General features: G+C 36.1%; 1 protein-coding gene across 1 annotated transcript; it reads left to right on the top strand.

Moving 5' to 3' along the window:
- Positions 1-57,794: 57,794 nt before the first annotated feature.
- LOC131041623 (cysteine protease XCP2) lies at positions 57,795-60,594 on the top strand. Its single transcript, XM_057974761.2, has 5 exons — positions 57,795-58,389; positions 58,740-58,972; positions 59,298-59,438; positions 59,539-60,003; positions 60,257-60,594. The coding sequence occupies exons 1-5, from the start codon at positions 57,939-57,941 to the stop codon at positions 60,329-60,331; spliced, it is 1,365 nt and encodes a 454-aa protein (XP_057830744.2). The 5' UTR covers positions 57,795-57,938; the 3' UTR covers positions 60,332-60,594.
- Positions 60,595-72,089: the final 11,495 nt, after the last annotated feature.

Raw genomic sequence — 72,089 nt, 5'->3', positions numbered from 1 at the left:
ATGGTGTAACTGATGCAAAGCGGGTCCAAACCATGGCCGCTCCCCCAAAATCCACCACCAATATTCATCAATTCAACAATCAAAACAATTCAAATCAATCTCAAAAACCTCACAACAATGTCTCAATCCAAGGACGACCACCCCGATCAAATAACAGGACTCCAAGAGATTTCACTCCTCTTGCTGAGCCTATTGAAGTGGTGTTTCAAAAACTTGTCCAAGCAGGTATAGTGGTTTTCCCAATCACTCACCCGTTTGATCCCAATCAACCTAAACCAAGATGGTATAATGAAAATGAATATTGTGAATACCATCGTATCAAGGGACATGATACACGAAAGTGTATGAAACTGAAGATCTACATACAAGATCTCATTGATAGAGGTGAGATTGAGGTAGCAAATGCATAGTCATTCAAGGTGCCACGCCTTCCACCTCCCATTTCTAGAACGACTGTAATGCAACTACACACCGAGGAAGAGTCACCATTCAAGGAGTTCCTCCCCCACCAAACCCCCCACCCATGTCTTCCACCCGTCGATATGACCTCCTTGATCAACTTGGGAAGACACCTACACAGATCTCCATTTTGGAACTTCTCAAGACTTCTCTGGTCCATAAAGAAATTTTGGAACAAGCCCTTCTCCAATCACGCGTTCCTGATAACATCAACGCCACCCAATTTCAAACCCTCATTGGAAACCTTGCTGCCCAGCAGCACATTGTATTTAACTCCCAAGATGCTCCCGTAGATGAGGACCATAATAAACCTTTGCACATCGAAGCTCTCATCCACAAGCATCAGGTCAAACATATCCTGATAGACGGTGGATCCGGGCTTAATCTGTGTACATACAAATTAATAAAATAATTGGGACTTTCTGAGGATCTGATAGACACATCAGGAAGGATCACAATAAAGGCATATGATGATGCGGAAAGAATTTCAAAGGGCGTGATCACCTTACCTCTTCAAGTGGGCCCCATTACAATTGAAACCCCTTGCCAAGTACTCGATCTTGATCTCCCCTACAACATTCTCCTTGGGAGGCCATGGATTCATTCCTTGTAGGCCATACCCTCCACCTATTACCAATGCATCAAATTCCCCGATAATGGAAAAGTGATCACTGTCAAAGGTGATCCCCAACCTTTTCAATATTGCAAACTATTAGAGGGGAAGCATCCGTATCATTGCCCACTAAATAGACCTTCGCCAATGCCTCCATTTGACACATCAAATGTTGCCTCCACATCATCCCAACCAAATAATCAAATCAAGATCTTGGACAATGGCTGTGGAGAATACAAATTGGAGGACATCTTATTAATAGGCAACCTCCCTCTCTCTCTCCTAAGTCATTTGGTAAACCAAAAGAGCTAAAAAAGGACCCAAAACCAGTCATGCAATGCCAAAACACCACCTTCTAGCAATGGGGCCCACTTGATAATGAGAACCTCGAAGCAGATATCTCTTCATGGCTGTACCAGGAAGAGGATGATGATCCAACAAGAATATCCAAAGAAATGTATCCAAAGCATTTGCCATAGTTGAAAAAATGGGTTACAAAGGACACGGTCTGGGACCAGAGGAGAAAGGAAGAAAAGCACCCATAAATCCTATCTCCTACAGATACAACAAAGGCTTGGGGTACACCCCGATGCCTAAGATTACTATCGCTGGTGCCCCTTCTAGTCCTTCTTTGGATATCGAAAGCGTTGACGAAGAGGAATTCCATGAAACGCCTTATGAATACGAGAAAGATACCTTCTTTGATGCTTACATCAATACCATCACCCCCGTAACCCCTCCCACTTCACATGAGCTACATCTTGTCCATCCTAAACTCATTGACTGGGGCCAATGAGACAAACCCAATTTAGATATCTGCGTCGACGATAATGCTCTCATCGCTCTCCTAACAACGCAAAATATGGAAGATGGTAATAGAATTGAGGGTATTCAACTACATGAAAAGGGATACTTTGGTGGTCAAGTCAATGCCCTTATCCACAAAAAAGATAATAAAAGAAAAAGATATGATTTCCTAGGTGAAAACCTCCCTGAGGCACCTTTGGATGAACAAGAAATAAAAACAAAGGGCATATCTGAAAGTGAAAACCTGGAAAAGGCACTTGATGATCAGGGATTTGACCTCCCTACCATTGGTTACCTTCCATAGGACAAATCAAATTTGTTGATAGAAGAAATAGACAACATCAACATGGGCACTGAAGTCATTCCGAAAAATGTGCTCATTGCCAAATCCCTCACCGAAATCAAGAAACAAGACTTCATCAACTTCCTTACAGAGGTTAAAATCAATTTTGCATGGTCCTATTCCGATATGCCAGGGTTGGATCCTGCCTTGGTGGTTCACAATCTCGTCGTCCGCCCAGATGCAAAACCTGTAAAACAAAAACTCCGCAAAATGCACCTGCATATTGCTCTCTTGGTCAAGGCAGAACTTCAAAAGTTGTTAGACGCAGAATTTATCAAACCCATAGACTACGCTGAATGGGTTTCCAACATTGTGCCTATCGGCAAACCTGCTAGGGGCATCCGCATTTGCACAGATTTTTGAGATCTAAATATAGCTTGTCCTAAAGATGATTTCCCGCTCCCAAACATAGATATGATTGTGGATCTTACAGCAGGACATGAAATGCTATCGCTAATGGATGGGTTTTCTGGATACAACCAAATCAGGATAGCAGATGAGGATCAACATAAAACCACATTCACAACACCATGGGGTACTTTATGTTACCGGGTCATGCCTTTTGGCCTTAAAAATGCTGGAGCTACATATCAATGGGCAATGACAACAATTTTTCATGACCTCTTGCACAAAATTATGGAGGACTATGTGGATGATCTGCTAGGCAAATCCAAGACAAGACAAGAGCACATCCCTATTCTAAAATAGATCTTCAAAAGATTGGAAAAATACAAGCTGCGCCTAAATCCTAAAAAGTGTGTGTTTGGCGTCACATCAGGAAAACTAATAGGATTCATTGTTTCCGGCAGAGGCATCGAGGTTGATCCCGCAAAAGTAAAAGCTATTATGGAAAGGCCTCTGCCAAAAACTCTCAGACAACTACGCAGTCTCTAGGGAAAACTCCAGTCTGTCAGGCGTTTCATTTCATAGCTAGCCAACAAGTGCCATCCATTTGCACATTTGTTACGTAAAGACACAAAATTCAAATGGGATTACCTCTGTCAAAAGGACTTTGCAAAATTAAAAGAATATCTAGCATTACCTCCAGTTTTGATGCCACCTACCCCTGGAAAACCCCTCATTTTGTACATATGTGCTACTACAGTGGCATTGGGGGCATTACTGGCGCAAACAGATGATCAAGGGAAGGAACATGCCATTTACTACATCAGTCAGACGTTGGTAGGATATGAACTCAACTACACCCCCATTGAAAGATCATGTTTGGCATTAGTATTCAGCACACAGAAACTATGACACTATATGCTAAACAACAAGACAAAATTAATAGCTAAAATTGATCCACTTAAATATCTCCTGTCAAAAGCTGCTCTCACTGGCAGAACGGCTAAATGGGTCATGCTTCTAAGTGAGTTTGACATCGAATATGTGGACAGAAAGGCAATCAAGGGAAAAATTATTGTAGATCAATTGGCTGAAGCTCCACTTCCAGGTGACCATCCTCTTCTCACAGAATTACCAGATGAGTTCATTATGACTGTTGCCACATCCTCCACATGGAAATTGTATTTTGATGGCTCCTACACTCAAAATGGATCGGGGGTAGGAATATTATTGGTCACACCTCAAGGAGATGGCATCCCCAAATCATACAAGATAGCCTTTGCATGTACTAATAACATAGCAGAATACGAGGCCCTCATCATAGGTTTATGCTTGGCTAACCACTGGAAAATAAAGGAATTACAAGTCTATGGCGATTCCCAGCTCGTCATAAAACAAGTCAATGATGAATACTAGACAAAAGATGATAAACACCTTCCCTACTGTACCATGGTTGAAGATCTTAAGCAACATTTCATGGCAATCAAGTTTGATCAAATCCCACGAACAAACAATAGGGCTATAGATGCAATGGCCACCATTGGCTCCCTCCTTCAAATGCCAGCACACAATCAGAAGTGCGAGTTCTTGGTCGAGCAATTGTTTATACCGGCATACGACCTACTAGAATCTGAAATGGTGTGTGTTCTTGTTGGTCTAGAGTCCCCTTGGTACCAAGAAACCTTCGCTTTCCTCAAAGACAACACCATTCCCCCACATCTCACCAAAACCCAACAACAAACTTTCATCCGCCGATGTGCCCATTACACCATCCTTGCAGACACCTTATTCAGAAGGCATTTTGATGGTTCTCTCCTAAGGTGTTTAGATAAACAAGAAGCCGAATGGGCATTATGCGAAGTACATGAGGGCATCTGTGGGGCACACTCAAGTGGACTCACATTGGCTAAAAAACTTTTGATAACAAGATACTATTGGCCTAAAATGGAAGAAGATGCATACAACTATGTGAAGAAATGCATCCCTTGCCAATAGCATGGTGACAAGATTCATGCACCGTCACAAGAATCGCAGCCATTCATTACACCATGGCCCTTCTCGTAGTGGGGGCTCGATGTCATTGGGAAAATCCACCCTTCATCTTCCAATGGACATAAATTCATTATCACCGCCATCGAATACTTCACCAAGTGGGTAGAGGCTATCCCTCTTACTTTCACCACCGGCAAGCAAATATCCAAATTCATCCTGAACTACCTAATCTGCCGATATGGCATCCCAAAATTTATCATCACAGATAATGGTAAACAATTTAAAAACCAGGATGTTAAAGAACTCTGCCAAAAATTCAACATCCAACACCGCTTCTCCACTCCATATTATCCCCAAGGCAATGGCCAAGCTGAGGCTTCTAATAAAACCCTAATAAAAATCCTCAAAAAGATAGTCAATGAAGCGGGTCATGATTGGCACCTCCAAATCCATCCTGCATTGTGGGCCTACCGCACCTCCATCTGCACCCCCACAGGTGCCACTCCTTATTCCCTAGTATTTGGTTATGAAGCGATCCTTCCCCTTGAGATCAAGATCCCCTCTCTAAGGGTATCGCTGCAAAATATCCTACCAGAGGAAGAATACAAAATTCCTCGCTTACAAGAGCTAGAATTGTTAGATGAAAGGCGCCTCAAGGCCTTGAATCATCTCTGGGTATATCAAAACTGTCTATGCATGAGTTATCATAAAAAAGTCAGAACCCGAGAATTCCAAGTTGGTGATCTTGTCCTCATGGAGAATCAGAAAAATCTACAAGAAAGAGAAAAGAAAGGCAAGTTCGAGCCTAATTGGCTTGGACCATATGTAATCACAGCGAAATATGGATCAAGAGCTTATCAGTTGGCTACTCCTGAAGGCGATCCTTTGGATGATCCGATGAATATCATGCACCTCAAAAGGTTTTATGCTTAGTCCTCAGAAAGTCTTAAATTGTCAAAAAAAAGATCCTGAAAAAATTGTCACTTTGGTGCAAACCTGGCAAACAGGCACCTTATGATATAAAAAAATTAAGAAAAAAAAGAAAAAAGAAAGAAAAACAATTTGTAGCGCTATGGGCAAGTATCTTGGTGAAAACCTCTGTGCAGGCGCCAAGGTAAATAACCAGATCCACTGTCTATCATGTCGATACTACAAATCATCTGCCATCCAGCCCACCCATGCACAACATTCCTTCTTTTCCGCCTCCCAATAAAACATGTGTATGATGATGAGTCTTCACCTAAGTCATGAACAAGAAATGTCCCAATGAAACTGAGCTTTTATGCCTCTGTATAAGCTTCAAGAAGTCTTGAGAAACAATCCCAAGTCCATCCTAGTTCTACTTTTGGCAAGAGGTATCATTTGGTCGCAAGGAAGAGACTTGTTAGATTTTGTTAGATCTTTTCATATAGGCTTGCATCTTTTGCCCTACAACTACCACTATTTACGACTGCCTGGGTTCTTCCATATCCAGGTATGTTATGATAGGTGCATACTAGGGCATATTTCATAGTATGGCATGTTTTGGATCCTTCTTGTATAAATCGGTGACCTGGTACTAGTGTTTATCAACACTTACCTTCTCGTGTACAAGAGGTATCGGTGTGTTTGAGGGTTTCCTTGCACGAACCCACAACTTTGTATTAGTGTTTCTTAACACTTGCATTGTTGTGTGCAAGAAATTCCCATTTGTCTGTAGAGTCAGTCCACGCCTTGGGTTTCTCATGGCATCCTGATTTCTATAAGCAGTGGTGCAAGTCACTCAGGGCAACATCAAACTAGGTTGGCTCTCCACATTTGTTGTGCACAAAATCTCACCATCATTCCATCAAATCCTAAACTCAATAATCCCATGGAGTTCTCAATTGCCCCCATTTTCCTCTACAGTCTCGCAGCTCTTATTCTTCTTTCCAAATACCTCATGACTACTTCATATATCTTCCTCATTTATCCCTTCCACCCTAATTTTTCTTCCTCTATTTTTCTTTTTTTTCCTCACATAATCAATTCTGATTCTGATCATGTCTTATACAGGATGAATCCTTCCTGAAACTAGACGTTGTGATCTGATCATGTCTTATACAGGATGAATCCTTCCTGAAACCAGACGTTGTGATCTGATCATGTCTTATATAGGATGAATCCTTCTTGAAACCAGACGTTGTGATCGATCATGTCTTATACAGGATGTATCCTTCCTGAAACCAGACATTGTGATCTGATCATGTCTTATACAGGATGAATCCTTCCTGAAACCAGACGTTGTGATCTGATCATGTCTTATACAGGATGAATCCTTCCTGAAACCAGACGAGCTGATCATATCTTATACAGGATGAATCCTTCCTGAAACCAGACGCTCTGATCATGTCTTATACAGGATGACTCCTTCCTGAAACCAGACGTTCGTTGTGATCGATCATGTCTTATACAGGATGAATCCTTCCTGAAACTAGACGTTGTGATCAATCATGCCTTATACAGGATGAATCCTTCCTGAAACCAAATGCTCTTATCATGTCTTATACAGGATGAATCCTTTCTGAAACCAGACGTTGTGATCAATCATGTCTTATACAGGATGAATCCTTCCTGAAACCATACACTTTGATCATCTTTGTCTTATACAAGATGAATTCTTCTTGAAACCAGACTGAATCTAGATCTTATCAATCGAATCAAATCAAATCTATCGGGATATCAATTTCGCAAAACTCCAAAGATCAAATACCTCAATTGATCTCCCAAGGGGGCATCACCATACCGTAATCTATAAATCAAGAGTCGGGGCATCCTATCAAACCAATATCAACATCAAAACAAGATTATTCTTTGAATCAATGCATCATCACACCTCACTTCAAAGAGGGGCAAAATGTAGACACTTAAAAATAATTATTTTAATTATTTTTAATTCCTCACATAATTAATTAATTAATTATGTTAATTAAAATTCTTCTCAATATTAATTAAATATAATTAATATTGTCACTATAGCATATGATTGATTTATTGAATAAATCAATCCCTTTCTTTATTCTTCTAAAAAATCAAATCCTCACAAATCTTCCTCTTAGCTAATTAATTTCAATTAATTAGTTAACCTACATGATTCCTACAAATCATCTTCTTAATTCATCATTAACCTAATAAATTCTTCTAGAAACTCCCTAAACTCACTTAACATTATTCTTCTAATTTTTTATTCCCTCCACTCATTCTCTCTCCTAGTCAAATTCTCCTACAAATATAAATCCCACCTAACATTTCCTCTAATTCCCCTCCTAATGAGTCATTAATGGCTAATCATCATGATTAGCCACAAAGTCAACTCTTTGTCCTTTCATCCAGCCACTAGCTTTAAATGCTCTTTTTCTAGATGAATGTAAGATTTTTGAAATCTCACATTTCTCTAGTCATTTCCCTCTCCCAAGGAATTTTTAATTCCTTTTTATTCTTCTAATCCCCATAATATCCATTTTTGGAGAATTTTTAATTCCTCCAATGCATCTTGTAGAGTGTGGAGATACGAAATGCCTTTAAGGCATATTTCTTGGTCTCCACACCCTCTCTTAGACCTTGTGTGACCTCACAAGTAAATCTTAGCCCTTCATCTCGAATTCATCCTAGCCATTCATTTTCCTCTCCTCTTCCTATAAAATAGGGTTCCATCCCTTCATTCAAAACATCTTGAAATCCAGTAAGCTTATGCTGCCCTTTTGAGCCTAGGAAATCATCTTGGCAACTTGATCATCTCATCCTTATCATTCATCCTTATCATTTGTGCACAATATTGGAGAGCCATCCACATCCAGCAATCAAAGGAGCACATCAAGTGGAGCATTATCAAGGGGTGCCTTCACTTCATCAAGCTCAATCCGAAGGAGAAGGTAAAATAGCAAGGTGAAATGGTCTTTTTATGATATTTTAGCATTCTGCATGTTTATTTCATTATGTTTTGATCAGTTTACCTTTCAAATCTCCCCTCTTCAAAAATGTTTCATCGAAACTCATGTTTGTCATCTCTAGGGGCTCTTTTTTCAGAATTTGTGTAAAGATAGTCATATTTAGTCTAAGTTGTAATTCGGGTTTCAAAACCTGAATTACACTCTGTCATGTGTTCCTTGTAATTTGGGTTTTGAAACCCGAATTATAAGTCTTCTTTGTTTTTTTAGTAGTTAGACTTTAGATTTTGAAACTCGATGTGCAATTAGATGCACATTGGGTTTCAAAACTTGAAGTGCATCTCATTAAATACCACACATTTGTAATTAATGTACTCCACTTAGGTTTTTGTATTTTGTTTAAACAATTCTTGTTTGTCTTTTTGTTTTATCTTTTCGCCTAATATTTCCCTCGAGTGCTTCTCTACTCTTTGATTGTAACTCTTTTGCTATGTGTGAAGATTGAGACAAATTCATGTTCGATCCTTTGCCTTTTCATAGGTACTTCATCATATCTTTTTTTATTTTTGTTTATGCTTTTCATGTTTGCATGTCTTGGAAATAGATGAGATTCAAGCCTAAGAACCTGAACCACACCCCCATTTCATAGTACATGGTTCGGGTTTTAGGCCCGAATCATCCTTATAGTGAAGCCTTGGGGTTTTATTATGTTGAATGGAATTTATATCCCAACCAACATAATCACTATGTTGGTCGAGGTATGAAGCCCGTCCAATCATAGTGATTGCTTCTCTCATTGTAAGTTTTGTTGTTGGTCGGATTTTAAGCCTCAAAAAATGGAAGGCACTACCAAAACGTGACCTAAAATAAATATATGTTGATTGGGGTTTGAAACCCGATCAACATGAATCATGTGTTAGTTGCATTTTAAACCTTGACCAACATATAAGTTTCAATATATACATATGGTCACTTGCTCATCAGGATTTAAAATCCAATGAACACGTTTTCATAATTTTTCTTACTTACACTTTCTCATCGGGTTTCAAAACCTGATGTGTATATTTTATTTTATTTACAAGTTATACCCAAATTTGCAAATCGGGTTTCAAAATCCGATTTGGATGTTAGATGCCAATACCTACAAATCGGGTTTTGAAACCTGATTTGCACCTTTTTGTTTATTTTCATCTGACACACTTGCAAATCAGGTTTTAGAACCCGATTTGCAAATTTCAGCCATACTTTGTTGTAAATTGGGTTTTAAAATCTGATTTACGAGGTTTTCTCATATCATGAGCTTTTCAAACTCTAGCGATATTTCGTCAGGCAATCACACAACTTTAGATGTCAAATCCATCATCGAACAAAGTATGAAGTACAAATATAAAAAATATTTGAACATGTTCCCAGAGAGTTCAGTCTCCTCAAATGTCAAGGACATTCAAATTGGACATGTGGACATGTTCAAATTCTTGCAACAGATAGAGAAACGATGACAAAGATTAAATAAGCTTGTGCTCAACAATAGTGGTCTTCACTTAGTAGAATCATTCCCTATTGTGGCTCATGATACAAAATTCATCTTAGCGGTAGTATCTCACTTTGACAAAGAAACAAGGAATGTCAAAGACTCAAATGGGAAGATGATTATCATACTAGATACAAAATTCTTTGATAGAATATTTAGATGTCTAAATGTAGAGGAATACGCAAATGCTTCCTTTGAGATGGCTGAGGAGTATTATGGTCAGAACATAGAAAAATTTAAGAAGAGTATAAACACTGATTTGTTGTAGGTATCCAAAGCTACAACTACTATATGGCCTAAGTTCTTGAAAAAAAGTTATTCTAGAGGAGAAATAGGAGATATGATAGCTATTCTAAGAAAGGTTAGAAGCTTGCTTGCCTCAAATATATTTCAAGATTGGATTTATCAATTCATTCAAATAATTAGGAAGGGCAGGGATATGATCTATTGGGGAAAGCTAATTAGTGATTTTTTCTATGAACAAATTTCCCAGGTGACCACTACCCTTAAATTTTATGTGACTTCATATTTGGTATATGCAACTACATCCATGAGACACTTTATAGGTCTCACAAAAGAGGGAGAGAGAAATGTTCTCCCTATTTACAATTATTACCCTTAGTTGACTAACAAGCAGAGCCTGCATCATTTTCGAAAGGTCAACAATTATTTTTTTGGAGCACTGATGTGCTCAGTTCTTAGTTGACTAACAAACAAAGCCTGAATCATTTTTGAAGAGTCAACAATTATTTCTTTGGAGCACTAATGTTCTCACTTGATCAAATATGTGAAAAAGAAGAGTTTTAGAGGAGGCTTGGAACACAGTGAAGAAGTATGGATGTCTTTTTCTCAAATTTCCCACTTTTTCCTACACCAGGATTTGTTGTTATGAAGGAGAACCCTTCATGTTGCCCATGTACCCCAGTGATAAGATTGTCCTAATAGAGCTGAGCTAACATATCATAATTGTTCATGGACAATAATTTGAAGTACATAAATTTGGCTTCAAATTTTCTCTTGCAATTAGTCGTTACTCAGTGATCACATCTTACAATTCCAAATAAATAGAGAATGAGATGCAATGGTTAACTATGAAAAAATCAAGAGAAGAGAAGACTTTCATTACCGTAGCATGAAGGAAAAACTAAAAAAGAGTTATACACATGTACATAGGATTGAAGATATCAAGGAAGAATGCAAGACCAATGAAGATGTGAGGAGATTGGATTACAGTCGCCTCACACTTGAGCTATTTGAGAATCTCAATCTGGCAGATATCCTTGACACTGTGGAGGATGAAGATGATGTAGTGAAATCTAAATATGTATAAGGTAAATCATTGAGACTCCACTCCCTAGGATTCAATGGCCTTAGAAGGAATCCACCTCCATCAGGAAAAGATTCCAATACATTCTTTCCAATACTAATGTTTGGTTACAAAAGAAAGGAATCAGACTAAAACCCTTCAAGATAGGATCTGAAGAAGATACCACAAGACCTCCTAGGAAAAGGTTTGAAGTTAAGACCAAGAATAGAGAGGATCCCTCTACTCCAAAGAAGGGGACTAAGCTCAAATTCACAATAGGTAAGGAGAAGAAAAAATATAAATATGAAATATTTGTTCAGGCACAAGAACAGGTTAATGTACAAGTTATTGAGCGTGATGAGGAACTAGAACAAGAAGAAGGTTTACATGGGGAAGATCTTTCAAAACCTCCCATAGTGATAGGATAGGTATCCACTTCTGAGGTAACTCTAGAGGCCTCAACTCCTCTTGCTACTATGGGTGTGAAATGTTCTACCTCTAACACTGTTCTTTCCTCTTAGCTCGTTGTTTCTACTGTGGTGTCTACTCCTATTGTTTCTAATATTCCCAATGTTGTTCCTATCATTTATGTTCATTCATCCACTTCAACTAAGTCAGTCTTGGATACTGTAGATCAGGAAATTGAAAATCATCAAAAAAATAGCAATTAGGACAACCACAAAACCTAAAGCTGCTATGAAAGCAATCCTAAATCCAATCAATGAAGACATAAAGACAAGATATTCAAATCAAATGAAATTGAAGAAAACTGATGCAAATATCTCCTTCATGTGGCTCCATTGTTCTTCTTTCACCTTCAAATTTAATATGGATCTCACCTACAAGTGCAAAATGCAAGTGGAAAGCAAGTTGTTGAGAGATGAAATTCGCAGCATAAGGTTACTCGAAAATGTGATTGATTCCCCCTTTTCATTGAAGAAAATCATCCAATTTATAGACAAATTGGAGAGAGGACAAGATTAGCATGAAGAGATTTGAAAGGAAATTCAAATCAAGAATGGCAAAATTATGACAAATGTATGACACTTTCTATGCAAGTTGTACGACAAATTATGCACAAATTATGACAAGATTGAAATGCCATTCCCATGACAAAAGGGAAGAGAGAAAACAGCCTCCATGATTGCAACAAACGGAAGCATAAACATAGGAGAAAATGAGGGAATGAAATTAGGGGAAATATTAGAAAAATTAAAGAAAATAGGAGAAATATTAGAAAAATTAAAGAAAATAGGAGAAATAGAAATTAGGAATTAGGAGAAATTAGCAAATTAGAAAATTGAGGAAAAAGATGAAATAGAAATTAGGTGAATTAATTAATAGGTTTTCATCCATTAATTAATTCATGAAAGAGACCTAGGACTAAATAAATAGATTTATTTAACCCACAAAGAAGAAGAAAAGGATTAAATGAACAAATCATAAAACCCTAGAAATAAGTGGACAAGGAATTAGGTCAAGACAACAAGAAATTAATGTAGGTTCGATCATGATTCTAATTGACAAAGGACCAATGTTGATAAATGATTGAGATTGGTTGACAAAAATCAATGACAAATTGACCAAGATTGACAAGGAGATCAAATTGATAGGCGCCAATTGACGAGGAACAATGACTAATCAATCCAAATTGACATGATTGAAAAGGACAAGGATCGATGATGAATCGATCACAAAATGACAAGATTGATAAGGACAAGGATCGATGACGAATCGATCGCAAAATGACAAGGCTGACAAGGACAAGGACCGATGACGAATCAATCGCAAAATGACGAGATTGACAAGTTGATAATCGCAAATGATTACTAACAAGCTAAAGATAATTGAAAGATTGACAAGAGGACAAAACCCTAATTCTATCATCGATTAGGATTGACGATGTCCAAAATGATGATAAATGAGCATGCACCATGATGCGATAGATAAGATCGACCAAAATCATGACTGAAGATTGCTATCGACAAGACCTAATTCCGAAAGCGATAAAAATAAGGAATGCAGAAGAAGGACTCAATGCTTGCAAATGATAAAGACCAAGTGTGCAACATAGAAGAAATGTTAATGAGATGCAAGAACCCTAAAATAAAACAATGCGCAAATGTTAAAGTATGACTCCACAAGCGTTGACCATTTTTAGAAGTCTACATTTTGCCCCTCTTTGAGACAATGCAATTCTAAGCGTTGTTTCAAAGAACAATAATGAAAATGCCCCAGACAATAACAATAACATATGCATGCCCCCTCGAGGAATTGGCTGGAAAAATCCAGAAAAGAGGCCAAGTGATCGATAAGAATGACAGAAGACGATAGGTTCGAACGGATCAAAAATTGAAGATCGGATGCACAAAGGACAAGCAGTGGAAGGCGCAAAAGACCGCGGCCATCATAAGATGGAGAGCATGCACGTCCATCTAGGTACTGACAAAGATCTATATAGGAGACAAGGAGAAGGAAAAGAGTTCATTTGCACTGGCCAAAGTGGAGGAGTTGTTGTTCGAGAAAAAGGACCCTTGTAGAGAGATAGAAAACATTCCAATGGCAGATCACCTTGGGGAACGTGTACGCATCTACAGATGACCGGACGACGCTGGAGCAACCGTATGTAGCTCAAAAAACCATATGTTCAATTTCATAAATTTTGCTTGATTGTGGGACATTGTGAGGCCTATAGGGGAGGGAAAAATGCAAATCTGCACCTGTGTGGGTGCATTCTGTGCCTGTGTAGTGATGTTTTGCGCCTGTGTAAGGTACACAGGTGCAGCTTGATGCTGCACAAGCGCAAGACAGTGTGCACAAGCGCAATTGTGCACTTATGACTCTAGTTTGACTGAAAGCAGCGTGCAGATGATCTTGAAAAGAGGGATAAGGGTAGGATAGGTCAAAAATAGATAAGAAAACCCTGATTGGTGCATGAAACAAGGAAATGCAGCCCTTAGGAAAAAAACCCTAAACTGACAAATTGTGCCCCAATTGTGATGCAGAGTCGACAGTATCCATTGATCATGCGGGAGAACAAACCCGACTGCTTCATGTTGCGATATAGACTCAGGAGTACTAACAAAGACACATTAGCAAGACTTGGATTATACTACATTACGTACATGCCCGAGATTAGGGCAAACACGGGACTTCTCACCGCATTGGTAGAGCGATGGCATTCAGAGACTTCCTCTTTCCATCTTCTGATTGGAGAGGTGATTGTGACACCAGAGGACGTGTGGCATATCCTCTGCATTCTGATTCATGGGGAGATGGTGGTGTATGACCCAACGATAGGGAGAGACTCTTTGTGTAGATTATTTGAGTGCGACGCAGATGACCTTGATATCATAGAGAGGGAGATTCGTTGGGAGACCATGGTAGCAGAGTATGATCAGCGATATGTGGTGATAGCAGTGGTTATGGCATGCCTATTAGCAGGTGACAGATGAGGACATGGATTCCCTATTGGATGGGGAAGAGTTCTAGAGTGGATGGTGACAGAGGGGACTGTATACGCATGGGGACCATGTGTGCTTGCCATGCTATATTTTCAGTTGCATCAGATAGCATATTAGAGGGTACAAACTTTGAGCTGTGGGGTCACACATTTACAGGTATGGGCATTTGAGCACATAGCCATATGTCAGCCGATTGCAAAGAGATAGGTAGTACAACATCGACCATATGTGTACTGCTATGGGGGAGCGTTGAGACAGGGTCCATTCGGATACATATTGTATTGGCGACATGAGCTAGACAGGTTGAGAGATTTCACATAGAGGCCATATCATGATTGCCCTGGATGGTCAGATGATGGCGATGAGCTACTATATTGCAGACAGGAGAGATACCTGATTGGGTGACTAGTGAATCACCAGAGAGTGATTGAGATGTATCTGCCAGAGAGAGTCAGACGACAGTTTGGAGAGAGGTAGGATGTACCGATAGGGACTGCACACTTTGCTCGATCCCACAGAGAGATGAGTCAGTGGGGGAGGATGATTCAGCCACACATAGCATATGCCAACTTCATACAGCTACAGTGGAGACAGTGGGATTGGAGATCAAATGTTGTAGATGTCGGGATGACAGAGGAGTATGAGCGATGGTTTGCACGACAGTGGCCAGTGCCATTGACGGATCCTGATATTTCGGTACCTAGGAGACAGGAGGACTTCCCACTCGCTGGAGAGGAGGAGGATGACAACAAGGGAGAGGAGGAGGGAGATGACAAGGAGGGAGATGATGAGGACAAGGGGGATGAGGATGAGGGGGATGAGGAGGCTGAGGAGGATGATGAGGGAGAGGAGAGTCCTAGGTGCACGCAGAGAGATGAGCCAGATCCAGCAGATCATGAGTCATTGCAGGATATACCCATAGGGCAGGAGACAACTAGCATAGAGGAGATGCATATATATAGGGCCACCATAGCAAGTCAGCATGATTGCATTGCTACATTAGAGAGACAGAATGTTATCTTGAGGACAGAGCAGGATCAGTGGAGAGTAGAGCAGGAGCAGTGGTCAACTGAGAGGGATAGGTACAGAGCAGAGATAGCCAGGCTGACAGTGGCTCAAGATACAGCAATAGCCCAGGCACAGCAAGCAGACCAGAGAGTGATCGAGTATGTTGGGCCGATTAGGGATTCTAGTGCACGTGAGATGGCACAGATGTTATTAGAGGCAGGAGATGAGATGCGTTATTTGAGGACTTTATATGAGAATGTAGTTCCACCATAGCAGAGAGCAGCGTCATATCAGTCATGATCGAGGACAGAGAGCAGGCCACGCTCTCGGGGGTCAGTGAGCAGCATGGGGGTGAGTGGACCTATGAGACCACCACAACCAGGACCAGGGACAGGAGGGGCTTCATCCTTGAGACATGGCAGGGATGAGGAGGACAGAGGGAGCACCCAGTGATAGAGGCATGTGCTCCTTATGATGGAGACATATATAGTTTGACATTATGTACTCAGCCTACGAGCCATACGTAGGACAGATAGTCCAATTTTGTACTCTAATATTTTTTTATTTTATTTTTTATTTTTTGATAAATGATATGATATGTAGCTATATGATGGGATGCAATGTGTTATGGCTTATGTTTACTTTCCATGTATGGATGTCTTATGCACTGTCTATGTACTATCTTTGGAACATGTATGAATGTTGTTTATATTTTTGATGCATTTATAAGATGAAATGGATAAAATGCTTTGTATGGGCTTGATATAATGCAAATGTACTAACCAATGAATGCAGGATGCATCTTATTTTTTTATTTTATTTTTTAGAGATCGGAGAACTAGACTGAATGGATTGCCAAGACTGACGGAAGAAATTTTAGTAAGAAGAAATTAGACAAAGGACAGTTAGAGATGAAGGAAAACTTGCTTTCACAAATGCACATAAGTAGGTGAGAACCTTTATTTATTGTAGCAAAGTGGATGCAGAGCATCATGGCATTGAAGGCCAGAGCTGGAACGTAACCCCTTTTGCAAAAGACAGACACATCATACACAAAGAATGAGTGAAGCATCCTAGGGTGCATACATCAAGGGTCGAGGTATGTGCGGCATTATAGTTGCCCCAGTTTATGACAAACATTCCACAAATAGAAAACACAACAAAAAAAAGGAAAGGGACCATGAACCATCCCGGTCACTCTAAATCACTCAGTGACATCATCGAGCAACATAGGAACATGATCGAAGCCAAAGATAAATCAATAAAAAGATAAGACGCACAAATTCAACCAAGTCAAACAAACAGTCTGATCGCCATTGTCAAAAGTGGAAAACAAGAATGATCATGTTGTCTGGTTTCAGGGAATGTGGTACCCCGTCGAAGACAGGACACAGTCTGGTTTCGAGTATACCACACCCTATATAAGACCCATGATAATGTTGACAAGGACCAATGGTAATGTTGATGCTATTTTCATTGATGTGACAACTGTGATCAGATTGAATGCTTGCTTGGTCAAACAGTTTATCTGTTAATGCGTGATTTCATTAAAGCACAATGTTTGATTGACTATCGTTGGATGTATGCTCAGCGATCTGTCTATGCACAAAGGGGCCCATTTATTGACAAAATGCAAAATGCAAAATGCCAAAGAAATTGTTTTTGGATTTTGATGTTTTTCACTTTGTAGGAATTTCGAGTTTTTTACAATTTTTTTGTTCGTTTTTTAGGACTTTATTTGACTTTTTAGGGATTTTTTCAGGACATTATTTGATTTTTAGGGATTTTGTCAGGACATTATATGATAAGAAAGCTCCATTCCACACACAATAATAACTCCAGTAATTGATCTTGACAAGGGGCGCGCACCCAATGAAAATTTGAAAGACATATACAGCGACCAGGACCAAAATATATGCACAACGACTGGAAACCTGAGTATGCAAGACAATGATGTTGACCAATCACAGGCTTGGAACAGAACATTGGGTCAGGGCAAGGATAATCATGATAAACCTGCGGGGGGGAAAGTATAGCTAGGAGTCATGATAGATAACAGAACAATAGCCTTTTACACATGGCGCCTGTTTGCCAAGTTTTCACCATGGTACTTGCCCAAAGCCCCTGTTTGCCAGGTTTTCACTAGAGGGTGAATTATTTTTCTTTACTTACTTTTTTTTTTGTTTCTTTTCAATTTTTCACTTTTTTTATTTTTTCGTATTTTTCAGCTTTTGATTTTTTTATTTTTTTTGACTTTTTGATTTTTGAGCTTTTGATGATTTTTTTTTTTTTTTCAGGATCATATTGAAGAACTGCTGATAGAAAAACTATGCCCTGTACTTTCAAAGGTGCATGCTATTTACAGGATCTGACAGAGGTTCACCATCTGGGGTTGCAAGCTAATATGCCCCTGAACCATAGGCTGCAGTAACTATGAAAGGCCCAACCCAATTAGGCTCAAATTTTCCTTTGATGATGTCAATAGATTGTGTATTATTTGGGTTCACCTTTAGGACCAAATCTCCCACTTTGAAGTGTTGCCCTTGGACCTTCTTATTATAAGAGCGACAGAGATGGTTTTGATATGCTTGCAAATGTGTCAGGGCTGTCTGACGTTTCTCATCTAACATCTCAAGCTGATGCAGCCTAGAGACTCTGTGCATCTCATCATCAATCAAATGTTGCAGGGAAACACGCAAAGAGGGAATTTCCACTTCCAAGGGTAAAATGGCTTCCGCACCATACACCAAGGAATAAGGTGTTGCACCAGTAGGTGTGCGAATGGAAGTGCGATAAGCCCATAGTGTTGGATTCAACTGTACATGCCAATCTCGACCAGTGTCATTGACAACCTTTTTCAAGATCTTAATGATGGTTTTATTTGATGCTTCGGCTTGACCATTACTTTGTGGATAGTAAGGACTAGAGAAATGGTGTTGGATGCAAAACTTTTCACAGAGTTCCTTGACATCTTTATTTTTGAATGGACGACCATTATCTGTGACTATTGCAAGGGGAACCCCATATCTGCATATGATATAATTCAGTAGAAACTTTGAAATTTGAACACCAGTGACATAGGTCATAGGGATAGCCTCGATCCATTTGGTAAAGTATTTTGTGGCTGTGATGATGAATTTGTGTTCGTTTGCAGATGTCGGGAGAATCTTGCCAATAAGATCCAATCCCCATTGAGAAAAGGGCCACAAAGATATGACAGAGTGAATTTCTTGAGCTGGTGCATGAATGTAGTTTCTGTGTATTTGACATTTGTAGCATTTCTTGACAAAATCATGAGCATCCCTTTCCATGGTGGGCCAATAATATCGAGCATGAACCAACTTTTTAGCTAGACTCAGACCATTGAAATGGCCCCCACATATACCATCATGAACCTCGCGTAAAGCCGTTTGTGCCTCGTCAGAATCCAAACACCCGAGGAGGGTGTGGTCAAAGGAACGATGGTAAAGGGTGTCTGCGATGATGACATATTTGGCAGTTTGGCGTATGAAGGCTCGGCGTTGGTTAGAGGAAAGGTTAGGTGGTAAGGTTTGGGATTTCAAATACCGATAGATGTCATTGTACCATGGGGAATTAGGACCAACAAGAACACACATCACATCTGCTGTCAAAATTTCAAAAGAAGGCACCAACAACTGTTCGACCAAAAATTCACATCTGTCCATATTGTGGGGCATATTTAACATGGAAGCAATAGTTGCCATAACATCTGCTGACTTGTTTTGAATTCTTGGAACTTGACTGAAATGGATATCAGTAAATTTTGTCTTGAAGAAATCCACCATATGCTTGTAGGGAAGAAGCTTTTCATCTTTTGTTTCATAGTCATCATTCACTTGACGAATGACTAACTGGGAATCTCCATAGACTTGCAAATGTGTAATGTTCCATTGGATTGCTATTTTGAGTCCTGTGACCAAAGCTTCATATTCTGCAATATTATTGGTGCAATGGAAAGTGATCCTATATGACTTTGGGATAGCATCTCCTTGAGGGGTGACAAACAATATACCTACTCCTCAGCCATACTTTGTGTGAGATCCATCAAAGTATAATTGCCATTCCTTAGAAGAAGTAAGAGCAAATACTGATTCATCAGGGAAATCTGTCAACATTGGATGATCATCATGAATAGGTGCCTTTGCAAGTTGATATGCTATGATTTGTCCTTTTATTGCCTTTCTCTCAATGTACTCAATATCAAACTCACTTAGGATCATAACCCACTTTGCCAGGTGACCTGTCAAAGCTGCCCTGCTAAGCAAGTATTTCAAGGGATCAATTTTTGCAACTAGCAATGTTTGATGATTTAACATATAGTGTCAAAGCTTCTGTGTTGCAAATACCACTACTAAACATGCCCGTTCAATAGTTGAATAATTCAGTTCATAGCCCACTAGTGTCTGACTGATATAATAAATAGCCCGTTCTTTGCCTTTCTCATCTTATTGGGCTAAGAGAGCTCCCAGTGTCATTTCAGTTGCAGAGATATACAATATGAATGGCTTCCCTGCTATAGGAGGCATTAGAATAGGTGGTGACATCAAATAATCCTTGAGAGTTTGAAATGCTGATTGACATTGCTCAATCCATTTAAAAGTGACACCTTTATGCAATAAATGTTGGAAGGGATGACATTTGTCTACCAAGTGAGCTATAAACTGGCGGATTGACTGTAACTTCCCTTGCAGACTTCTTAGTTGACGGAGATTGGAAGGAGGAGGCATATCCATTATTGCTTTAACTTTTTCTGGGTCTACTGCTATGCCTCTATGAGAAACAATGTACCCTAATAATTTGCCGGCTGTGACACCAAAGACACATTTCTTTGGGTTGAATCTAAGCTTGTAGGTTTCCATTCGATCAAAGATTGGGCCAAGGATGGCTAGATGACTATCTCTTGTGACGGATTTGCATAATAGGTCATCAACATAGTCTTCCATCAAAGTATGCATAAAATCATGGAAAATTGTTATCATAGCTCTTTGATATGTTGCTCCAGCATTTTTAAGGCCAAAGGGCATCACATTCCAGCAGTAGGTACCCCACGCACATGTGAATGCAGTCTTATGTTGATCTTCAGGAGCAATGCGAATTTGATTATATCCAGAAAAACCATCCATCAATGATAGCATCTCATATCCGGCAGTCATGTCAACTATGATGTCTATATTCGGCAGTGGAAAGTCATCTTTAGGGCATGCTTTATTGAGATCCCTAAAATCTGTACAAATTCTGATGCCCCTAGTTACTTTGCTAACTGGTACCAAATTTGAAATCCAATCTGCATAATCAATTGGTCTGATAAAGCCCACATCTAATATTTTTTTGAGTTCTACTTTGACTAAGAGAGCCACCTGGGGATGCATCTTTCTGAATTTTTGTTTGATGGGCTTGGCATCTGGTTTTAATGGCAAGTGATGAAGGACTAATTCTAGATCAAGGCCGGGCATATCTACATAAGACCATGCAAAACTGATCTTCTTCTCGAGAAAGAAATTGACAAAATCTATCTTTTCTTGTTTTGATAGAGAAGCAGTGAAATGAATGACCTTAGGGTTGTCAGGTGTACCCAAATTTATCTCTTCGGTCATTTCCACAAGCAATGTTGATTTATCCTAACTTGACGAGGGTATGTCCAATCTTCCACCTTTGGGTGCCTCAGAGAGGTTTTCACCCGCAGGTACGTCTTTTATTTTTACTTTTCCATGATCAGAGAGTGCCTTACGGTTTTCACTCAAAGACCCATTCTTTTGATTTTTTACTTTTTCTTTTTCTTTTTCATTTTTATGACTAGAAGATGGAGTTGACTCCCCAAAATATGTTGTGGAATCTAAATCAATAGCAAACCCTGCCTTATGATCACCTTGTGGTATGCCTTCCCGTAGTCCAAGGAATTCTGCAATTGCTTCATCATTTTGAAAACAATCCAATTTGAGTGGTTCTTGTTGGTCATGTTGGATAAGCTATGGATAGACAAGGGGCATGTCATCATCGGTTTCAAGGAGAGTTAGGGCCGAGATGGTAAGGATAAAAATGTCTGTGGTATCACTGTCTGAACTGCTCGTATCTGATTCGGAGCTTGGGTCCCAAAATGACTCTATCCAAGCATTAGGACACGTTTTGGGAGGGGGAGTTATTTCATGTTTGTCTTCCATGGGCAAATCATCAGGGTCAAGGAAAACATTTTCAAGGGCATAGGAGCTAGAAGAAAAGGAACTCCACTCCCATTCATTGGAATCAGTTTCAGGTTGGATATCCTCAGGTGTTGTTTCATCATCAGAGTCATGCCACTTTCCACATGTGGTCACTTTGGTAGACGAGGTTCCAATTCGCAATGGTACAAAACCTAACCCTAAAGTTGGATGTCGCATCTTAGGTATAATAGGTTCTAGTCTTCCTTTCTTGTCAGGGCCCAAACCACTGCAGCCATCATATCCCTTTTTTTGCATTATAGTAAACCCTTTTCCATACCGCTCCACTGGCAATTTGATAGGTGGTGTATCAGTTTGATCCTTATAAAGCCAATCTGTTACATCATCATCCAAAGTTTCCTTGTTAAGTTCACCCCATTTTGTAAATGTAGTGGGGCGCTGATATTGAATGACTATCTTAGGTTCCTTTTGCAACAAATGTGGTTTGCCATGTGATTTTGGAGATATTGGTAAATTCCCAATGAGGAATGTTTTAGCCATTGAATACTCTCCGCATCCTTGGTCCTGTATCTTCAATTTTCCTTTGACAACATCTAACAACTTATTAGGATCCACATAATTATGTGAGTGGGCCTCTCTATTGACTGGGACTTGTTGCTGTGGGGAATCCTTTAAATTAGCACAAAATTGAAATGGATTACAATCTCCTGGAATTTTTATCTCAGTCCCATTGTAAGGATATTTTAAACACTGATGATAAGTAGATGGAACTGCTTTCATTGCGTGGATCCACGGATGACCAAGAATCATATTGTAAGGGAGATCGAGGTCTAGGACCTGCAGGAAAGTGTTTTCTATCACTGGACATACTCTGATAGGCAATGAAATTACCCCTTTAGATGGGCACTCAACATCATCATATGCTTTGATTGTTATTCTTCTGGAAGAATCAATGTCATTTTTTGTATAACCAAGACCAATGACTACTCTCAAGGTACAGATGTTAAGACCTGCTCTGCCATCTATCAAGACTCATCGGATCTTGCAATTATGGACAAAGACTTCAAGATGTAAAGGATCATTATGAGGGAGCTTATCAGGGGAAATATCGTTATCAGAAAAGGCAATGTGTTGGGAAACAGTGAGATGTCCAATTCGGGCTTGAAACTGGTCAACATCAATGTTTGTCAGGACGGTGGACTCAGTTAAAGCTTTATCTAGGATTGCGTGATGCATAGGGGACATTTTCAACAACTCAAGAATTGATATTTGTGCAGGTGTCTTTCCCAAATGATCTAGGAGATTATACTGACTCGTAGGAGTTGATTTGGGAGGAATTGCAGGAGCTCCTTTCAGGACTATTTTGGATCGACGAGTGGTGACTGTGCAAGAAGGACCTTGTCCCTTTATTCTTATGATGGAAACATACTCATTTGACGCTTCAAAACAATTGATGGCATTGTTATAACTAGTATTTGCATAATTAAGATTTGCTATTTGGGTAGAGTTTGAAGAAGATGCTTTGCCCTTGTCATGATCAAGCAAAGGAGTTTTGAAAATTGTATGATCAGTGTTAGAGGTCGCGTTGGGTGGGTCTACCTCAATTACTCCTTGATCTAACAAGTCTTGAATCATATGTTTCAATTGAAAACACGATGCGGTTTTATGTCGTTTTGGCTGATGGTATTCACAATATGCATTATCATTCCACCAATGTGGCTTTACCAATGGTTCATCCTTGACATCTGGTAACTTGATAAAATTTGCTTGTATCAATTGTTTCATTACTGATTCAATAGGCTCTCCCATTGGCATAAACTGTCGAGGAGGCCCATCCCTTGATCTGAAAGGTTTTCATTGCTGGTTTTGTTGCTGACCTTGTTGTTGATTATATTGTTGGTATTGCGACTGTTGAATAACATTGCTTGCTTGTGTCTGATTTTGTTGCATAGCCGACATATTAGGAGCACTCAATTTCTTTATCATGAACTTGGGTTGATATGCATTCACTGCTCTTGCGTTGACAACTCCATCATTATTGACATTCTTGTTTTTGTACCAAAATCTATTTTTGTCCCCTGAATTGTTTGTGTTGTCACTGTCTTTGTTGAGCTTAATGAGTCCCTTAGCTACAAGAGCATTTTCAATGTTCATGCCTTTCTTAATGAGCTTCTCAATGGTACTATGACTTTTCAGTTTAAGCTCATACATCATTTCTGGGACCAAATTTTGAATAAATAAGTTCACTTGTTGTTCTTTAGGTATATGTAGGGAAGAACAACTATACAAGCTTCGCCATCTTTGTAAGAAAGTCACTAATGGTTCACCTTGCTTTTGCTTTGTGTTGCATAAATCTGACATGGTCACTTCATTGTCAATGTTGAATGCGAAGTGGGATATAAACTTTTGAGCCAATTCCGGCCATGTCTTTATGTTCCCTGGCAAATGCGAATACCAATCCATGGCTTGTCCTGTGAGACTTTGTGTGAATAAGCACATCAAATATGTTTCCTCATAGCTCACTTCAGTACATGCTGTGAAAAATGCTCGAATATGGTCTTTTGGATTGCCTTTCCCTTTATATTTCTCAAAATTAGGTGCCTCAAAATGCTTAGGAAAGGGAGGCATGTACAAGCTCTTGTCAAATGGATTAGGACATAAATCTTGATCTATGTATAATTTCTTTGTCCCTTTGGTTTGCAATGTGTTGATTTGTCATTGCAACTTCTCAAGATGTTGTGCAATTGTGTCAGATAGCGAAGATTTTGGAAGTTCATCATTCATTCTTGGGTGTACTCTTTGTTGATACATCATGCTCTCCATTGGTTGTTGATGCTCTAAAATTGTTGTCTTTGGTGTCTCTAGCATATAAGGTTCTTGATACAGCTCTTGTTGTTGTGGTTGTGCCATGCCTTGACATTGACCCTTTTGTTGTGCTTCTTGTGATGGGATCATTATTTGTAGCCTTGGTTGATATTGCAATTGAGGGTGTTGTTGATATTGCATGGACATCAATTGTGGTTGTGATGTATGATAACCTGTTTTTCCTGGCACATATTGAGGCACATGTTGTTGTTGATGCTAACGAATCAGAATTTGCTGACTTTGTGCCAATTGTTGTTGTCCTGATGTAAATCCCATCATTTACAAAAAAATTTGTTTGGGAGGTTTCTGTTGTTTCTCCTTTAGATGGGGTATGGCACTTGCATTGACTTGTTGTGTTGTTTGTCCAATCCATTGTGGTGGTTGCAAGTTTGAATTGACTTGTAATGGTGCAGAAGACACTGCAACTCGTTGTTGAAGGCGATATTGTTGTTGTTGTGCATTGCTTGTTTGCGCATTCGATTGTGCCTTTTGTGCATTCCTCAATTGTTGCAACACTTGTTGTTGGTGCACACCACTATTTGTGGCTCTTTGTGTTGCCACTATTGAAGGATCTGTCACAATATTTTGCATAACGGGTACTTGAGTATTTGCCAAACGTATTGAACTTGATGGGACATATGAACTTTGTTGCATTGTAGAATTGTTTTGAACATTCGTAAGATCAGGCATTCCAGTTGTAAAGCTTTCTTGCATCTTAGATTTGGATCCACTTTTAGGTATTCAAGGAATCACTTCTTGTTGAGGGACACCTATCAACATTTGTGTGGCCATCATTTGATCTTGTGTTAAAGGTGTTGCATTAAACAATGGATTGTTTATTGTTTCGAATGTTGAATTTTGTGGAATAGTCATTGTTAAAGTTTTTGAAGCATGCTTACTCAACAATGTGTGTTAAGGTTCTTGTTGCACATTTTCTTCATTTGGATGTGGAGAGAAACTTAACAGATCACCACCTTGTTGTTTTTGCACATTAGTTTGCTCATTTGAGGAGGTCACATTACTCATTATATCAAGATATTTTTGTGGAAACATCTTAAAGACCTTGTTCAAGAATTTATCCATCTTTTTTGTCAACTTCAGATCTTTAAGGAGCATATCAACATCATCAGGAGCATCAAAATCTGATGAAGAATCTGGTAAAACATTTGGATTTATTTCTTGTTGATTGCCTTGATCTTAACCAAATCCTTGTGAAAGAGTTTGTTCCTCATGTAATGTTTGAGTTTGAATTTCATGTTGCAGGTTCAGTTGATTCCAGTCAAAAGGTGCATTTTCCCTTGGCATTGGTGGAACACTCCCATATCCCGGTTTCATGGGTACAAACACTGGCTCATATAATGGAGGTGGTCCAAGTTGAACCATTCCATATTGTGGTAATGATGTGTTTGACGAACCTTCAATTTGTAATGTTTGACTAGGTTGAAACTATGAGTTTGATACGTTGTCAATGGGTTGATATGTTGGTTTGCCCATCTTCTTAGATTTTGACCTTGTTTCAATAGGCATGTCACTATGCAAATGCAATATTTTTGGGATTTTTTTTAATTTTAAAAGGATGATGTATGATATGCAACTAAATGCATCCTAAATAGATGAAAATGCAATCTATGGCAAGAATGCAACCTATGTTTTTGTTGTTTTTCAAGATTTGGACAAACTTTTTGGAATGCAAACCTAAAGACTCAACCTTGGGAAGTTGAAATGAAGCCAAGACCTTAAAGGACAAAGGACCAAATGACAATAGGACAAATTGATAATGTCTCACCTATATGCTTGGATAGTAAGCTAGGTTTGACAAAAATGATATTAATGAAAGGACAAATTTTAGACAAGGTCAAGACTCCCTAACAACAACTTAGGGTATCATCCAAATTTTTGAGACTAAATGCAAGAAGGCAATGATTATGGCAATGACTTAGGATATGACATGAAAATGATCTAAGGATATGATATGACAAGATGAAGCCAAGACAAGATGACAATACAATGATAAGGATATGTGAAGACCAATGACTTGGAATATGCAAAATGCAACCTAGGCAAGACCTAATTTTAGCATGACAAGGATAATGCACGAATGTCAACTAAATGGAAATCTAGCTCGGATATGACAATGAAATGCAAACTTAGGGAAATGATTTTGAACCTAAGTGCAAAATGAGGACGCTTGCAATGAAAAGGACTAAAATGAAGGGAGATGACAATATGCCCTAGGACCTAAGTTGGACTATGCAAAACCTAGCCTAAAGTGACATGAATTTTGAAACAAAGATATTCAATGTTTTGACAAGCCATGTTCAAATGTTGGATCAATACTTGGACAAATTTGGACTTTTGTTTGGATTTTGTTTTGAATTGAAGGTTGTTGATTTTGAAAACCAAAGTTGATTATGAGCACTTTTGAAAGTTTGTTTTTGATTTAACCTTTGACAATCACGGAAGACAAAATGTTTGTTTGACTTTGACTCAAGACAATCAAGCACATTCACAACAAATCCTATGGCTGGCAAGGGAAATATCTGTTGAATCCTCTAACCATAAAATACAACACTCAGTAGGATAGCTAGATGCTTGGTAGCACTGGCTCCCCCTTACAGTGCACTCACTTCTCGGGCATACCAAGCTTCGAGTTCAAGGGGCATCACTTCCCAAGAACTTGCTATCTCTAACTGAGGAGTACATGAGAGGTGTCTTCGGCATGTGCGTATCACAATGCCTGAGCCAACAGATAGAAGGATTTTGGTATCTAAAAACAAGAGATTCTAGTAAGGGCATCCGTTCGGGTGGGTATTGATCTGGCGAATAAATCATCGCAATACCATTCCAGCACCCATTGTCTACAACTTTCGTTGCATCCACAGTTATTTAGAGTGGTTCAGAAGAGCTTGGCTTTAGCCCATCACCACTTTAGGTCATTCCCTCTCACCAATGCCTGTGCGAAGTGCCAGGCAATTCAGGAGGCAGGCCCAGTTCTAAGGTTTAAAACATGCAATCAAATTAAAAATAGACAAAGCATGCATGGTGTTCATTAACCTTTAAGAAATGAAATGTGCAACTACTTTAAAAATCGCAAGCAAGATGTTTTAATGAGAGCCTTTGACCGCGTCCTGCATAAGATTCGTTAGTAGTAGCATTTTTAGTCTTCGTCACACGTAACGCCAAGATGTTGCACAGAGAATTAGTACCAAAGAAAAACCAGAATGCAAGAAACAGAATGAAAACAAACAAATTTGCAAGTAAAAACAACTGATTTCACCTCTGTTTCTAGCCTTGCACAGGCGCAGAATGCCTTAACACAGGCGCAGAACCAATCAACACAGGCACAGAAAACTTCAACACCAATGCAGAAAACTCAAACACAGACGCAGAAAACTTCAACACAGGCGCAAAAGTGTCCAGAGAGCTCCGAGTCGCCCTATTTCTTGAGTTTTTCACCTGCAAACAGCTCAAAAGCACTCAAAACATGGTTAAGGGGTTAGTTCACATCGGGTTCACCAAAAAATGTAGATCGGGAAATTGAAAATCATCAAAACAATAGCAATTAGGACAACCACAAAACCTAAAGCTGCTATGAAAGCAATCCTAAATCCAATCAATGAAGACATAAAGACAAGATATTCAAATCAAATGAAATCGAAGCAAACCGATGCAGATATCTCCTTCATGTGGCTCCATTGTTCTTCTTTCACCTTCAAATTTGATGTGGATCTCACCTACAAGTGCAAAATGCAAGTGGAAAGCAAGTTGTTGAGAGATGAAATTCGCAGCATAAGGCTACTCGAAAATGTGATTGATTCCCCCTTTTCATTGAAGAAAATCATCCAATTTATAGACAAATTGGAGAGAGGACAAGATTAGCATGAAGAGATTTGAAAGGAAATTCAAATCAAGAATGGAAAAATTATGACAAATGTGTGACACTTTCTATGCAAGGTGTATGACAAATTATGCACAAATTATGACAAGTTGCTATGCAAGATGTATGACAAATTATGACAAGATTGAAATGCCATTCCCATGACAAAAGGGAAGAGAGAAAATAGCTTCCATGATTGCAAAAAATGGAGGCATAAACATAGGAGAAAATGAGGGAATGAAATTAGGGGAAATATTAGAAAAATTAAAGAAAATAGGAGAAATATTAGAAAAATTAAAGAAAATAGGAGAAATAGAAATTAGGAATTAGGAGAAATCAGCAAATTAGAAAATTGAGGAAAAAGATGAAATAGAAATTAGGTGAATTAATTAATAGGTTTTCATCCATTAATTAATTCATGAAAGAGACCTAGGACTAAATAAATAGATTTATTTAACCCACAAAGAAGAAGAAAAGGATTAAATGAACAATTCATAAAACCCTAGAAATAAGAGGACAAGGAATTAGGTCAAGACAACAAGAAATTAATGTAGGTTCGATCATGATTCTAATTGACAAAGGACCAATGTTGATAAATGATTGAGATTAGTTGACAAAAATCAATGACAAATTGACCAAGATTGATTAGGAGATCAAATTGATAGGCGCCAATTGACGAGGAATAATGACTAATCGATCCAAATTGACATGATTGAAAAGGACAAGGATCGATGATGAATCGATCAGAAAATGACAAGATTGACAAGGACAAGGATCGATGACGAATCGATCACAAAATGACAAGGTTGACAAGGACAAGGATCGATGATGAATCGATCGCAAAATGACGAGATTGGCAAGTTGATAATCGCAAATGATTACTAACAAGCTAAAGATGATTGAAAGACTAACAAGAGGACAAAACCCTAATTCTATCATCGATTAGGATTGATGATGTCCAAAATGATGATAAATGAGCATGCACCATGATGCGACAGGATAAGATCGACCAAAATCATGACTGAAGATTGCTATCGACAAGACCTAATTTGAAAAGCGATAAAAATGAGGAATGCAGAGGAAGGACTTGATGCTCACAAATGATAAAGACCAAGTGCGCAACATAGAAGAAATGTTAATGCGATGCAAGAACCCTAGAATAAGACAATGCACAAATGTTAAAGTATGACTCCACAAGCGTTGACCATTTTTAGACGTCTACAAATACACCTCGAGATAATGTGACAAATATTTTTGGTTCCCTTTCTTATTTTCCAAGTTTTTTGGAAGTTACCACCCCAATTCTTAATTAGGCTTATATCAACTTTGATAAGTTTATGTCTGATGCCCTTGCAAGATCATCAATTGTAAAACTTCCATCTGCAGTTATGACTTGCACAAAGCTCATTGTAATTGCCACCATGCCACAACAAACCACGCCCATCCAAACTGCAATAGCTTGTACAGGAACAACTTCTACTCTTCCCCCTTGGTTGCAATCAACAAGCCCAAAGAGAAAGAAGAAAGCCATCTCCCCTTTGACTTTAGACAATTAGCTCCTCCTAAACCAAAGGGCATCAAGAAAGAAAAAACTCTTTCAAGGATTAGGGTACAAAGGAGTCAAGGAATAAATATGCAGAAGTGGCAATCCCTCCTCAAGGAAAAACAATTGATGAGATTCAAGAAACAAATTATGAAGTGGGGAGGATTGAATTTTGAAAGAAAACTCATGAGAGTTCTAAAGAAGATGCTCAATCTATACTTAAATCTTTAATCAAAATGTATAATAGAGATAAAGAGATCAAAGACAAGCTCAAACTTCAAGTGGAACAACTTACTTTTGTGTACAAAATTACTCAATCCTCACAAGTGATTGAACCATTTGGTTCATTTGTTGATGAAGAGGTTGTGAAAAAGGCATAATGAATCATGGTTCATGAAAGAGTTGTTACTGCATGGACAAACACGATGTTATGACAAGGATTACACCTTTTGAGTTCCTCAATTAAGTTATTGAATAACTTGGATAGTGCGAGATCTTAATTAGATCAAACACTCAATCTATTGTGACAAGAATTACAAGTATAGGAAAAGGACCTTGACTTTTAGATTAAGCTTGAATATTTTGAACTGGATGTTCTTGTTGATAGTGAAGTCATTTTGACTTGTCAAATGTACATTGAACAATGGGAAGTCCTAGATTACAAAATGGATGCATTTGAATGGTTAATCAAAGATCTTTGAAATACTTAAAGGGATTGCAATGAGAAAAGGCTTGACATTATCACTAAAGTTTCTAAATTTCCATGCAAGTTAGTGGATGATGACCAGAAGCTCCTATCCATCAACTCAATAATCAAGGAATTTAGTCTACTAGTGAGTACATAAATGGATAAAGAAGTATTTTATGTTGGCATATGATGAACCGACATGTTGATATGATGATAATGTATGTTGTCATTGATGTCAATAAGTGTAAGTGAACCGGTATGCAGATTGGAAGAAGTTGGTGAACTCGTATGAAGAAATGTAGTGAACCGGTGTCGAGGTTTCACTGAGTGTGACTACCGATTGGTAGTCTCAACTCTAGGGTTTCCCATTTGGCAATCTCACTTGTGCGATACAACTGATGACATTCTGTGATAAGTTAGCTAAGAGATGAAGATGAGATCGTGATGCCACGTCAGCTTTGTGCACGTGAAGGATTTCCTTGAGGATCTTGCATGAGAAGATTGACTGTATTAAATGTCTACCTCAAAAATGAACATTCTTCTTAGCGGTATGAAAAGAAAGTGTGATGAGTTACTGATTTCTATGTGCGGTGAAGAATGGATGATGTAGATTGTCTTGTGATCTGTTTGAAATTGTATTGCTCTATGCAAAGTGTTTGGATTGTCAGGATTGGATCACTTGTATTGTAAACCTAAAATGCTTAGGGTTTAGGGTTTATGCTACCGACCTAATTATTGTCTATAAGGTCGATGATGTTTGTTATTGTAAGTTGGCAAATGTTGTGTGTGTATCTGAGAGATGAGATACTTGCTAGACCAGTAAGAGAAAACTGCAGAGTGTGATTGCAGAAGTAAAGGAACTGAAAAGGATCTGCCTTAGCATATAGTGTTGTTATCAGATCAACGCTTTACCTATTGTCTTCTAACCATTTCAATAGAAGGAAAATCCCTTTTCCGGGTAGCTTTAACAGGCTTACTGTAAATCCTCTAACCAGGTGACTCGATTTCATTGAGTTCTTCAAATCCTCTAGCAAGGTAACCTTTAATAGGGTTTCAACCTTTAACAGGGTATATAGCCATCCCTTAACCGGGTGATCTTTAACAAGATCGGTTCCTAGCAGAACCTTATTTTAAATTCTTTAATCGGACTAGGATCCTAATATAGCGAGCTTCAAAAGAGTTCAAAAACAAGCTTGTGGGTATTCATCCCCACCATGGTTTTTCCCATTTGGGTTTCCACGTGAAAAAATTTTGTGTCATGTGTTGCGCATTTTTCATTTGATGATTAAGTGTTCTTTGTTTAAGTGATTATGCATGTAGAGCTAATGGTTATGGTATTGGCAACACACCACATGCATATGTTTATGGGTAAAGTAGCTATCAAGTATAAAATGTATTTGAAGTGTTCAGACTTACCGGTCTATGTTGTCTGAAGTCTTAATGTGTTTAACTGGTATTGCCATGGTTAAGTTCAGTGATGAAGACAACCTGTTAGTATTGTTTTAGCTTGATAAGATTTTCTAGAAAGTTTTTGTATGTACTGATTCACCCCCCTCCTCTCAGAACCAGTTAGGGTATTTGTTGTTCATCATTATTCATGAACAACAAATACCCTAATGAAAGAAGAAAGGGTATGTCAATATTGGTGATTCAGTCACTTGAGCTCATGTTATTGCTAGTCGCATAAGAAAGGGTATGTCAGTATTGGTGATTCAGTCACTTGAGCTCATGTTATTGCTAGTCGCATTAATGGACCAAACGAATCCCTAATGAAAGAAGACCTCAACAAATTTGAGCAATTTGTGAAGAAGAATTCAGATGAAGAAGTGTCCCCTGACACTTAGTAGTTTTTATTAATTTTTTCATTGTAATTTGGATTTTTTTTTGACATTTTACATGTCTGTACTTGTACATATGTATTTTGCATGTAAAGAAAGTACAAGTTCAAAATCAAATGGGATTATAGTCTGAATAAGTCAAAATAGTTGTAGAATTCGTAGATTTTCTCAAGGTTCTCCTCTATATAAAAGAGAGACCTCATTGTAAATAGATCATCTTTTTGCTAATGCATCAAAACTCTACTAGATTGCAGAGCTATCAAAGACTTTATGTTTTTAGTGAAAATCTAAATATTCTATCAATAAAGACGTAGAGTTGTTTCCCAATCTCTATCTTGGAAGCACTTTATTATATGGTGAGAGTGTTCTTATGTCATTCTTAGCATATTATTTGTAAAGATTGAATTGTGCATTGTGAGAAGTTGTTGGATTAAAAGGTATAAAGATGGTGTATTGTAGACTTTGTGCTATAGTGTTTTATTGTGATTCTTTCATTAGTGTTTGATAATAAGGTGGAGACTTTTTGCTACATCAAATTATCTATTTAGAGTAGATAAGATTGTAATATATAGGAAAGACTTTGAACTACCTACATATTACTAGTTATTTTTCAAGAATCAGTTAGAGAGACAATATAATGTTTTGGGCTTACAAAGGTTTCGTAGTTAGTATAGATCCATTGGTATATCTTTAATTCAACCTTTTATTTGGTTGGAAGTTATATAAGTTATTATTGCCTAAGTTAGAAACTTTTAATTTATGTTTTGTTGTTAAAGAAGGAAATTCATTCTAAAGAAAGAGAGTTGGATGAACACTTATTCTGAAAAAAGAGAATAATGTGATTATCACACCCTTCAAGATAGTATAGGAAACATAAGTTACATAGATACTATTTATTAGATTGCAATAAGAAGGCAAACTCCCCTTTGTTGAGGAGAGATTCAATCTCATCATATTGTGGCTGAAAAGAACATTTTGTAATCATCCCCTGATTACGAAATTTTCAACCAACACTAAGAAATGAGGATAAATTTTAGGGTTTGAAGAGTGAGGTTTCTAATTCTTGCAAGAGACTCATTTCACTTCATGTTGCTATGCAAGTCACTGTGATGTTAGACATCATAAAGTTCAAGTTTACAAATTTTCTAGAAGATGGCATGATCCAAGTTAAAACCTCAAAGGTAATTTATGGGCATACACCAAGGAGGAGAACATACCATTTGTTCAAGGATTAAGGGAATTTGTTCAAGAATACAATGAGGAGAATAAAAAGGAAGAGAAAAGTAAAGAGATTTGAAATAAGGAACTGGAAAGAAAGGGAAAACTAGTAAGGCAAGATTTCGCATTGAACTAGAACAAAGCTCATTAGTGGAGGTGGTCAATTCTAATGAAGACATTCCAGACATTGACCCCCCCCCTGGGTGGCATTATATGAATTAGTATAGTGAAACTAGGAAATTTAAGTAAATAAAATAACTCTTGAGTAAGATATTATATTATAAAATAAAATTATTTATTCTAATATATGTGAATTCCTATCGAGGACTAGAAGGAACTTGAAAAACTAAAAAGAAAGGAGGGCAAAAGATTGAAGAAGCTAGGAAGAGTTGGTGTAAAGAAAAGACCTAAAAGGAAGGAGCAAAATATTTGACCTACGCCAAGGCTTGGAAGAAAATTAAAGATGGAAGATCTCCACAAAATTAAATTATAGAAGAAAATCATATGGATACTTAAGAAAAGTTTGTGAAATTCAACCTACAAAGAGCAAGTTTACCAAAAAATTAAAAAATTAAAAAATGGAACTATTGCTAAGAACAATTCCATCAATGGGGTAGAATTCAAATTTCATAGGGAAGAGAAAATAAAAATAAATTTGGCAACCTAAGTTGGACAACTCAATTAGCTATGGGGGAAAATATTATGCCATTAAGGACAAGGATGTCTAACTACATTCACACAAGAAGATGCTAGCTATTGACAAACAAAATATTGATGAGGCAAAAATTTATAGAGACCACTCTTTATGGGTTAACTTTTGCTTGACTATAGAGTGATTATAGTAAATTACCTTTGGTCACTAGGGACCAAATATCAAGATTAGATAATTGTCAAAGTGAATCTGTGAATAATCAAATCAAAGTCATCAAATGTGATGCTTAGATAATGGATGGAGTTGGATTCTACATCAAGATTGAGAGATGAATTTTGACAGCTGAATTTTGACCTTTTGAATCATAACATATCTTAGACCCTATGCAATTTGAGTTATATAGGTTATTTGTTGAATACTAAAATGAACCAACACTTATGGATATAGAGAAATCCCTTAGCTCCTTCATCAAGGCCAATGTTAAATCAATTGATGGCCAAGTAGGGATATATTCCCAAATATGCATCTTCATAAATCTATCTTTCCCTATTCTACCTATTATTGAGCTACAAATGAAATCTTTTTGGACATTGAAGCTAACAATGGAGGGCCCTTTTATTCTGCTAAAGCTTTTGCTTCCCCCCAATTTCCCTTGTCCTCAGTTTCCATTTCTGAGATTTCTCATCACACCTTCCCCTCCTCCTCGACTGGGAAGGATAAGAAAACTATTTCTTACAAGTAAAAAGGGAAGTCCCTTGGAAAGTGTAAAAGAATTATCCTCGAGAATTATTCATTTGATGAGTTGGAGGAGGAAAACCCTACTCCTGATATGGAGGGAAGAAGGAGGTCTCGTAGGCTCGCCTCCAAGGGCTCTACTGAGAAGAAGGATAAAACCCAAAACACTAAAGACTCTGAGGATGATGTCAATGAGGGCAAGGGTGATGGAAATATGAAGGCGTTGGTGGGAAAAGTTGCAGCCAAGGCCTCTTTGGACGTGGCGGTTGTGGTTACCTCTATCCCCCTATGGAGACTGAGAATTTGAATTCTGACAATGACAAACCTCTTGGAAAAATTGACCTTGTGGACCCAGACGAGATTATGGAAATGGTGGACCCGGTTATTTGAAGGGCCTCGGAGCCAAATTATGGAACTCGGGATATTGTGAATATTCTTAGGGATGATGGGGTTAAAAACAAGGATTCTGACAGGGATGGAAAAGAAAAAGAAGGTGGTATGGTTGTGCCCATGTAGGAGGAGTGTATGGATATTTGTAAGGATGAAGAAGCGGTTCCTAAGGGTAACCCTAGTGTGGAGTAGCTACAGGGCCTTAATAGCGAGGTATGTGAGTTATTGACCCGCATTGATAGCCTAGGACCGGTTCTGCAAACCAAGGAACTCGAAGAGGAAATCAAGAAAATTAAGCACAAACTGGACACCAAAGACAAGCAGTTGGTTAGTATCAACAAGTTCTACTTGCAAGTGCTTCATAGCTCTGCACTGACAGTCTCCCTTCTCCATTAAAGAATTATTGTGGATGATGTTGATAAAGAGGCGACCAAGGAGCTGCACAAGTTCCTTTATGATGACTGGAATAAGGTCATAGAGATGATTGGGGTCCGTAATTCGGGCCCCCTTAGGTCTTTGGTTGTTGGTATTTTTTGCTTTCATTTGGGGTTGGGCCCTCTTGTTTTGCTGTTGAACTCTTTTCGTCTATGTTTTTGATATTTTGAACTGTTAGTGTTGTTTAAGTGTTGTTAATAGCTCTTGGCTATGTAAAGGGTCGGCGCCTTGGTTAACGTTTCTTTTTAAATAAAAAACAATGGAGGGCCCTTTAGCCTTTTATGGAGAATGCTTAATGTATGGTCATAATAAGGATTGCCTCTAGAAAAATATATAGCATAATATCCTTATTATTAAGGTGGTTTGTAATCAACTCCAATCTTATATGGAACAAAAGCTACTCATAGCTTATATGGATGATAATGTTGAATCTCAATCTCTTGCATGTTAGGATAAATTTTTCATCAACATTTTAAATCATATGTATATAATTACTTCAAAGGTTATTTGTAAATCAGTCCTAAGGGATGAAGATTTCACCAACAATGATAATTATTTTTTACCATCAAGTTTTTAATTGAGCAACACCTTTTATATAGAGGGAATAGTAAAAAATACTTATCACGAGCTAGTTACTATTTACTTAGGTAAAGTATTGGTTGATATATTATTTTTGGGCATCCATCTTCCCAAGAGTTTGTTTTGATACTAATATCTTTAACCACTTTTGAAGTAAGAACAAACTAGGTGCCCAAATGGACTAGGTTAGTAATTTGATTGTAAGCTATAGTAACCTATGTTATGAAAGCTTGTAGATTTACAAGAAGGTTTTTTAGGATGTGAAGCCAACTTGAAAATATCAGAAGGGATGAAAACACTATTTAATAGGAGCTTAGGATGGTAGAAAATGGGAAGAAATTGGTAAGTGGGAAACTTCCATTTGTAGGTGTTTGAGTGAGTGTGAGTGTGAGGAAAATCTTGAACACAAGTGCTATTCAATTAAAGACATGGAAGGAGTGATGGAAGTGAATGTGTCATAATATTGCATTTGAAGATAATACATGGTTGGTCTCTCTTCTCAGTCGATTTTTTATTGAAATGGTTTCTCCACATGAATATTATCTTGTAAAATGATCTGGACTTGATAGCATTCTTATGTTGTTGTTTTTTGCCTCTTTGTTGCCGCTATTGTATAGTGATATTATCTTCATTTTATATTTTGTTTTGTGTTCATCTATGGTGGTTGTATTAACCATGCTAAATTGGTTGATTTAAGCATCATAAAGAGGTTGAATCTTTACATGGTAACTTCATATTAAGGCAACTTAATTTCAAATTAAACCACAATTTTTAGTTTTTCATATTATAGTAGTCTAAGCTATGTATCTCACTATTTGGCATCATATCATGAATAGAGATTTGATGAATAACAATTGGGTTAGAGATTGTTCTTATATCAAACATTGCTATGGAGAAACATTACGAAGAATCTTAATTAGTGTAGACACTCAAAATTGTCTCGTTACTAACATCACTAATTATTCCTCTATATTAATTAAATAATTTTAATTATTTAATTATCCAATTTTATTCCTCTTTATCAATATTCATCTTTTTCATCACAAACTAATTATTCAATTTCTATCTATATCATTTAATCAACACTTTCCCCTTTAAATTAATTAAATAATTTATTATTTAATTAATTTCAATTATTTACTTTAATTAAATGATCTTTATCATTTAATTAAAATCAATTTCTATTGTCCCATAATTGAATATTTATTTTTATCTAAAGCCGCCAAATTAAATAAATTTCTTAAATTTATTTATTCTAATTTTAAATTAATCAAAATCCCTTTGAATTTGAGTTCATTTCATTTTTTATTAATTTCAATTTCATTTAACATTTTCAAAAATCTGAACTCAAATTAAATGAAATTTCATTCTAATTTCCTACATCACAAGTTAAATTCCTAACTGTCACTAACTTTGTGTCTAACTCTCAATCACCTTTTTTCAACTAATCAATCAATTCAGCTAATTGGTCAATCAAATCAGACTTCTACTCAATCAAGTAAATTAACTTTCAATCAAATTTCTTAACTAATCAATTAATTCTATTTGACTCCCAATCAATTCAATTAACAACCCAGCCAATCCTCATAAATCTCAATCAAATGAGTTATTTTCTCAATTAATTTGAGTAATTCTCTCAATCTATTCTTTCTCCATCATACTCAACTGTAGATCGACTATGTTATTGAATCAATCTCATCCATCCAATTAGACACTCTGGAATCTATAAATTTAGCATCAATCTCCCCATTTCAACAACCATTATTTTTGGATTCTTGTGTTAATATAATGCAGGTTTTCGTAGCGCAACTCTAAGAGCCAATTTCCAGCAAGAAGCAGAAGAACAATAGAAGAATCATACTTGGATTCAACAAGGGGTTTTTCAATGTTTTGATTTTTTTTATTGTTGAATTTACTAGTAGGCTTTTATTGTCGTTACGTTTGGATTTTAGTTAATTAGATTGGGTTTAGTGGTTACCTGTTAATCTGATTAAAATGATGAATTTCCACGTAAATAATTAGAATTAGACTACTACTTCAATGTTTCCAACAAGCTCCTTGATAAACCAAAATTTGAAATGACAAAAGATCTATTTAAGATTTCTAATGTTAGCATGAATTTTTCTCCCTTAGAGGATAATGAACTTATATATTCCAAGGCTTTTGAAACTATCTGCAATCCATTTGTGGACTTGTATGAGGAAACCTTTCAAGATGATTTGGAAGTGGACAACAAATTTGTGAGTCGATCAAAATTCAAAATAATCAAACCTGATTTTGGATAATATAGGAGAAAAGGAAGGAAATTAATTAAAGAAGTCTTGAAAATAAAGGGAAAGGTGGAAGGATAAATGAAAATAAAAAATGTGATGATCATATCTAGTAAGGGAGTACCCCTTCCCAACAAATAATAAATATCACTTCATTAAAGGTTGGGTGCTTAAATGCCCCTTACAAAAGATTATTAATTATGCACCAATTAGATATATCTATAGTGAGCATATTCCTCTTACAAGAAACTACACTAAGTAAAACTTATTCAACAAACCTCCAAAAAAGGAAGCAATTGAATGGATTTTTTGTCGACTCCCTGGGAGCTTCAATATATCTAGGATTGTTGTGGAATCCAACTTTAGTTCAAGTTAAGGTGTGTGGTTCTAACAAGCATTGATAGGCTTGTAAAGTTCTCAACTATTATATTAATTTTTTATCTTGTCATTCGTCCTTCATAACAAGATTAAGTCACCCTACTAAATTTTATTCGAGTCCTTATCTTTCTAGAAACTCCTTGGTTCAATCCTTAATCTATTTGTAAATTTTCTCTTAATCGGTAACGCCAAGTTTTAATGGTCTATTTGAACCCCATGAACTCATTGAACCATTTTGAAGGGAGTTCATAATGTTCATTTAGGTTCCGTAGGTTCTAAGGTGTCTAAAAGGTTTTCATGCTAACATTCACTCAAGTGTTTTGCAGCAGTTCTTTTTCATGGTCGTGTATGATATGTTATATCCTCTTTCTCCAGGTCGTGAACCCTTTGAACCTTGTTCAAATAGTTCAGTGGTGTTCAACATGTTCAATGAAGTTCAAAAGATCAGCGGCACTTAACAGAGTTAATCCTTTCAAATAGAATTTTCTTGGTGCAGTGTACACCTTGAACTACCTGAACTCTCGTGAAGTCAGTTCAAATTGTCCATGTGTGTTCAAATCAGGTGGGTCTTATGGACTAAAATACATGATGGTGCATTTATTGCTAAGTATGATGAAGATTGAACCATATCTCAGGTGACGTCAAATGGTTGATTTTTCAAGGCAAGTAATCATTGTTGGGAATTAGCAGTTACTCCAAAAATGTCGCCATGCATTCAATGCACGCGTGTGATGTCCAATACCAATGCTCAACACATTTGAGTTGATGATCAAAATTAATGCACTAAATAAGTTCGTATCACTTCTTTTGCTATAAGGTATGAAGTGATTGATTTTTGAAACTTGTTCTTCATTGCTGCGGAGTGTTTGATAGAAGGTTTGTTTGCTGGTAGTCATTCGATTGGTCTCAACTGTGAAGGTGAGTTTTATTTCCTACCCCCTCCGGTGATTTTTAGCTACTTTTCTCTCTCATAGTAAAATATGTTGGGAAAAGTAAGGATTATTGTTATGAATTATGAAGTCCACTCTACATCTGTTTGGGAATATTTTTAGTCTTGCTTGCATAGAGCCCATAGTCAGTGATACAAACCTGAAAGGAGAAAATTTGGAAGTTTTGAAGGAAAGGGTGTTTAAAGGAATTGACGGTTCATTTGGTGTAGAAATTCTAAGTAGTGGTCTCGTAGAAGCAGCAGCCTTTCCTCCTGCTATCCCTTGCCCAGAACTAGTTAGGGAGTGTATTGTGAGGTATGATCCTATTTCCGAATCAAGAGAGATAATGGTGAAACCCTCCTCGCAATTAACAGGGAAGTTATTTCCTTTGTTTTCAAATTGCCTGATTACCAGTTCTCAAATTTTTCTCCCGCCCAATCAATCACTGAGTTCAATGCAAATAGAACTAGACACCAGAACAACATAGCAAAGTATTGGTTGAAGGTTCCTCAGAGGGGTGGCTCTAGGTTGCCTAAATATCCCAACAAGAATCACATGCTTCCCCACATCCATGATGTCATGTTACTGCTACACCGAGTTAGAGGTTCAGCTGAGGCTTATAGTTTCGATGATTGGATTTACTGTTATGTACAACTGGTGCTGGAAGGAAAGTAGTATCTCGACTGGGCAGAGCTTATTGCCGAATCCATGAGGGAACAACTAAGCATGGCGAAAAAGTTCAAGCAAAATTTCTTTATGTCCTCATATCTGATATATTATTTGGCATGTGTTAAAGAGATAGTGGGAATACCTAGGTAGCTTGCTGAGGGAGAGGTTTATGTGTATGACTTTTACCCCATGTTACAAAAAGATAATGCATTGCAAGATTTTAGGAGAGTACATAATGCTTTCCTGGGAGATTTGTGTTATGAGTTAAAGAACATGAAAACCAAGAGGATGTCTGAAGATGCACAGGCATTAGTGAAGAGATATGGTAGTTTCTTTGTTTAGTTTCCTCATTTTTGTTACATAAGAGTAGGCAGCTTTGAGGAAGAGCCTTTCAGACTTCCTCGTTTTTGTTCGGATTGTTTTGTTCTTGCTGAAATCTGTAGGTAGTTGGCTACCGTAATTAAGAAGGCTCAACCCAGAGATAAATGGGAGGATCATTTTCCTATTCAATTGGGTATTTTATCTTGCAGTTCAATGTCAGATGCTATAAGCATTGGAGCGGACTTGAAGAACTTCAATTTTCCACTGTATCATGAAAGAAAGGGCTTTGACAATAAAGGTTTCTCACGGAGTCTTGGTTTGATGTTGCACCTTCCAATCCCACACCTGGAGGACATCTGGGAAGATTGCAATGATTATCTTGAAGTTTTCAAAAGAGAAAACATGAGAATGGTTCTGGAGCAGGTAGTTTCACTACAGGTGAAACTTGATATAAGGGGAATCCAAGAGGATTATCTAGAGCTCTTTGAACCTGGATATCAAGGCCAAGCTGAACCCGAAACGTCCTGCATTAATTGGGATGTGGAAGAAGAGGATGACATACAACTTAAAACAAAGAGGGTCTTGGAAAGAACCGCAGAATGGGTTAACAAGAGAAGAGAAATGAAAATAGGCATCAAGATTGGTGTTGCAAGAGATAGTGAGGTTGCTCTACGTTCCCCAAAACATTTTTCTAACCCCACTTCTATGCTTGTTCATGCAAGTAAAGATAAGAAGCCATCTCACACCAAGCACAAGCCTAATCCAGCTCTGGACTTTTCTGCTCCTCGATATACAAGGACACGGAGTGCTATGCAAAAGAAAATGGACCAAGTCAAAGACACAGAGGCAAAAGACAAGATCCTTGATACTCAGATTTTCGAAGTTGAGGACCTTGACAGCGACATTGTCAACAGTATGGATTCTCATGCGGTCATTGTAGCCATGATGCCGCTATCTAATGGTGATCGGAGGAACAGCTAGTTCACGTGCAACTCCTAAATGGATAACCACTTCCATAAGCAAGAAACAGAGTTTCATTCTAGTGACCATCTCGATTCAGGACATGGTGGTTAAATACACGGAGAAGGGTCCCAAACAAAAGAAGTTCAAAACAACTGCCAGATTGGATTCTGATGAAGAGACTGGGAGGTGGGTTGCCGAAATTGCTTCTTACAAACCCAAAGATGAGAATAAGGAGGTAAATGCAGAGGACTTTGAGATTACCAAAGTGGAGCTCAGGAACATGAGTAGGGATTCGAATAATCACCTTTTCCAAGTATCGGCTAAGAAAATGCTCACCAAGTCAGAAAAAGATGGGCAGGAGAAAAGAGAGCTGAAGCAGCATATCAAAATTCTTGCTCAATTCATTGATAGTATAGGTTGTTTTGGAGCACTTCCCTTATCACATGCTTCAGAAAGTTTTGACCCTACTATGCCAGAGAACCAGAAACTGATGGGTCAAGTTCAGCGGGCCAAAAGCATCATGGGGGCTGTGTAGAAATGGATTGAAGGAGTGATTAAAGATGGTGAAAAATATATCACAAGCTCCAGGAAGTTATGTGACGAGATGCAAAGCCTCATTGCAGAGATTTAGAATCAGATTGTGCCATGGGAAAAAGAAGAGCATAAATGGGAAAATGTCTTGCCTATGCTCACCAAGATAGAAGAGTACAGAGCCACCAAATTTTTAGCAGAAAACTCAATCAAGTTGGTAACTGATGAGTGCCAACTCTTCGTATTGAAGAAGGCTATAATGTGGCGGGTACTCACATTCAAGTCTGTGATTTCTGATGTCAAGGCTTCTGTTTATGAGCTTCAGGATCTTCAGTGTAGCTTGGTTAATGACAATAAAGTGGTTAATCCAGACTACGATTGGCAACTGGGACTTTGTGGGCTGAACACGCAGGACGCAATAAAGGCTTTTAGGCTGCACATGGAGAAAGTTAAAGCCAAAGCCAATTTCACTCCCGAAGATATAACACAAGTTGCCCGAATTGAATCCATGACATTTATCGGTAACGATCAATTACCTAAGCATGCCGAGAAAATGGTGAAGCACAGGTGGGACAAAGAAGCCGCAAAAGCAAAGATCAACTCCATGAAAAATCCAAGCCAGTCTATAATTTAGGAGCTTGCAATTGCCTACGATGCCCAGAAAAGTGGAGGAGGAGAAAATGATGATGGAGAAGAAGCGTAGCATGATGATAATGCTCTATTTTTATTTTGTGTTTTTCATAATCTTGCAAATGACTTCGGGACATCTGTCCCTAAAATACTTTGTTAGTTTTTATAATTGTTTCGGAGGAGGTCAGGTTTTGAGGGAGACCTCCTCTGTTCTTTAAAGCTACTATAAATTAGATTAAGATAGATAGAGAGGGGGTTAGAATAAGTGACTTAGATTTTGTTTTTAGAAGTTTTGTTTTTGTTGGAAAAGAAGTCATTAGTTTTCTGAATCTGAAATTGGAAAGAACTTATACGTGTATTATTGTGTCTTTGTTGTATGAAATACACATATATATAAAGATAATATGCATTTTGGGGAGGAAAAATCTTTGATTTTTGAATCCGTGGAGTGGTATTTCTTTGCAAATATTAATCCAATTAAATGGTTGTGATTATCTTTCTAATGGTAGATGTTGTTATTAATCTGGGGCTCCTATCTATGTTGTTTTAAAAGATAAATATTTGAAAAGAGATTTTATTTCTCTTACCTTTTTTTATGAAGTGTTGAATCGGTGTTTTTGAACTTTGTTTTGATCACTTTTGATCTCCATGTCGAAGCATTTTGAAGAATAGTTTCCCTAAAATATTTGCAAACTAGTAGCCTCTCATTTAAGAATGAAGTAGGTAGCCTTATGTGCTTTCAGGTTAAAAGCATACCAGTTTAATTTAATTAGATTATTCCCTGAATAACTAATGGAGGGAGTTGTACCTATCAAAAATTCAGAGGGAAGTGGTGTATGTCACACTTACCCAACTGTTTAGTTGAACTTTTGTCTTTCAAAGATGGCGACAGAGTTTGAAACAATTTAATTAGAAGAAAGGAAAAAATTTGTTCACTAACATAATTTAAAATTCCTTTTTATCAATATCTATAGGCATGTGAGGTGTACACAAAAAGGAAGGTTTGGGAATAATTATCTTGCATTCTTCAATCCCTTACTCTTGATGTAATCATAATTGTGGGAGACTTTAATGCTATTCTTTCTAATTCAAACAAGTCTAAGGGTTTGAGTAGACTCATTAATCCTAATTGGACTTCATTGATTTTATTAATAAAATAGTATCTAGGATATCAATCACAAAAATAGCTTGTATGGTTGGACAAATCAAATCCTGGGTTTTCCCTACATAGCTAAAACATTTGATAGATTATTATGAAACAATTATTTGATAAAGTTTCAAATTGAATGTATCTGCCATATTTTATCCATACGTATATCAAATCATTTCCCTATATATGTGATGAAGTAACACCCACTAGATTTTGATTCAAGTTCGAAAACCTATGATGCAGAGATCCCAAGTTCTTTAATTTTCTATAAATATGGTGGAAAGAGGCCCCTACACAAAAAGGATCAAAGATTTTTTTTCTTTTGAAGAATATTAGTTTTGTTGATAATTATTTCAAATTGCATATGATAGAAAAGAAGGGACAAAATAAAAACGCAAATACAATGAAATGATCCTTATACCTTACTCTCTATTATAACTCTACTTGAGGAAGAAGGGAATGTTCATGCACCCAATAAGCTTGAGAAGCGTTTAAGAGCCTCCAAGTATCCTCTTGATATGGTGATAGTGGAATGTGGGTGTTTATAATTTGACCTAAAACATAGCTTTAAATGGAGAGTGTTGTTGATTTTGATTCGAAGAGGATTGGATTTATAGATTTCTTGGATGAGAGATGGACAATCAAGATTTGATTTCAAGATCAAAGTTGGAGTATTCTTGAGGGGTTAGGGTTGAGGGATTTCCAAGTGGCATCATTGGATTGATGCACTTGAGAGAGATGGATTGAGGAAATATCAAGGGTTAGGATTCACTTAACCAAATTTAATGGAGGATGAGTCCTCTCACACATGTGTGAGATTGTATGAGGAAGAGGGACCAAGGACAAGTATCTTCTCACACATGCAATACACCTTGGAAAGAGAAAAGGTGGCATGTATCTCATATTGAATGTGTGAGAGATCACATGGGAAGGGAGATGGATACATGTGATTTCTCACATGTTTGTGAGAGTCATGTGGGCTAAATGAAAGATAAGGATTTTCTTCATCAAATGAATGGGCAAGATTCTATTTTAGCTTTTTAAGATAAGTGGGTTTATAAGTGTAATTAATTAAATTAATTATAAATATGTATATGTAAGGGATCATCTTTATTAATTAATTCATTTTAACTAGCTAATTAGATTTAAAGTGGAAAAGGGGAAAAGTTTTAAAAAGAGGTAAATGCTTTTGACTCAAATTTATGAATTGGTAAGGTCACAAACAAGAGACCTCATCCTCAACATAATACTCAACAATAATATTCCAATAGGTTTTGAACCTTGGTGGAAATAATAACAACACCACATTTAAACCATCACACCATGCCAATACCAACAAGTGGAAAGGGGAATTGAATAAATAATTTGCATTTATGAATTCTTGTGTTTTAGGACTATAAGGTTGAATTTAATTAAATAAATATAAATTTATCTTATTAAAGGTGATGATAGGATAAGAGATTAATTAATTATATAAATGATTATTTAATTAATACCTGGGATAGTGTAAAGTTTTATGTGGTTAGGTGTGGACAACTTCAGGTGTCTACAAAAATATTGAAATAAATAACATTTATGAAAAACATATTTCAAGAAAAGGAAAAAGTTTAAGTAGATATGACAAAACTTGATAAATAAACTATGGAATATGGGATGGACCAAGAGGTCTACAATAAATAAAATTCCTTATAGAGGAACATGTCAAGATATTAACGCAAAAACTATCTATTGGAGACAAATTTCCAAAGAAATGTGGCTAAAGGAGGGGGATGAGCACTAAATATTTCCACAACTCAACCAAAATCAAGAGTTCTATAATAGTGTAACGCATATTATAATTGTTGATGGCATTGAAATCATTGATTATTGTAAGAAAATAAATAAGGAAGTGGTTAGATACTTTCATAATCTCATCAACAATTGAAATGGGTCCAATCTACACTCAAAAGCTTTCTCTTCAATGTATTCACAATATTGTAAATTATTAACATAAAAAAAATTTGTAGCCCCTTCACTAAGAAAGAGATCAATGTAGTATAGGCTTAACTCTATCCAGATAAAGCCCATAGCTTGAATGGATTCATAGTTGGTTTCTTCCATGAGTTGTGGAGAATTTTTGGTGGGGAAGTTTAGGGTGTAGCAGAAGAATTGAGGACCTTAATAATACCTTCACAACTTGAATCTCAAAGAAGAATACTATTGAATCCTTTGATGGTGTTCAACCAATATCACTATCCTATACTACATATAAGATCGTCATCAAACCTACATAAAGTAGGATCAAATTATCCCTCGTCGATCTAAATGTGGAAGAACATAGTTGTTTTATTCTTGGTAAATCAATCATGAATGGCATGATTATTCTCATGGAGCTATCCATTCAATAACTAAAACTCAAAGAAGTCTAGTATGCTAGTAAAATTGGACATAAATAAAGCATATGATAATGTGGACTAACACTTCTTGATAAATAGTTTGGGAGGATTTGATTTTTAAAAAAATGGTTGCATTGGATTTTCAATTTCATCTTAAGCCCAAGATATTTCATACTAGTTTTAACACTAATGTTTGCACTCTTGCTAAGCTATCAACTCATCAACCTAGTGAAATATGGAATCACTTCTAGGTTATGGTTTACCTATGGTGTAAATGAACCTCCAAAGAGGGTTGGTCCCCTTGTGTATCACCTAAATCTTAAATCTAAACTACTAATTTGATGAGAAAAGGGTAATAAATGACTTAAAAATGAAGTTATAAGACTATAGTGGTGAACACTGGAACTGGAATTATTTATGATTGTTGTTTATGACACACAATGATTCAAAAAGAACATTGAATTATATATATCATTTTTGAAAAAAAAAAAAGAAGAATTTTTAGAAACTTAATAGCTCTATACATTTATTACAAAATCTACAACCTAAATATGAGTGTGCTTTTCTTTCCTATAGGTGTTTAACTACGATATATTTTAAATATTTTCAATATGAAACAAAATAAAGTACATGCATCATTTATCAACACATAATAGAATGATACATATTGAAGAAAATTTTGATTTTTTATATAAAAAAAGTGTCCTTACAAAAAAATGTTTGAAACTATATATTGTAGCTTAAAATTTGAAGTACAAAGTGTGTTTTTCAAAACGCAAACTAGAAAACTAATTTACAGTGTTGATTATACTTTAAAAAATTGACTTGAAAAATTAGAAAGAACTAAGTAAAATTCTAACCTAGGCATCCTTTATCTCCTTCCAAATATAAGAGAATATAAATTAAATGCTAAAAGACAAAGTCCCCCTACCTTGTGCGCTTAGGAAGAGTATTGCTGATGTGATTCCAATATCTTTGTAGAGTGTTTGGACTACTCCTAAACATCTGGATGGTCTTCAAATTGAATCAAAAACTCTAAAAATGCCACCTATACTTGCTCATCCAGCCCTTATATTCTTTCCCCATCCTCTCAACCTACTCAGTTGCCCCTCCAAGGATATAATACATGTGTTCCTCTTGATTTTGGAGCTGAAAAGGACTTGAGGTCAGATAGAAAAGGAATGGGGCATTTAAGACCTCTCTAACTGCTCCAAACTAATTTATTATGACATATAAATATCTCTATAATGAATTCATACCTCTAAGAAGTCTTTATTCGTGTCAAAATGCCTTTTGTCTATGTGCTTGTAATGCCCACCAAAATACCCTAGAGAAATATAACCAACTAACATGCAAATAGAGATTTTTTTTTTAAACATCACTAACCAATGCAACACCTATAACTAAAATAATCAAATGCATTAAACATCCAACTACTAGATATGCATGAATTCAACCTAAAGCATAGTCACATGAACACATAATGCAAGGAAAAATAAATACAACTCATCAATTAATATTACCTAGGGTATCTCAACACCATTACTTAAAGTAACACTATGAACATGACATCATATTTACGATCATAATCCAATACAATTTAACATTTCTTTCTACCATTTACTTCTTACAACATCATAAGAGAACATCCATTAATTTAACTATCAAGATTACATTCAATTACGGCACAAATTCCATTAATTCCCTTGGATTTATTTTAAGAGCACCAATCCAACTGTTCCTATTTCCCATTTTCTCATTCATTAACATGACATCATTAGTCCATTGCAAGCATCACCTACCACATGTCTAACCATTTCCATAAATAATAATTAACCACTCACATCAACATAATACTAAATGTGAAGCCATATCCAAGAGACAAATGCAATAAGGAATAACTTCTTTCCAACTAAGAACATGAACTATATCCCATCCAAGACTTATCCAAGGCATCTTTTATTCAACCATGATACCAATTCCTTATTTCTACAAATGTTCACTATCCAAGATACAACATAAATTCTAAAAGAATTACAACAACATATCCTATTACAAGAATCATGATCACAACCTATTACATCATTTCTATTACATATGAATACAAGATCCTTTTACAACATGATACATAGTTCTCAATCTACAAATACAACAATCTCATGATTCCTACTAATGTAAATGCCACATGAATCATAATACATAAATCTGTTCCAAGAATCCATCCATAAGTTGAAGAGATTAAGAAACCACATCCACGCACAACAGCATCCAATGAAGAACATCCCAATGGAAGAAGGCATCAAACCACTTGACCATATGGAACCAATAAGGAACCACCCTCATGCTACAGAGAATGACACAAGGTCCCACACACACTCTAGACCTATATGTTGTAAGGTGAGACTTGTGTATTGTTATCTTACAAAGTGAAAATGATGTAATTATTTCAACAAGTGAAGCATTCATGAGTAACCATTTTGTAGGTAATTCCCTTATAGTTTACTCAACTAGAAGAAGATAGTTCTAAGGATTGCAATAATAGTTTGTTACCATGATTATTGGCAATATTTATAACAATGATATATGATACGAATTGTCATTTCATGTCTAAGAAAGAATTTTGAAACATGATTCCTTTATGTTTGGTAATTATATATTAACGAATCTTGTATGATATGGTTTGGTATCTTGGCATATGTTTGTTATAATTATGAAGAATGGCGTACAACAATATGATTATGATATTTGATATCATTGAATCATATTATAGAAGGAAATTGTTTTGAGCCTTGACAAGTCTTTGCTTGATTGTTGATTATGCCATTAAACATAATATCTACGTGTGGAATTGATTTTATGGTGTTGGTAATTGTTGGTATACGATTGGGTGACAAAGGAACTTGAATTTTATTTGATTTAACATTAGGAGGTATTAAGGTCAATTGAGATAAATAAATATTCAACTTGGTATCTTACTTGTGTCAGTATGAGAATATAATTATTATAAATATATTCACTAATACAAGTGTGCATTTCATAACTAGAGGTGAATTTGAATGTGGATCTAAAGAACAAATATAACTCCTTAATTGTCCTACTAGGTTTGTGTGAAGGCTCAAATTGGTGATTACTTTGGCTTTGTAAGTATTAAGAGTTATATGATGATAGTGACATTATGATTGTTAGAATAAAGAGATTTTTTTGTTGGTAGGTAATCAATTAGCTTTTGTGTTACTGAGAAGAGTCTATAAGGGTTCTAGCATGTTGGTTTTGATTATGAATCAAAATGGTGGACATGTATAAATTGAGATATTAGTGTTCTTTATTGGAAGTTCCTTAGTACATTTTTTGCTAAATTGTGAACATAGTTGGGTTTTTAACCTATTGTTACGCATTATTAATTGATGGGAACCATTAAAAGAATTCCTTGAGGGTTACACTTGTTAATGAGTGTGACAAAATGATTATTCCTAGTATTTCTATAGGATATCTTAACCTAGGAAGTTCAAGTTCTCATTCAAATAGTTGAATTCCTAGGAGAACTCCATAGAACTTCAGTCCCATTTAGAAGTGGGTATATAGGAAATTCCTAGGTGAAGGTTTGCTTTGTGATCCAAGTCCATAGGGAAGGGGTTTGGAGAATTGCTCCAAGCTTGAGGGAGTTCCTAAACTTGATCAACCTTCCTTATTTAGTATGCTTCAACTAAAGGTTGAATTGTGCATCAAATGTCTATGAAACCGCCTTTCTAATTAATATATCTCCATTACATAGATTTGAGCCAATAAATGGAAACTTGCTATCATCAAGATTACCTACTTTGAGGATTGTGGTATTTGGCTTTCCAAAATATACTATGATCTTAGATGGAATTTCAGAGACATTGTCATCATGTTCTATCTTGATGTATGTGAGAATGTCTCGAAACTTATCTAAACAAATAATTAAATCTATGTATAACATTATGATATAGTGTTTTAGCTCGGTGATAAGTATAGGAATGTATAGTTTAGCTTTAAGACACTAGGGAAGTCTATCCTTCCAAGAAATAAGCACATGATAAATTTGACTATGACATGGCTTTGAATGGATTAATAAAATTTGCTTGTTTGGTGTGAACAATTCTTATTAACTATGGATGGTCTACTTGCTCTAAATATGTACATGAATTTTTGTTGAGTTTAAAGATGTATTTTGTTATGAGCACCTTTACCATATATAAGCAATTAATAATAAGTATTACCAAATATGGCAGTTATTTTTGCCTTTATATTTGTTGGGTGGATAATAGTATGCTAAATTTAATGATTAGTACTACACAAAATATTATGTACTCATAAGTAGAATATTGTATGGGTTTGATATCTATCTAATAAAAAAATTTAGTAGTGATTGGATGAAGTGAATGAATTTGATTACTTTATGAGTTGGTACTTGTTTATGTATATGTGTTTGGATAGAAACCAACTCGTGAACCTGTTCAATGTGTTGATTGAGTGTTGGTAATTTGACCTCTAGACCTATAGGACCTTGTGCATAGATTTATGAATCACTTTAGGTAGCATATAAATACGTCAATTTGACTATTATTTATGAATCCTTGTGATATTCGGATAATGTGTATTGAGTTATAAGATGACCCCACATGTTAGAACTGAGTTTTATATATGTGTAAATATTAGGTTGTCACCAATACCATGCATGTGATGAATGTCCAATGCTATCCACCACATCTTAAGGATTAAGGTTGGTTGTTATTAGTAGCATATAGGTAAAATATGTTAGGAGTTGTTCATGATAAGATGTAGACATGGTTTAGCCAATTGTCACTAGTATCATGCAAATGACAAATCTCAAGAGCTAATTACCATATCTTGAGGATTAGTTGGGTATCATCAATAATATAAGCGATGGATACCATGAGCTACCCATTTTATGATCAAGCTTAGATAGCTTTTTCCATTATCATGCAAGTAATATATGCCAAGAGCTATCCTATACTAGGTTGGATTAACTTTCACTAGTGGCATGGAGGTGATATATTTAGGGTCCATTGACTTTAATGATTTAATAGAGTAGAAATATTATTAACGGTCTTATGTGTTGTATGTTGCTACACTTACACCTTTGCTAGTGATGATTGAAAGTGGTATAGGATTCTTTCTTGTCTTTAAATTTGGTAGTAAACTGAAAAAATATGGAACCCCTGGTGTAGCCTAAGATGCATTGACATTTTTCTAGTTGAGACGTAATTAAAGGGTAGGTGTTAGTGAATTAGGCTATGATGACATGAATGCAATAGGGTCTCATCCACTTCCTATTGTTGATTGGTCACTATGTGTGTGTTTCAATTACTATGTATTTGTGTGAAAATTACCTCATTTGTTGTGCATGTTTATACTTATGCCCTTGCCAGTTGTTACACCCCATTGTGATATTACTATTTACAGTTACTTGTTTTAGTTAAAATGCTTTGACACATGAATATGTTTTGAATATATTTATATTGATTAGGAATCAAATGATTGATTATGCAATCAATATGATATTTTGAATATGAAATATATGATGTATATATATGTTTTAATAACAACTGACTATTGTTGTGATGTGCTAAGTTGGATGCAGGAAATGAACAAGCCTTCGAACGGGAGGAAGAGTATCACTTAAGAGAGGAATTTGGTTCGGTAATCTTATATATGTACCTTATTGAGCTATCACACACTCACAACCTAGTTGGTCAAGTTGAGTTAAATTAGTTGGGTAGTGGTAAGTGTAGACACCTAAAAATGTCTCATTGATCGTGTACTAATTATTCCTCTAATTGATTAAATAATTATTTAATTAAGTTAATTAATCTTATTCTTCTAATTTCATATTTCCTCATCATCTTACTAATTATTCTATTTCCTATTCTTTCATCATTTAATCATTTTAACCATTTTCTACTGTTAATTAAATATTTATTATTTAATTAATTCTGATTAATTCCCCATTTTAAATAATCTTTATTATTTAAATAAATTAATTTTCAATTTCTATCTCTAATCAATTAATCATTCAAACCTTTTCTAAATAATAATTAAATGTTTATTATTTAATTAATTGTGATTTTAATCCTTTAATTTAAATAATCTTTATTATTGAATTAAATTCCATTTCTAAATAATTAAATAGTTTCTTTAAATTATTTAATTAACTAATTAATTCTTCAATTCCAAATCCCCAAATTCTAATTTCATTTAATTTCAAATTCTTCTAATTTCTTCTAATTTCAATCACATGTGCATGATTTCAAAAATCGAATTGAAAATCAAAGTCAACTTCTAAATATATTCAAATACTAAATTGAATTTAAAATAAATTCAATTATTTGAATTAAATCTCATGCAAGGATTAAATTGAAAATCTAAGTTAAAGTGCAAGCACATACTAAATTAATTAATTCAATCAATTAATTAATTAAATCAATTATCTCTCCAATCCCTATTTCCATCTTTTAGTTAGCTTTTTCTAAATAAAGCTTTCTTTGTCATCCTCTTTATTTCCTTCAATCATTCTTTTTCTTCTTTCAGTTAGCTTTTTCTCAATCAGTTAACTCATTTAATCTATTCAATCTATTCAATTTGTTCCACCTTTCAATCAATCTTCTCCAAAAATCTATAAATTGAGCATTCAATCTCCATTTTCAGCAATCACGAACTTTGAATCTTTGTGTCAATTGCAGGTTGCCAGCGCGATATCTGAGAGCCACCATACCACAAAGAAGAGAAGAGCAATGGAAGTTATACGCAGTCATGGAATAGGGAGTTTCAATTGATTTATTTTATAATTCCTATTTCTTGTTATTGTGTTATTTCATTGTCTGTTTGTTTCAATTCTAATTAGGATAGGGATTCGTGATTTTCCCTTTCATTACTAGTTTGCTTTACACATTAGATGAATTCTCGAATGCGACAGTAAGTTGTTTTTTGTCGAATTGGTGATGATTTGTGATGTTTTATATGTCTTGGTTTGAATATCCTTGCTTGGAATGAATCTCTATGATAGGTTTAGATCTCTATGCTTTCATATCTATCTATCTATCTATATATTAATTGATAAATATATATATATATGGTTAGAATACACACACACATCGATCGATGAATATAAGTATTATTTGAATATTAAATAGTAGATTATATATGTGTTCGATATATATATAGTTTAATTGTTTTGAATTAATATTGTGTGTGTGTGTATTATCGGCTATTTTTTTATGAATTTCATGTATATCTTTTGACTCAGTCTATTCCCCATTGGCATGTCACAAATGCAAAGAAGGGAGGTATGGAAGGGGTGCCCACCATGGAAGGTGGCACACCCTACTCCAAAGGAGGGTGAAACGGTGATAAACTGCCACCTTCTCCTTTATGCATGCCATGGTAAGCGCTATGTGTGGGAAGCGCTACGTGCTTATCGACCACCCACGCCCTGCCCACGCCACCCACTTTATAAGGTAAGATGCTTAATGGGAATTGATACATTTGACCAAGCATCATTTAATAATGCAAATAAGCATGGGTAGACTTGGTCGATTAGTATGTGGAGATTAGAGATAGAAGTCTAAATTGTTTAGGTAATGTTTAATGATAACTAATCATTTTTTACTGAGTATAATATTAAGGATGATTTATAGTAGTATTTTGTAGGACTGTTTATGTGTCGACTTTGTAATGAGAAGAGAAGCCACATAGTTTTTGTGGTGGAGATGAGAGGGAGAGTGTTGGCAATTCAGAGAGCTTAATCATAGCATTAAGTCTCTCAAACTTATGTATAAATAGAGGAGCACTCTTGGAGCATAGATCATCTCATCACATCTCAACTTTTCATCTCCGTAATCTCTTTTCATTTTGCTTATTGTTCTTTGTTTCGTTGTTCTTCATTGAGTGAAGGGAATAGTTCAAGAATTGTGAGGGAGTAGGCTAGTTGCTATTATTGAAGGCTTGGGAATTTCTATGTTAGTGGATAAGTTGCGAAGCTAGCATAATTGGAGGAAGGAATCGGTATTGGTGGTAGCTATATTACAAGTATGAGGATTCTTCCTTTCTTTTATATTGAGATATATTATATGATATTGTGTGAGCTTAATTTAAGCAATGTTGAAATTGTGTTACTTGTAGTATATGCATTCTTGTGTTGATAGAAACTTGTTAATCTTTATGAATAGATTTATGTATGTGATAGCTAAGTTAGAACTATGCTATGATATGCTTCTTAGTAAACAGGAATGATTGATTTGGTTAATCTTGGGGTTAAGTCAATCCATGGATAGTATAAACCTAGTTAGTCATCTATTTATTAACCTTATGGGAATGATAAGGGAATAGAATAAAATGGTCAGTTTACCATATAGAGCAATGAAGTAGGTGGACATGTGGCTCTCACTCGAAGTAATGGGTGATGAATTTTTTGGCCAAAGTAATGTAGGTTGCCACTGTCTACATTGTCGGTTCACTGTGATCCGGGTTTACATACTAGATAGGGAACGTCATACATGTAGGTTACAACCAATGTATGGTAGCTCTAGTTATGTAGGACACAATACTGTGCTCATAAGGCTATTATTGTGAGGTCACCAAACCAAACTCTTTGTCGAAGGGTCGGGTCGCTTCTATTAGGAGAGACACAAGGGACTATAAATTTTTGGTTGGGTGGAAAAGCGCTTGAGTGATGCTCTTCCTCATGTAGTTGGCGACCGATATTTGAGGATGTATGCTAGCAAGGACATCTGGACCATTTGTATTACTTATGTATCATTAAGCTCATAGAAGCTTGTATGTATTCAAATATTCCTAAAGTAAATGGAAATTTGAAGAGAGAAATGTAAATGCTTTCATATGTTTATGAATATGATATTGTACATACTCTACAATGCAATGAAAAAGTTGAAATGAGTTTTATATCAAATATGGACCTTGATTATTGAAATGGGAATTGGAAATTTTGTATTACTTGTATTTTGGCAATGCATTTCTTTCACTTGTGGGTTAAAACTTTGCAAATCAAACGGGTAGAACAATGGGCATGTTACACCAGTAATGACAACTAGTATATGAGATGCTTATTTCTCATCATAGATGACAATCAATTGGGAAAAAGGATAGGTTCTACAGTATAGTATGGGATGCACCAACATTACTCTTTTTGGCTAAGATGTATTTAAGGGCTTATGTGTTAGGGAATCGATTATCACTTCTTTGTTAGGAATAAGGTATCATCTACCTTGTAAATCCTATGACATGGTTCCAACATCCTTGAAAAATGTCCTAAGATACTTAGGGTGTATTGGAAAATATCTTGTAATATAAATTCTCAATATTATTTGTAATACATTAATAAAGGGTGATAGGTTCTACTAGTAATGGTTAAGGTGGGTTGTGAACACAATTATTTAATATTGTTTTCCCCACATGTGAATCGCTAGAAGGATCTAAGCATGGTTTTCCACATTAAGACTATTTAATTTTATATTTGCATATAAGTTCAATATTTTCATGTTATAGTTGTTCAAGCCTTGTCTCTCATCCTTTGATTGGTTTATTGGATAGAGATTGAATTCACAACCTTTGGTATTAAATTTGTATATTTCTCAAAATTCTTTAATGCTAGGTGATCTCTATGTGAACAAGTGATGTTTAAGTTATTCACGTTGTGTATGTGTGGGGTGCATGAGATAGTCACATTATGTATATGCAATGCATTTATAAGCTATCATATTGTGTGTATATGATGTGTGCATGAGCTAGTCACCTGATATATAGGTGATCTATGAGTGAGCTAACCTTCATGTGTACTTGTAATGTATATAAGAGCTAATCACCTATGTATGTGTGCAACAAGCAAGAGCTAGTCATGTTGTGTATAGCTGATACATACTTGAGCTAATCACTATACAAACATGGGATGTTGGAACGATATGGTCCCTATGTAATTTGGTGTGTGTCGTAAACAAATATTGGCATGGAACTAACACTTGATTGGAATGTGTTTGTTGTCAATTTATTGTAATTAGATTAAATTGAAAGCATAAGCTTAATGGATAGTCATGGTTTAAAAGCGAGATCAAAGATCTCATATAAGAAGAGAGAAAATGAATTATCTTTATCATTGGTGTACGAACAACAAAGCCTCTAATTTTAAAAAAGATGCATAGATAGAGACATTACAAATAAATCCTTGAGATATAAGATTGGATTTAGATGATCCTAATATTTTGTAGGAGCTTACATATTAAATGTGAGCATCTAAAATATGACAAAAAGTTGATGCGGAGATTATCAACCTAAAGCTTATATATTGGATAAAGATTGTTTGGTTGATTAATTTAATTCTTGATATTAAACAAAATAGTAATAATCGAAGTGGTTATTACACCCATTCATAACACTCCAAAATGATTGATAGAGGCCATTTTGTTACAAGGAAATTGTCTCTTTTTAGCTCCCATTCAATCCCTATATGACTCTAAATCCCCTCCCTGGATTTTAATGTATGTTTTGCCACCCTGGTCTGGTTCATAACCCTTCCTTCAAAGCCAAGCAATTCTTTGGTTTTTAAGAGGTGTATGTCACCTACAGGAAGTAAATTTGAAGTCTTGTCTATGCCTTTGCTGTACTTCTACCTCTCTTCTCATTGAAAATATGGGCACAGAATTTAATTTAAAAAAAGATTTTCTATATTTTTGTTGGCCGAACAGACCCCACATTGCCAGCGAAATGCACAAGGCTCGTAACTTATAAAGCTCTCTCTTGGGACTGCCTTCATCAGGCTTGGACTTGGTTCATAATGTTTTGAGTTCTGGCTCTCATTTATGTCAACCCACATAAGCTTCTCATAACGAATTCATTTCAAACTTCGGAATTCAGCTTTAATTTGAGTTGAATCATACCAATTGATCGAAGTTATTCCAAATGGGTGGCACCATTTTTCCTGCTCTCTTCCTCTTGTACTGCTCAGTTTTCATCTCCTTGGCATCTGCAGAGGGCTTTGGATGGTCTTCCCGGGATTCCATCAATGAGGACAGAAAGATAGAGCTCTATGAATCATGGCTTGTAAAATACAACAAGGCCTATAGCACTCTAGAAGAGAAGCAACAGAGATTTGAGATTTTCAAAGACAATTTGAGATTCATAGATGAAGTTAACCAGCAGAATTTAAGCTATTGGCTTGGCCTTAATGAATTCACTACTATGAGTCATGATGAATTCAAATCTACATTCCTTGGAACCAGACCTGATATGTCCAACCGAATTCGAGGTCATGATGAGCCATTTAGGTATGAACATGTTGGTGACCTTCCCGAGTCTGTGGATTGGAGGAAGCAGGGTGCAGTGACTGGAGTGAAGAATCAAGGCTCATGTGGTGAGTCAACTGGTCTAACGAAGAGCTTTGATACAAAATTTACTAGATAAGATCCAAGAATTAATAGAACCAGCTATATTTCAATCTTTGTCTTGAATCCTAAGTGTATTGAGCTCACATATGTAGTCAATGACAATAATAATGCAGGGAACTTAACTACAATAAATACAGTATAATCTTCAGCATTTTTTATGTCTTTATTCACATCTTCTATTGCAGTTTAGGCCTCTGCATATTTATTGCAGTACTGGTTCTCCAAATCAATGTAAAATGGTAAAATGCGGATAGAATTTTTGTTCTAATGAGTTTTGACTCGTATTGGTTTTTGTATGGGTCTTGCATTTTTTCAGGGAGTTGTTGGGCTTTCTCCACAGTTGCTGCTGTGGAAGGCATTAATAAGATCGTGACTGGCAATCTGATATCCCTATCTGAGCAAGAGCTTGTAGATTGTGACAACTCTAATCAAGGTTGCAGTGGAGGAATCATGGATAATGCCTTCTCCTTCATCATTTCCAATGGTGGCATTGATGCAGAATCGGATTACCCTTACAAGAGCACAAAAACTAGTTGTGATAATAAAGAGGTATGTTCTCTTGTCTCAACCCCTTCCCCAACTCCTGATAAAAACCATTTTTTGACCTGTCAGTTATTGAACACAAAAATACATATATTCGTGCAATTACATTAGCTCTTACATTGAAACATTCAACACAAAGCTTAGTGAATTCATTTTTTTATCCAAACTTATTGGAATATTCATCTAGGCAATTTTCATGTCCTTTGGATCCAGATAGCCTAGAGAACCTTACAGAGTTACCTCAGCTCGCCTTATTGATTGTATATTTTTTCCCTGAGGATTCATTTCAGATATTCTATTGAATCTATATATGTCATTATACATGTTACAGATGAAATCCAGTATTGTTTCAATTGATGGTTATGAGGACGTGCCTCAAAACAATGAGGAAGCACTTATAAAAGCTTTAGCAAACCAGCCCCTTAGTGTGGCAATCCAGGCCTCTGGAAGAGCCTTTCAATTTTACAAGGGGGTAAGGACATGCTTTTTTGTCATGATTAACTCTACTACTCTATTTACATTCCTTCCTATCTATATAATCAAGAATTTCATGTGGGCTTGTGTTATTGAAGGGTGTATTCTCAGGACCATGTGGAAGCAACTTGGATCATGGAGTTGCAGCTGTTGGGTATGGCAGTGACAATGGCAAGGACTTCATAATTGTAAAAAATTCATGGGGTCCTCACTGGGGAGAAAATGGATACATCAGACTGCAGAGGGGCAATGGCAAGAAAGAGGGAATGTGTGGGCTTTACAAGATGGCTTCATTCCCTGTCAAGTCTGCACCAAATCCCCCCAAGCCTTCCCCATCTCCACCACAACCATCACCATCTCCACCTCATCCCTCGCCATCAATCTGTGATGAGACATATTCTTGCACATCAGGAACAACCTGCTGCTGTATGTACCCAATGGGTGGCACCTGCTTCATGTGGGGATGTTGCCCAGTGCCTTCTGCTGTTTGTTGTTCTGATAATAAACACTGCTGCCCACAGGATAGCCCCATCTGTGACCTTAAAGCTGGTAGCTGTCTCAAGGTAATGAATGAACAATTAATATGTTGACTGAATACATTTTTTCTATTCTTTGAGCTTTCTACATCTTGATGGTGGATCACAGAATGTGATCCAAAACGTTGATGAAAAAATTAGACAATCAAATTTAAAAATAAGCAACAAAAAACATTATGGATTGTGGAAAATTGATATCTTTAATTGACTTAATACATTTCAGTAAGAAAATGTTTTAGTAGAAAACTTATACAATTGTTATTGTTGTTTGGATTAACAGAGCCCCAAGGATGCATTTGGTGTGAAGATGATGTCTATGATTCCTGCTGTAATACAACCCCAGTTTGAAGCATGAAGGGGAGAAAAATCTGAATACTTGAATTCTACTAGATTTAGTCAGCTGATGATACCTTAAAAGTTGCTTGAAAATTTTGTTTATGATTTTTTTTCTTGCTGATGATCCATTTTACAGGACATGAACCTATGTGGTCTTGTCTTAACTTCATATATTTTAGCATTTGTTATTCATCCCAAACTCTCAAGTTTATCTCTAGGTGTTCAACACTATCTTCAATTTAACAAGTAAATTTGAATAAATTCAGATAAAAAACTTCTGCCATTTTGAGTGTAAAATCTATTTTGAAAGTCTACTTTCCGTTTAAAATAGATTTTGAAAGTTTCTATGTTGCTTATAATTAACTAAATATTTGTTGAGAAGATTGTATTAAAGAGAATAAGGTGAAGTTCGACTAATTACATCATATGAATTCTAGATTATAGATTAAATATTTTGAGACTTATTTTTTAGTATGTCAGATATTTATGTTAATTTGTTAAGTATATAACTATTTGTTAAATAAGAGAAGTATTATAAAAAAGTGCAAAAATTAAAAAAATATATCTTAGAAAAAAAAAACTAAAATGAGAAGATACAAATCAGTCATTTATAGTTTAATGAAAATAAATGACTGCTTTAATTTTTTTATGAAGATCTATTTTATTTTTCATAGGAATATATAATTTTAATATCTATTATATTACACACATTTACCTATAAATAATTAAGCAAATACATGAAAAAAAGACACAAAATTATATATTTACTTAATACAAACATAATTTTTAATATAATTATTTTATTTTATTTATTTATTTTTTATTTGAAGAATTATTTTTGGTAATACATATGTTTTGATTTTATTTTGAAAAGAATATGCATACTTTATAATTATATATTACTTTTGATTTTACTTATAGAAAACCCACTATTCATTACTTATTGTGGGTTATTTTAGTTTGCCTCTTTTATGGCTTCAAATTGTATCAACCCAATAGTTCCTACTAGAGTTGATGGTTTGGTAGTTCTTGACAATGGCTTTGTTGAACAAGTCACCTTAGATGTTTGTGCCCAAGGTCTTCCACGAGGCAAAAATTTGATCTTCTTACCAATTTTGTTTTATCAATTCAAATTTGATAATGCTTGTAAACAAGTAGAACACTTTACTTTAATAGGTTATTTGTTGGGAGAACTCCCCAAAAAAGCATGCTTGGAGAGTGGATCAACAAGCATTGGGCCTTGTGGGATCCAACTTGATATGGTCCAAAACCTTATTAAGGATTTTTTCTCTTTCATTTTGTTGAAGCTAGCTATGCAAATATTATCCTTAAACATGGCTTGTGGTATGTTTGTGTGTCCCTCTTAGATTTATGACCTTGGTCTTGAGACTTTTCAATCTGAGATTAAGAGGTTCTTTGTGTGCTTGCCTAGCTAGAATTCTCAAGGTTACATTTACCTTGCTGAATTTTTTTGACCACTATTGTTGCCTTGCATAGTAAAGTCATTTGCATTGAGCATGAAAGATTATATTTGGCTCATCTACAAAAGCATGTGTATGTGGATATTGATCTCTTTAAAGATTTGAAATAGTTTCTATATATACAAATTGGTCATGTACACTACACCCAACACGTTCTTTACCTCAACTTGCAAAATACTTATTTTCAATGTCAATCCTTTGATCATCAGATGAGGGATTTCCTTTTAGTCTATCCTCACAGTAATCTTTCTTCTTGACCTATCGGGGCTCCCCCTTTAAAAATGATGAAGGCTGGGACATAGTTAGGAACCATAAAAAATGAAATCCCAATTGATGAAACTTAAGCCAGAATTTTAGCTAATGTTGATAACCCAAATGTTAAGTTGCAAACAAGGGTGTCTTCAAATCCTCAAGAAAAGGGGAAAGAGGTAGCTCCCTCTAAGGGTGAGCCTTCAACTCAGCATTATGTCATGGCTAACATTTGTGCTATCCTCATAGTCAGAGAATAATATTCAGTCTTCTTCCTCTCGTGGGTGCTTGTGTTCTTATTGTAGTCTATTGGGGTGTTTGGAGGAAGGATAATTTATTATGAAAAAAGGAGGATGGAAATTTATAACATTTAATTAGAAATGAAATTTTGCATAATAGTTATTCCTCCCTTGAAGAGTCAGATAGTGATGACATGCCTCTTGACTCTTGTTAGTCAATTTTGTCTCATAGAATATTTTGAGATCATATATGTTGATTTTCCCAGGTTTTATTGGATGTATTTTAATGTATATATCTGATTCAATCCGATACTTGCATTCTTGGAATTCTATGTGTTCTCAAATTGAATAACATTATACTATATATATATATATATATATATTCCTTTGGAGAGGCATGTCCTTGAACGGACATGTCTCTCCTTTAATTATAATAATTTAATCAATATTATAATGTTTCATCAATCAATTATTAATTTAGAATAATATAATAGATTAATATTGAATATTAAATTTTATATGATTAATAATAATATAATAATATAACATAATAATATATTATTATTAATCAACATATATTATATGTATTCTAAATGATCATTCAACTGAAGCTACAAACATTAACACTCCCTCTTAGCTAGGGAGGATGATCAGGCAGAATGTGTAGTGATCTCCCATGTCAACACTTATGGCCCTCACCATAGCTACAAAAAACATAATTAACACTCCCTCTTAGCTAGGGAAGATAAAATCAATGCAAATGCATTAAGTCTAGATTAATTATGGAATAGAGAAAATATTATCTCATTGTGATATCAGGAAGTATGGTATAAACAAGAATATCAAGGCACATGATATTCACCATAACTCAAAAATATCATCTCATGATATTGGGAGTATTTGCATCAACCATATGATGCTCATCACAGGGGACCATAGTCTCAAGGTGTGAATTTGCCTTCGTCGGCAATTCTATTCACAAGCTCTTGCGTGGATTGCCTCTGTCGGTGATTCTATCCATAAGCTCTTGTGTGGATTGCCTTAGTCGATGATTCTATCCATGAGCTCTCACATGGATTGCCTCAGTCGGCGATTCTATCCACAAGCTCTTACGTGGATTGCCTCAGTAGGCGATTCTATCCATGAGCTCTCACGTGGATTGCCTCAGTCGGCGATTCTATCCATAAGCTCTTATGTGGATTGCCTCAGTCAGCAATTCTATCCATGAGCTCTCACGTGGATTGCCTCAGTCGGCGATTCTATCCACAAGCTCTTATGTGGATTGCCTTAGTCGGCGATTTTATCCATGAGCTCTCACGTGGATTGCCTCAGTCGGTGATTCTATCCACAAGCTCTTAATTGGATTGTCTCAGTCGGCCATTCTATCCACAAGCTCTTACATGGATTGCCTCAGTCGGCGATTCTATCCGCGAGCTCTCATGTGGATTGCCTTTGTCGATGATTCTATCCACAAGCTCAAGTTATTGTAAGATCGTCACCTTCCAATAACCTCAAAAATATAAGTGGAAATCATTTGGAAGTCGTCACTTCCTTATGATTTACATAGGGCCCATAAGGCATTAAATAATTTCATTAGTATAATAATCAATTGAATCAAATTTTACCTCATAAGTGTTTCACCTTTAATAGTGAAAATCCCTCTCAATCACTATGATCGAAATTGTCACAAGTTGACTAAACCATCTGCTCCCTCTGAAGCTCAAGTTCTTGTATCAACCTCTTGTCCTCTTTTGAAATGTCAGACTCCCTCTGCATCTGGTCTCAATCATCAATTTGTTTATAAGCATCAATTTATTTCTCCCTTTAATTCAATTTTATTGTGCTTTCATCCTGAAGGTATGTTAGAGAGAGATTACAAATAGCTCATAAACTAAATTATCTCGAATAGAAATACCAATGATAGAAGCATACAAGATTTTACTACCCAATATTATAGCATAAATTACAAACTCAATAATTCATGTGCATTAATTAAACATAGAATACTTATCTTAATTTTAAAAAATTTCCTTTCATAAGGTGAGCCCATATAAGAAATATCACGCATGAATCATCTCTCATCATAATTACCTTTGAATGATGTAGAACATTTTCATAATTTTGATCAACACTTTCATTCTGATCTGCCACACACAGTCGTTAATAACTTTTTCAATTTACCAAATTTATCCAATCTCTTCGGTGAGATGTTAGAAAATATAATTACAAACATTTCCTCCAAGTTATATCCAGATCCAACGGTTAAAAAAAATTGGTTAAAAAAAAAGTTATGACATTTTTCCCAAAACTGCTAACCCTAGGTAGGGTTTCAAGTGACCTGCACCAAAGTCGTCATATCTTGCACAAAACTGAATCAAATTTGATGAGATAAACATATTTGAAAACTAGAAACACCGATCTTTCCATCCATATATTATAGTCCTCATTTTGAGGCCAACCAAGGGCTGTACAATGGCATATTTCAGACTGAAAATTCTAAAAAAACTGAATTCTCCAACCCTCTCCAACCTCCAAATTAAACTTCACAGGCCTGAGCTCTAATACCATGTTGATTTTCCCAGGTTTTATTGGATGTATTTTAATGTATATATCTGATTTAATTTGATACTTGCATTCTTGGAATTCTATGTGTTCTCAAATTGAATAACATTATACTATATATATTCCTTTAGAGAGGCATGTCCTTGAACGGACATGTCTCTCCTTTAATTATAATAATTTAATCAATATTATAATGTTTCATCAATCAATTATTAATTTAGAATAATATAATAGATTAATATTGAATAGTAAATTTTATATGATTAATAATAATATAATAATATAACATAATAATATATTATTATTAATCAACATATATTATATGTATTCTAAATGATCATTCAACTGAAGCTACAAACATTAACAGTATATATCTCCTCAATAAGTAAGCAATGAGAGATGCTCATAAAAAACTTGCAACTTTGAATATCATCTACTTACAAGAGGTTAAAATTATTGGATTCTTAGTTTTTGTATCTTGTCATATTGTTTGGCCAACTATTTCATTTTTTTGTAGCAATCAATGACACGAGATGTGGTGGGTTCATCACCTTTCTCTCTCCTATGTTTCTCCCACATTTGGTCAATCATGGATGTGACACCACCAATTGAGTGATTTGGAGCTTTTTAAATATAAAGTATTTATTTGACATTATAAATATTGATGCTTCTAATGATGTTGTGGAGCAATCAATTTTGTGATGGTGGATCGCTAATTCAATGCTTTCTACAACTTGGGTCATGTGTGGAGACTAAAATAAGGGCGAGATGACATATGATAAAGATGTGTCTCTACTTTTGCATTGGATAGTTAGCAAAAGGGAGGCCTAGAACTACATGTGCAATAAATTAGGCCTTTTTTATCCCAATATGGGACACCACCACAATCATATATTGGTTTGCAAGGAATAATTTTTGTTTTGGCCCTAATAAAGATTTCAAATGTCTTGATCATGCTATGAGTTCTACTTAGTCCTTGTTCTCTTTTCCCAACTATTTTCATCTTTTGGTTGAACCTTTGTTGGAATTCACTCTATTTTATCATTGTCCTATTAGGTTTAACATTGAGCAAAAAATTGCTCTTCCAAAGGCTACCAACTTATAATTTTTTTAATACATGTTTTTTGACTCGATAGCACATGTTGCATCATATGTATTAGAAATAGAACCTAGAGGTTATGCATTCTCCAGTAATTAGGTGGAATTCTTAGTGGAATGGGGCCATCAAGTGTACTTCTCACTTCCTTCATATCTATGTGTTGGTTAACATATTTGCTTTTCCTTTAATATTTATATATTTTAAAATGATGACTCATGCATACCCCTCATGAAAAACAAAATGAACCAACAATTGGGTGAACCGAGTTTTGGTTTACCCTCTGCCTAAAAGTGCAGCTCCTCGTAAGATTTTCAATGAATTTTTATGCAAATAACTCAAAAAGAGACACACTTTTCACCAAAAAGTGAGAAAGGCATTCACATTCAATTGTCAACACAATAAGAATGCTACAAGTTAATTAGAATAAATGCAAAGCTCACAGACTTAAACCTTGAGCATTTCAGTTCAATGTAAAACCTATTTCACGAAGCATAAATGTTGATCGATACTCGCTCATGTCTCACCGAACAAGGGGGACCAGAATCATTTAAACTCATTTAAATAACAATGTACCACTAATTCTCTTAAACAATGAATTCACATACTTATGAAGAACTGACAATGAAGTAAAATATTTTGTACACAAGCATACATCCCAATAGAGATTGCTCTATCACTCAAACACACAAATTTGAAGATCATACAAAATATTTCATTTCATTCACATATCAAATGTCTACACTGGAATTCAAAGAAGATTAAGTCTACTCCTTCAAATCAAAGTTTTTCGGACCTTAAACAAAGCTTGCTTAATTACATTTATAGCCTCTAGGCCAATAGTTCATTTGAAAATAACCATAAACTCTTAAACTCTACCCTAGAGTTAAAAAGAAATTGTTTGCTTTGAACTGGATAAAACTTAAATGAACAATGGCCATAGACAGGATAACATCTCGTCCATAAACCGATCAAGACTCCATCGTGGAAGAAGAGACTGTTGATTTATCTTGTTTTGTCGCGGCACCACGCACATTTCGCCACTCCATATGCGGTGTTGAGAAATTCAAGATAACTTGATAGTGCGGGAGTCCAATGTGTAGGATGCGCTGCTTCCAAACTTCTTTGTCCATGTTCACCTGCAAAACTTTCATTTTATGCGCTTCCAAGTGATCGAAGCAGACTACTAACATGGATTCTATCCTTGCCACTTTGGAAAAGTTGTTTGTAGTTAGAGACTTCATCTCCTTAACAAGCTACACCCTTTCTTTAAAGGTTTTGACCATATCCGCCATTGGTTCAATTGTCTGTCCATCCTCCTTCAAGAGTTGTATGTCGATGCATTTTAGATCTTTCTGCATCGTATCAATTAGCTCTTTTAATCCTTTTAGTAGCTTGACAGATTCTTCATGACCCTGTTTAATGATAGAATTTCTCCATTCAACATTATTTCTTGAAACATACAGCACGTTGTCATCTAGGTTTTTCACTGGCTTATCAGTTAGAAATTTCATAACGCCAAGTTTATGCACATCATTCATTTGCGCCAAGACTGCTACCCATTTAGTTCTTTCTTTTTCTCATGCGGTAGCTTCCAGTTCTAGCTCTTTACTCACAGTTATGGCGTTATCATATACCTTGATCAGGCTAGCAATATAGTCTATGCCCTGTTGCACTATAGAATCAAGCCACTCATCAAAAACTTCAGCTATCATGCGGCTTCTCTGGACTTGATCTAACAATTTTTGATTCACTAGTGGTTTGGGATCAAAGGACAATGTCATCTGTGTCAGGGGCTGAGGACTCGGGTGATGTATGGCGTTAATATACTCTGCCATCTGGGTAACAACTTGTTTCAACTCCCGTTTATCCTTCTCATCTTTCCAAGTCCTGGATATCATTCTCTTTGTAGAGGATTCTAAATATTTGGCATCTACAACCCTTGAAGCAACTCCCATGTCGATCTTCTCAACAATAAAATCATTCTCAATGGATTTTTCTAGGATCTCTATTTGAGATGGGCTTAGCTACTTCCGCTACCCAATGACCTGTTTCATCATCAACTTCCATCATTGCCTGTGTTTTGAGCTTCTTGGGTTTAAATATTTTCCCTAGGCACTTGCTTACCATATCCTCCATGGGAATTGTAATAGGGACAATGTTGTGTTTCTTTCCAATTGAAGCTCCAAGCCATCAAGAAGTACTGGAAGTTTCTTTTGGCGATGGTGTCTAATCATCTGGTGGGTTGACAACAGTCATAGTGCTCATCGGTTTTGGATCTTCTTCAGGTTCTTTCCCTACATCTGTATCCTGCACTGAAGGGTTTCTTAACACTTGTTGATCCATGATCACCTGGGTTTCTTTGCCTGAATCCAAGTCCACAACAATTTGATCTGCCACTGGTTCTCTGTTGTTCTTTTTGCTCCTTGAACGAGTAACTCGAACTGTTGAAGAACTCGATGAGGACCTCTTTGATCTTTTGGTTTGAACCTCTCCAATAGTAAGCCTTGTGTCACCTGCAACATTAACAATTTTGTTAGAGGAAGTTGGAATCTGTGTTGTAGAAAGTGGACTAGTTGTTAATTCATTAGGAGTGATAATCGACTCCTTTCTAAATTTTCGATCTCTTAACCACTTCTCCGATCTTCTTATGACATTGAAGGATTTGGCTTGAATATTTTCTTCTTTTCTTCTATCCCAATCAATTTCAGGGATAGGTTGCCCTTGAACCCTTTCATTGAATTTGGGATCCAATACATCTTCCCCTTCCTCTTCTTGTACTCCAGACACATTAATGGACAACCTCATTGCAACAACCTGCTGCAGAGTAAATCTTGACCACAATCTCCTCCTCACTTCAAACTCATCACAGCAATTTTCCCAGTAATCTTCTAATTGAGGTTCATGAGAGAAATGGTCATCAACATTTAGATGTTCTACAGCATATCCCCTGCTATCAAATTTTTCATTTGGCAATGTAGGGATGCAAATTCATTTTCTTGAACTCTAATTCTAGGTTCAAGGCATCAAATACAGATTTACAACTGTAGTAACCAAGTTCAATCAGTAAGGAAACCCTGGATTTACCCTTTGTCCCTAACCTTTTGTCAATGTGGGCTAACTGCTTGCAAACCTCAATAAGCACATAACTTTCAAAGGCATACCTGGGCAATTTGAATGGTTCACCTTCAAAGCCCCCACTCTAATGTAAGTAAACCTGGAAAACTGGATAAAGTAGCTTCCATATATACTAACCAGCTCCATGGCCTTGGCTGACACTCTTTTGTTTATGTCTCCCTGTAAATCAAAGGCAAGCCTTCCTGCAAAGACATCATTCCACCTTGTGAAATTTTCTGCATGTCTTTGTTGTTGCAAGTAAGGGTAATAATCATAAACCTTCATGTCGTCCACCCAAGGCTCATTATGCAACCCCGGCTATTCTCTGGTACAAGCCAATATATAAAATAAATATGAGGACATGTAAAAATTAGACATTCCAACAAAGTTGTTCAAACCTTCATGGAGTCTTTCGGTACCCTGTCAAGGTATTTCTCACCAACTAACAACACCTGAATATAGAAGTACATCCAATCCTCCCAATAGAAAGAGTGTGAGTTCCCTTTGTGTCTATTTAACAATATTACAATGTCCCGCACCTCTGTGATGAAATGCTCTCTGGTAAGAGGCTTGGGTAACTGGGACCCCCCTTTCTGAACCTTTAGAAGCCAATTCCTTGCAATGACGCTTCTATATGTGCTTTTCTTCTCAGAGGAAAATGCATATGAGGTTCCAATTGACTAGTCTTCGTACGACTCTCTATGAGGGATTCCCATTGCATTCATCACTATTTCTCTGTTAATTTCCACTAACAATTCACCACTGCTAGTCCTAATGCACCTGCCATCAACATCATATATGTTCATACATGTTATTACTAGATCTGGACAAGGAGCGATAGTTGGGAAAGCAGCAGCTTCAATCAAGCCACTTCTAACTATTCTTTCCATCATCGAATCTACCCCAGGGTTTTTAGCTCTTTCTAAGAAATCTCCTAAGTCATCTTGGGCCAAAGAAGTGCCACCCAGCTCTAGAAGTATACTAACTAGGCATGATGTGTGACCAAGCTTTGGAAGAGTCGGTCTCATAATGGCCGCTTTTACATTTATCAAACAGTTCCTAAACAAGATAGAATTATATTCCAAAACAAAGAATTTTCCTACACTGATTGACTTTATGAGCTAGTAACACAGCGAAGGGAAATTATCAAAACTCGCCTGTTACCACCATGAAATCTGTGAAACCCTCGGAAGTATGGAGTTGAAATTACCTTCGGCGTCTTTTTCTCCTTCAACAATAACAGCTACTACTTTCACAATTTGAGAATTCACATGTTAAGAAGCAGAAAAAAACTGAGTAACATCTACACACGCCTCTTAATGATTCATTCGAACATGTGAGATAACCAATGATTTGATGGGAACCTGATAACTTTCTTAATTACACGTCAACTCCGCACAAACGGTTTACATTTTCATGATTTCTTTCCAAATTTTTAATTTTAAATTATAAGATGCCGAGAATATTCATTTTGTCACGCCACCTTTAGTGTTATTAATGTCCTCAAGGCCAAAATTGGAATGACCCTTTGAACTTTGAACCATCTCTCAAGGAGTTCAATGGTTCAAGTTCAATCTGGAGAAAAACAAAAGAACTCTCAACTTGCGGCTCAACACAACACCGGGATCGAGCGAAGACCCTTAACAAACATAAAGGAAGACTTTGAACCTTGAACCGATTTAGAATGGTTCAAAGTTCAACCGATTTAGCACATTCATGTTCACTCACTTAACAACATTACAAAACCGCGACCCACACAAAGGTACCAGATGAACTTTGAACCTTGAACCTATATGCAGGTTCGACCGACAGGTTCAATGGGGCAAAAAAGGTGAAGCATAAAGGAACAAAAGGTGCATGATTAAAGACAGATCAAACCGAATGAGGGAAATAAAATTAAATACACATTATTTTGTTCAAAACAAATAATAGGGTAACACTATGGGTATCAGTTGGCTAAATTTAATTGGTGTCATATGAGGCTACCACCTTGGACATCCACCAAGCCACTACAATACTTAAAACTAACCCCTTTGCTACATTTCTTAAAGCTAACCCCTTTGATCTTGCTTTGTAGTAATGGGTGGTTTAAATCTATCATCAAAAGCAAATTATTGATAATCATACTATTAGAGGCAATTTCTAAAAGTGGTAGATTGAGCCTCTAAATATTTTTATCAAGCTATTTTTTCTCATCATATTATTCAAGGTACCAAACATATTAGAGATGGCAAGAAGTTGCTTAAGGAACTTTTATACATCTTTCAAGAATTTTTTAAGCATTATGAGAAGGTTTCCAAGGCTCAATAAAATTGTCTTGAGATGAGCATATCTTGTAAGAATGCCTCAAGGTTGTTCCTTGTTAGCTCTAGTTTTCTTAGTGAACCTTCTATTATCAATTTCTTTGTATTTTTATTTTCATGAAGCATTATTTACTATGGTCAATGATAAATCCCTTGGCTATGATGATTTTCCTTATGAATTCTATAAGACCATTTAGGATTGTGTTGGGGATAAAGGCTATCTTAAACCCTTGCATTCCAATTCCTTCAAAAAGATTTTTAATAGAAGAAATATAAAATTCATACCTAAGTCTAGATATTTCGAAGATATCTATAATTTGAGACCAATCACTTTGTTCAGTGTTTCCTACAAAATCATTGCCAAATCTTTCCTTCAATTTTTCAACCTAAGAAAATTGGTTTTATCAAATCCAAATTTATTTTAAATAATATCATCTTGATTTTGGAAGGCATCAAATGGGCCTAATGATCTCATCAATTGGCTATTTTTATCAAAATTGACTTGCTAAAGCTTATGACCCCAATAAGTGGAATTTTATTTCATAATGCTCTAGGCATTAGGATTTGATCGTTAGAACTTTCATTCAATCATTTTGTACATTTTTTGTAGATGCTTCAACTTGTCTCACAAACAATGAAAAATAATCTATAGTGTTTTTGCCTCTTTTACATCTATTCACTAGGGATGCCCTTTAGCTCTAGCATTGTATGCTATTGCTACTAAAGGGTT

This window comes from Cryptomeria japonica, chromosome 8 (genome assembly GCF_030272615.1).
Source record: "Cryptomeria japonica chromosome 8, Sugi_1.0, whole genome shotgun sequence".
Taxonomy (NCBI): Eukaryota; Viridiplantae; Streptophyta; class Pinopsida; order Cupressales; family Cupressaceae; genus Cryptomeria; species Cryptomeria japonica.
This window is presented reverse-complemented; position numbering and strand designations above follow the sequence as displayed.

Coding starts and splice junctions, on each gene's coding strand:
- LOC131041623 (XM_057974761.2), top strand. CDS start 57,939: ATGGGTGGCACCATTTTTCCTGCTCTCTTCCTCTTGTACTGCTCAGTT. Junction 58,390..58,739: donor GAAGAATCAAGGCTCATGTG/GTGAGTCAACTG, acceptor GCATTTTTTCAG/GGAGTTGTTGGGCTTTCTCC. Junction 58,973..59,297: donor CTAGTTGTGATAATAAAGAG/GTATGTTCTCTT, acceptor TACATGTTACAG/ATGAAATCCAGTATTGTTTC.